Source organism: Pollicipes pollicipes, unplaced genomic scaffold (assembly GCF_011947565.3).
Source record: "Pollicipes pollicipes isolate AB1234 unplaced genomic scaffold, Ppol_2.1 Scaffold_5724;HRSCAF=6776_pilon_pilon_pilon, whole genome shotgun sequence".
Classification (NCBI taxonomy): domain Eukaryota; kingdom Metazoa; phylum Arthropoda; class Thecostraca; order Pollicipedomorpha; family Pollicipedidae; genus Pollicipes; species Pollicipes pollicipes.
The window spans coordinates 34,922,502-34,984,992 of NW_023596746.1; the positions used below are offsets into that span (position 1 = coordinate 34,922,502).

Sequence of the window (62,491 nt, forward strand, 5' to 3'; positions counted from 1 at the left end):
GTTAAGCATGGATGTCACATGAGATCTGACCCTGCCACAGGATGATAAAGTTCATTGTCACTGCAGAATTCTGAATGCACCCAATGGTCAGTATGGCCTGCCTCACCCTCTGACCCCATCAGACCATAGTTGTTCCCATCAGCCACAGACCACCCAAAGCAATGGCAAATAGAGAGTACCAAAGTGACTTGAACTTATCCACCCCTCTGACAGCAGGATGGGAGACAGGTGCTCTAACTGACTGAGCTGAAGGGGCAGATGAATGTCAGCATCTAAAGCTTAGCCTTAAGGATCCTAAGCTGTGAACAGGTTGGATGGTTGGATGGTTGGTTGGTGAACAGGTTGGATGAATGTGTTCCACATTTAACCTGATCATACACTGTGCTCTGTTGTAAGTACCCACTGGCATCTGTGGTGTGACCACCTCTGTGTTACAGACAGTGCTGCCACCATGAGCAGTTTCCCAGGCCTGATTGAGGGCTACCCTGAGGTGGCTGTGGACCTCTTCATGGGCAAGTGCTTGGAGGCAAGCTTCTTCTTCCTCAGCCACCTGCACACAGACCACATGAGGGGCCTGCGGTCGCGGGCGTTGCAGGAGGCGCTGAAGGCGCTGCCCGAGCCGCGGCTCTTCTGCTCGCGCCAGTCTGCGGCGCTGCTGGCCTCGTGGCGCGACTTCGGCCAGCTGCGGCCGTATCTCTGCCCGCTGGAGGTGGGTGAGCCGCGCCAGCTGACCGACCGGCTGCTGGTGACGCTACTGCCGGCCGGCCACTGTCCTGGCTCAGTCATGCTGCTGTTCGAGGCCGGCGGCGGCACGGTGCTCTACACGGGCGACTTTCGGATGGGCGCCGCCGAGCTGCGCGGCCTGGCGCCGCTGCACGACGCCGCCGGCCGGCCCAAGCAGCTCGACCTGCTGTACGTTGACACGACCTTCTGCACGCCGGGCCGCCGTGACCTGCCCGACCGTCAGCGCAGCGCCGACCGCGTGGTGCAACTGGTGTGCGAATGGCTGGCGCGCGACCCACGCCACCGTGCCAACCTCGTCTGCCACGCGCGCTACGGCTACGAGCACGTGTTCAGCCGCCTGCGCGAGGCCACCGGCCAGCCGGTGCACGTGAGCCCGGATAAGCTCGCACTGTACGAGCGCCTGCCGGAGATCGCGGCGTGCCTGACGCCGCGCCCACATGAGACACGCGTGCACTCGTGCCCGCCCTACTCCTCCTGCCTGCTCGAGGTCGGCGAGGGCTCGCTGCGTACCGTCAAGCTCTCCACCCTCTACTTCTTTATCGACCAGTCGGTAGACACCATGGTGCTGCAGGTGGGCGCCGCGCAGGACTACCGCGTGCTCTACTCGTTCCACGCGTCGCTGCGTCAGGTGGAGGAGATGGTGCGCTACCTGCGGCCGGCGCGCGTGGTGCCCTGCGTCGAGCCCGTCGGCGGCAGCATACGGCGCGTCGCCGCCCTGCTCAACGCCGCCGTCGACGACGACAGCGACGGCACGGCGCCGGCGCTGCGCCCCCGCGCCGTCCGGGGCGACCGCGTCGACGGCGGGAGGCCGGCCGCGAAGCGTCCGTTGCCGGGGCCGGAGCCGGAGCGCAGGGGGCGCCACCGGCCGGCTGCCGCGGCTGGCGACGGGCCGGGCGCGGGGCTCGAGCGGCCCCCCTGGAAGTGCCCGTTCGACAGCGACTGAGGCCCAGCGCCCGGTGAGGCCAGTCGGCTGTGCAGGTGGGTGGCGCTGCTGCCCTGGTGTGGTCAGCACCGCTGGGCGGCCAGTGTGACCCAGCTCGACCATCGGGGCGACGAGAGCAGGTCGGTGACCGGCTCGGACCAGGTCTTGGCTGATGATTGGCTGTCGGGCTCACGGAACGCACGCACCGGACCGGCCCATGTGTTGACCAGTGTGCCTTGCGCGGGTCAACCAGGAGCGTTGCGCAATACTAATATGTGAGGAACGGTGATTTGATGTTGGCTGCGTTGGTTCCGCCAGTAAGTCACAGCCTGATATCTGCGGCAAGCTACAACGGTGTTTTTTTTTTTTTGTTAGTGCCGTGATCATCTCAATACGGTGTGGTGTTTTCGAAGTTGTGATATTTCACGGTCTTTACGGGCATTTTATATTTACACATTGGTCATTTAAGGTTGATTTTGTTGCGGGGTTGTTGTTTGTGTGTTCAGCTACATATTCAGTCGCCCAATTATTCATCTTGTTCTCTGCAGGGCTTTGATGTGGGCCACCGGCAATGAGGCGTCTGGCTTTTTAAATCTACTTGGGCGCGTGCGAGGAACGCTATCCTTCATAAATCGCGACGGGCTTCCACCACAATGTGCCGAATGGGGGAGTACGACTCATGACCATCACTGTGCACCTCCTTCACCACAATGCGTGCCGTCATAGCACGCGACATAATATTGCAGTGAAAGTGTTCGTAAACATGCTCATTTTGTTAATGGTTTTGCGAAATATACGGCAAACGCGAAGCACATCTCAGCTGGTCGGTCTGCAGATCCAGCATACGGTGAGATCTTTCCTATGGCTTATTTTTCGCCGCCCGGTCAGCTCTACAGTGTGTGCCTACATAATGGGTACGAACACGGTGCTGTCACGGCCGCCTGCCGATAACGTGGGTGTCTTTCATGGGTGTCGAATTTCCCAAGATGATTGGTTTGGGCCAAAGTCTTGGAAGTCGCAATAAGAAGACAAGTACGAAAAACTGCGCTATCCTATATATATATATATATATATATATATATATATATATATATATATATTATATACGTATGTTATATATGGCAAGCGTAGTTTACACACACACATATATATATATATATATATATATATATATATATATGTGTGTGTGTGTGTGTAGACTACGCTTGCCATATATTTTTATTAGCGCATGTGCGCAGTCCAGCAATAACATGGAAGGCTGGCGCATCAGCTTCATATAAATGTAATTGTTTTGTGAACCTGGATGGGTGCAATTGCGCCTGTCTTGCGAACTGAAAAGTGAAATCTGTGCACAATTTATCATTCTGTGCTTCTGTAGTTGTTTGGTGTATAGATTTATGCACTCACAAGAATAGTGTCCACAATATGTCTGGAATTATGGTACAATATGTCTAGCATCCCATTTATATGAAGATTCTCGACATTCCAGAGATTTCATCGATAAACTATATGTATTTCAGTTAATGTTAAACGAAACATAAGCAGTCTTTCACGCATCATTCCAGAAAATGCTGGCCGACCTTTCCCCAAAACGCTGAAGTACATACCCTGCTCTTGATGTTATCTTTCCACGCCCACGTCATCAAACACGCATTGCGAGCCAGCTGTGATTCAGGGAGACACTGTTCTAAGGTATTATGCCACTCACGGAAAGCAACTCAAGCTCGCTTCTTCAGTTCGAATGTATGTCAACTGAAACGAGCATAATATCAACGTCACGCGCAACACGTTGATTGTAAAAAAAAACGTGGCTTCAGCTTGAGATTGAGCTGGCTCCTCAGCGACCATGCTCGTCTGGGAAAATTCAACTTTTGCTCAGAACCGATAAGTGTAAGAATTACGTAGCAAAGCTTTGACCGCGCGAGCTCCCAAGCCTTATAACCCCGATGCCCGACGTTGCAGTTTCCGTGGGCCGCGCGGCGCCGGTCCATTTGCCAGTATAGATGGCAGTCGCTAAGCGGACGAAAACGGCAGCGTTTCTGAAAGGAGCATCTTTGAACGCTGTAGGATGTCAATTCGTACGTGTAGAACATAGTATGGGGGCATGTTTCTCCTGCGCAATTTATATATATATATAAGGGACGGATTACCATGCAGTACACCGCGAACCGGTGCCGGAATTTGGTGTTGGAACTACACAAGTAAACATAGAATCTCTCTTTTCTTGGTGCTGGACATCTGCTCGAGGTCCCCCTTCCAACGGGGCTCTCAGCCCATTGGTGATTGACGCATGCAACTTGCCCAGGACAATCAAGGTGACGCGAGGATGTGTGATAAAGCAAGATAAAGGATAGGAGGAACGGATGATCAGCAGCTGTTTCGCTTTCAGTTTATTTGGTTTAAGGCGTTTTGGCCCGTTCAGACCATTACACGCTTTGAAGAAAAAAAGCTAATGAAAGGCGTTATTTTCGAGTATACATATCATCTGAAGTATGTTAATAGGTTTTAGAAAATGGAACAGAATATCAAGAAGAAGTGGATGATCATAACCTAACAGGGTTTTTAAAGATAATTCCAGGCTGTGTTGACGGAAATAGGCTTGCATAGTATTTTGTTGTCCGCATTCGCCACATTGAAGAGGAATGTGTTTCACCATAATAGGCCGATCGCTTGGATGGCAAAGGGGGCGTAGCTGCTGCAAATATAAATAACTGCGAGTGAGACGTTTGCGTCCAAGTCGAAGATGGGTCAAGACTTTTTCCTACAAACGGCTTGTGCGGTTTGCTGATGTCCAAGGTGTAATATCTGGTTTAATATCATGAAGATGGGCTCTATCGCCTTCTGTCCACTGACGTTGCCAGTCGTTTTGTCAATTGCCGAGTGGATGTCTTCATAGTGGCATGATCAACAGGGCTGGATGCAATATGAGGGTCCGTCAAGGCTTCCTTTGCTAATTGGTCGGCCGCTCATTCCCTGTGATACCATTGTGGCCTGGAATCTACACAGATTTAGTTACTTCGTCCCGTGTATGTAAATGATGGTGCTGGCTAATTATATTGACGAGGAGGTGGTGCGTTAGATCGGGTTTAATAAGTGACTGCAAAGCCGTCTTTGAATTGGGGCAGATTACTACTCCTGATACAGATACTGATGCTGATACTGACTGATACTGATACAGAGTCGTGGTTTCATGAGATTGTCGTTCTATGCGTTGCAAGGACAGAAATAGAACAAATAATTCCGCGAGGTAAATAGAAGTGTGGTTGGGTAATCTGCCTTATTGTGAAAAATGCGTGTGGCATAGTACGGCGCATCCAGTGAGGCATTCATTCATAGAACCATGGGTATAAATAAAGTGGCAATTTCGATATTATGTCACCATACGTTTGAATTTTTGTTGTACAATGAGCAGTTGTCGCAGAGCTTTTAGGGTCTGTAAACGGAAACAAAAATTTCCGTTGCGTGAACTGCCAGGGAGGCAATGATAAATCTGGTGGAACAGAGACCCATGGTAGAACGCAGTGGATCTGACAAAAGACGGTCACATGGGGCGCGATCGTGAGGCCCGAGCGACGCTCTGTCGGTCCCACGTATGCGTGATGATTTCGTGGCAATATGTGTATGGAAGCAAATGCTGGATGATCAGGATGTTGTCGAATCTTTTTGATGTACCTCAAGGTGCATTCTATGCGTTAGAGGGCGGAAGGCCTATCGCGTGTATATACCTCGAGTGCGGAAATTGGAGATGTCCGTAGTGCCCCTTGTGCGAGCCGCAAGAACATATTTTGAACGACAGCTAGGGATTTAGATTATTTTTGCTACCACCTGCATACCCTACGGAGCCATATTCAAATTATTGGAAAAAACAAAAATTTATATCACAACAATAGCGTATGCCGGTCAGCTCCGTATCTTGATCCTGAAATGCATGTGAACGAATTCAAGTGTTTCGTGCATTTGGTTCGGACATGTTCGACGTGTTTGCACATTGATGATCGTGGGTCAAGAAAGACGCCTAGAATTTTAAGTGATGAAATAAAAGGAATGTGGTGACCATCGAGATTAACAAAATATGCCGGTGTATCTCGTCTTTTGCTGAAAATCATAACGGCCGATTTTCTAGAGGAAAACTCGAAACCATGACGTCTTGACCATTGTTCTATTTTATCCAATGCATTTTGGAGGCGTGATAGCGAGTGATCGTATTCTGTGTCTGAACCCCAGATTGCACGGTCATCAGCAAAAAGTGAAGAGGAAATGTCAAGCGGGAGTTCTGAAAGAAATCATCATCGTTAGGATGAAAAACAGGGGAAATACGGCTGCCTCGCGAAAATCCGTTTTCTAGGAGGTGAACATCTGAAACAGCCGATGGACACCTTACATGAAACGGTCGTGTCCCCGAGAGAATTTTCACGAGATTTTGTGCTAAATTTCCCTTAAAACCTAATTTATAAAGCTTTAAAATAGGTGCCGGCTTATATACCACATCGTAGGCGCGAATAATATCTAGGAATACAGTTGTGCCTTGGTGTTTTTGACGAAATGCGCGACGAATGTCTGTTTCTAGGCGTATTATATGGTCGCAGGTGGCACGGTTCCTCTTAATCCTCATTGTCGATCCGATATCAGCTCATCATGATTTATTAACCAGGCAAGGCACTTTCAAACCATGCGTTCCATGATTTTTCCCAAGAACCTGGTCAGTGCGATAGGACGATAGTTGGCTGGGTCGTGAGTGTCGTTGCCTAGTTTTGGAAGGGGGATGATTATGGCGCCCTTCCATGCGTATGGAAACACATGGGAAGATCGCAGGTCGTTGAAAAGAGTCAAAATGAGCTAAAGCATGCTGTCAGGTAAAAGACGAAAAAAATAATAGGGTAGGTCATACTGACCGAGTGAAGTATTGCCGGTGGTTTAACTGCATTTCGAAGCTCTTGTGGTAAAATGGCACATTATAAGTCTCTGTATTATCAGAAAGGAAGCGGGTCGGAGGCAAATAAAAACTGAGCCGTGCCTGATCGATGAATCCTAGCTTGTACTCATCTGATGAGCTAGTGGGCCTTACTTTGGGCAAGGGTGTTCATGATCTGCGGTAGTGCGGTAATTAAAGCATTGTTGACTGAGAACTGGGAGTGAAAATGAAGGCCGTTTGCCAGATAGTGAATGAGCTAATCCCCAATTTTTACTCAACGGAGTAACTGCTGTAACTTGTCGTAGGAGGTTTAGCCAGCAACAACGTTTGGTGGCCCTTATGATTTTCCTGGTTCGAGCGCGCTCGGAATTGCGGGCGAGTAAATGTGGAATATCGTGATTGCGGCGATAACTGCGAAAAGCATGTTGACGTCTGGCAATGACTTTCTTAACGTCATCTGTCCACCACAGCATAGGCGTAGGAACGTTTCAAAAAGTGAGGGGGGGGGGCAAGCTCAGGGCGCACTTCACCAATTTTTTTCTAGAAAACAAGTGCGATGACCGGGGGGGGGGGGGAGGGGGAATGGTAGAGATGGCGGTTATGGCTATTTATTGAAATGTAATGACTGCTATTCTAGATATGCATCTAGAGCTATTTCTTACTGGTGCACACTCTTGCTTGTGCGAATCATCTATGTCATTCAGGAAATCTAGCTTTCCAAGATTATTGGTCCATTTCAACGTTGCATTTCCTGGGGAGCCGAAATCCCACGAGCGGGTAGGCATTTTGGGACATTGAGGAGACATCTGTCTCCACAGGGTAGATGCCAAAATATGGCCAGAGCACGGGCTGGTGAAAATTTTGAAAGTGAATCAATAGCTCACAGTACAACAAATTTTGATGCGCCTTCATTTCGCTGGCTGCTTTTCAAGAGATAAGACTTGTCGCGCTATTTTAGGCGGAAACAAATTCGGAACCTTGAAACTGCCAAAACCATGCGACAAGGGCGATAGAACTGAAGATTCTTCTTTGGAAACCAAGCCACAGAATGAAGGCCCTTCTGCCATATATTCCTTCTCTGAGCCCTGCCCCGTCCGCCGTCGGTGGCCACTGTTCTGGCCCGGCTGTCTCCGAATGACTGGCCGCGAACTGATGGTATGGCTGCTTTGTTGCACATTTCTGGGTCAGCATTGCTACTAATTAGGATGTAAAACATGTGTTGGACACCTGCAAAAGTACCTTTTTGCGAATTACCTTCCCTTACACCACACCACCCCAGAAAACTGCCGCCAGTAAGCTGTCTACTTGAGGCATCAATTGACCCAACGGACACTTACTTGCCCGCCATTCAACGAAGATGACTTAATCTGCTTTTGTGTATAGCCAGAGTCTTGCTAAGGGGAACAAAAGGTTGACGAAATGGTGATACCCTACACAAATTTAATTGTTCACAAGGGATGCGGTTTTCTTCGTTTCATTGTTATTTTTACGTTGTAACCAGAACAGAAACCAGAAGCTGCCATGAAATGAATTCTGTATACATTTTTTTATCACGCGCCCGGTTGGCCGGTTAGATACCCTTCGCTCGGGTGAGGGACCATTTTGAACCCCCTGAGATCTCGGGAACTAAAAGAGCTAGAGACGCCAAATCCACAGAGTGTATTGGCCTGTACGTGAACTCACTGAGATGAAAGTTTGAGGGTTCTAGATCATGACTTTCGGGTCAAATAAGGTCAAACAAGGTCAAATTCCAGGCTGGTCTATTAAGTACCCCAGAACCTAGAAAGCTGTTTCTTGGGGAAAGGTCACATGTTCAGTTAAGGTCGGTGACCTTTTTTGACCTTTTGAAGGTCATGGTGACCAAAATCATACAAGACTGCTCTGAGTTTTGCATTTGAATAAGCGATAAAAATTACGCTAGGCAGTATGCTTCTAAAAACAAAATGCTAACCTGGGTCATCTTAGGTTAATTAACTATTTTGACCTCTGAGAAGTCCGTGGACGATGTATGGTGCGGCTCCTGCTATCAACAGATTCCAAATGAGCACAAGAAACTATCCCATACAGCAAGCCCTAGAGTACGTATTATTTATATTAAGTATTATTGCCTTTGTTTAGCAGAACTGAATTGTGTGTATCAATAAAATATTCTACCAAGTGTCCTCGGCGGTCGACGGCCTGGGTGCCGTTACCCCACGTTGGACTGTGAGCGTTACGGAGGAAGCTTTTCTACTTTTTCACATGCTAGTCAGCGGTCGGGCCCACGCGCACAGTTGCATGGTATGACCATGTTTAAAGACGAGCAAAATTGTCACGTTTCGCGGGATGAAAATAAGAAGTTGGGCATGGTTGGCAGTTATTACGGTAAAGAGAACTGGGGGTCGAATAACTTATAACCGAGCATAGAAAACGAAAAAGTTTCTTAAACCTGTGGAAAATATGTAAAAACGCCACAACTAATCACCAAGAACACGAACACATAGCAAGACTTGGCCCAGCAAACACTTCCAGCACCATCACTGCCATTTTTCGGCGAATTAAAGTACTTTGTGTATGTGCGTAGCAATCTTGCACGGCTAGTCTGGCAGCACCTCAACGTCATACGAACGTTTTATGACGCAACAAAAATGACGTATGAGCGCATTTTGTAATGAATTGCGAAATTTTGTCATCTAGAACAGTCTTTTCCACTTAAAAAATGTACCAACACTATAAGCTACCTGATTTTATCACAGATGCTGTTTGCGGCCGATTCGCTGCTTTTAACAGCCGACCCTCAGTGTCCCAAACGAGACAGTATAAAGTACTGGATAATATGTAAATATTGGAATTCATCTGGCCGCAAGGACGTATTTCAATTGTCGCGATGCGACCGTCATGAGGTGGACGGTGGCTTTCAATGCAGTCCAACTTTGCAAGTGGCATTTGCACTGCAGTGTCATGAATATGGTATTCTTCAAGTACTTCACCTTTTTTTAGAAGAAGAAAAATCTCCACCGCGAGCGTTTTACGCGCAGTGCGGCACGGGCTCAACCAGCTCGCGTTAGCAGGATTGCCCGACTTTGAAATCATACAATCCAAACGACATCTTTAGCACCAAAAGTAATGAGCAGGCAATTAACATTATTCACTACGTCGTTTTGACCACTGCTACTCACAATGCTCGCATGATTGCCTATCATCTTCAATAAATAACCATCTGATAATAAAATAATTTCGGCCACAAACAGGTCATGATTTTTAACACGCGGACAGCGGACGATTTATAGCATGTACTAAAAGGGCAACATAAGCACCAAACTACGTGTATTCGATCAATCAAGAAAAGCATCCCAGTTCTTCACATTCGTGTCTCGAATTGATGTTTCCAAACAGACAGCACAGAGAAAAATCCCACGATGTCGGCGGAACTGAAGCATTTCCAGCAGTCTTAAAAAACGGACCAAGCCACGGGAACCAAACACCGAAGCCAAGCCAACGTTTTCGGTACGGTACATTGACGTCTATTAGCGCAGTGCATCTCATACACGAGTCCGGATAATGTGATTCACACTTATTAGGACCAAAAACATCGTGACGACACTGTCGCTTAAACTACAACACTTGGGTTCAATTAATATGACTAATCCGTTCCGGTGACATGCTGCAATCATGTGCAGAGGGACTGTCGTAGTACCCTCTTAAAGTAGTGCACCTCCTGTACAATTCCAACGAGCAAGGCTTGAAATCGCTCTGACATCCAGAGACATACCCTGCCGAGATAATATGCCAACAGCCACCCTGAGGAAACGGATCAAGCCTCGGGAAACGAAGACTGAAGCAAGGCCAGCGTTTTCGGTACGGTACATATACGTCTGTTAGCGTAGTGCACCTCACACACGAGTCCGGATAATGCAATTCACACCTTAAGAACTGAACACGTCGTGCTGACAATGTCGATGGAACTGCAAAATGCAGATTTTTACGTCGGCATATGAAAAATAAGTAAAAAAGAAGGCAGCCAATAATTCTAACTCCCTACCCTGATTCGCCAGTTTCTGTGACACGCGGAGTGGTGAAGGGGAGGGGAGGGGGATTCCCTGACATTTGCAAACTAAGAAAAGTAAAGCCCCGCAAAAAATTAAGCAAACAGTCAACTGTCCTTGGCGAGATCTTGTGATTGGTAAGGAGCTTGCTGTTGTTAACTGGCCGCACTGTACCAAGTCGAAGGTAAAGTTGTCCTCAAAACCAAACAGCAACCTCTCATGTCCATATATATATATATATAAATATGCCATGAAGTGACATGGAACATGAAGTCGCGTGGCCCTTGTTTAATTATGAGTACAATGACATGTAGTTGTATCTGTTTAGAGCCTATATTTATAATGTAGGGCTTTGTTCATGTAACAGTGCCGACCCTCCGCGCGGCCCGCAGAATCGTCGCTTGGTCCCCGCCGCACCCGCCGGCCTTGAATCGTCTTGCAATGTCGTAAAAAAGCATCGCTCTTTTGAAACCAGAATTGCTGGCGGCACTTTTTCTGTCAACTCTCATACAATGGAAGGCCCAGATGCTACCGAAGATTTGAGCGGGACTGCACGATATGCCGCGTTGGTATTCTCATAGAACCGTAGGGGGCGGGTGTTTCGCATCGCCCATCCTCCCGCTTCCTGTCAGGGCGAGTAACTTGTTCGGAAAGAGCTATCCGCCTGATGTGAAGTTATCGACAAATTTCGATACAGCTGTTGGGGCACGGCGAGAGGCGCCCACCAGTCAAAACATGTCGCAAACTTGGAGCACGCCTAAGGTGGCTGCTTTGATGACGGTTTAGGTGGGGCAACGAAGCACAAACATGATTTTCATAAGGGGGCATCGCCCCGTCGAGGCCACCATGTTTGACATCCTTCCCAGTGACGCTTGCTACTGGCTCGGAATCTGCCACGCATTCTGCTGCCCTGGCTATCAAGGTCCTTCGCTGTTATTTTGCAGTCGAGGAACGCAAATGCAACCGGTGGATCGAGTTTGAACGTCAAGCCCCGGCAAGTCCAGAGGGTGGAAGGAAACTCCTGTTGTGATCGGGCTATCTCTTTAGTCTAGGACAGTCTAGGACAGTCAGACAGCCTGGACAGTTTAGTCTGCTTTCCTAGCAACAGCATTTATTCTGACAGTTGTTCAAGGGCGTATGACTGAACGTTTCGGGTATGTGCATTATATTGAAAATTGCAGTGATGATAGAGACTTTCGATGATAGGCTGGTTACTCATGACACTACTGGGCATGGTTTTAGTAACCAGTTTGTCATCTGGTATCGCATGACGCTACTGGCGACAATTTTTCCTCCAAAAATTTGGTCCGCGACAAAAAGTACACTTTTATCACCCCTGGTCTGTGTGGGTCTTTGTGGCGAAGCAGGTCCCATATCAGGTCCCATATCACCAATGCAAATCACGGGTCCCAGCATTGCTGCAATGCTGGGACCCGCGATTTGCATTGGTGATATGGGACAGATGACGGTAATATTGGACAGATGACGTTAAGAAAGTCATTGCCAGACGTCAACATGCCTTTCGCAGTTATCGCCGCAATCACGATATTCCACATTTACTCGCCCGTAATTCCGAGCGCGCTCGAACCAGGAAAATCATAAGAGCCACCAAACGTTGTTGCTGGCTAAACCTCCTACGACAAGTTACAGCAGTTACTCCGTTGAGTAAAAATTGGGGATTAGCTCATTCACTATCTGGCAAACGGCCTTCATTTTCACTCCCAGTTCTCAGTCAACAATGCTTTAATTACCGCACTACCGCAGATCATGAACACCCTTGCCCAAAGTAAGGCCCACTAGCTCATCAGATGAGTACAAGCTAGGATTCATCGATCAGGCACGGCTCAGTTTTTATTTGCCTCCGACCCGCTTCCTTTCTGATAATACAGAGACTTATAATGTGCCATTTTACCACAAGAGCTTCGAAATGCAGTTAAACCACCGGCAATACTTCACTCGGTCAGTATGACCTACCCTATTATTTTTTTCGTCTTTTACCTGACAGCATGCTTTAGCTCATTTTGACTCTTTTCAACGACCTGCGATCTTCCCATGTGTTTCCATACGCATGGAAGGGCGCCGTAATCATCCCCCTTCCAAAACTAGGCAACGACACTCACGACCCAGCCAACTATCGTCCTATCGCACTGACCAGGTTCTTGGGAAAAATCATGGAACGCATGGTTTGAAAGTGCTTTGCCTGGTTAATAAATCATGAGCTGATATCGGATCGACAATGAGGATTAAGAGGAACCGTGCCACCTGCGACCATATAATACGCCTAGAAACAGACATTCGTCGCGCATTTCGTCAAAAACACCAAGGCACATCTGTATTCCTAGATATTATTCGCGCCTACGATGTGGTATATAAGCCGGCACCTATTTTAAAGCTTTATAAATTAGGGTTTAAGGGAAATTTAGCACATAATCTCGTGAAATTTCTCTCGGGGACACGACCGTTTCATGTAAGGTGTTCATCGACTCTTTCAGATGTTCACCTCCTAGAAAACGGATTTTCGCAAGGCAGCCGTATTTCCCCTGTTTTTCATCCTGACGATGATGATTTCTTTGAGAACTCCCGCCTGACATTTCCTCTTCACTTTTTGCTGATGACCGTGCAATCTGGGGTTCAGACACAGAATACGATCACTCGCTATCACGCCTCCACAATGCATTGGATAAAATAGAACAATGGTCAAGACGTCATGGTTTCGAGTTTTCCTCTAGAAAATCGGCCGTTATGATTTTCAGCAAAAGACGACGAGATTCACCGGCATATTTTGTTAATCTCGATGGTCACCACATTCCTTTTATTTCATCACTTAAATTTCTAGGCGTCTTTCTTGACCCACTTGATCCACGACCCACGATTGCGCCTCCGTAGTGTATGTAATTATGCCGATATCCAGAGTCCTTAAATGTGACGGAATACATATCAACAAATATGCTAGTAAGCATGAACCAACCATCAAATCATGCGGCATACTATGGTACAAAATATGATAAGTAAATGCTTTACAGTGAGCACATAGCATATCAGTTCATACTTGATGAACTTTGAACGCTCAATGCTATAAATCCCAAGAAAATGCCTTTTCATATTTACCTGACATGGTTCGATGGTCCGACTCGCTGCTGGGCTGCCACGTTTCGGACAGAGCCATTTTGAACGCCGGAGACCAGAAGGTACAGCAACTGCTGGTTCGTGCTCAGCTGCTGAATCAGGTCGACCGGCAGGTTTGGCACGCGCCCCGACCTAGGATTGAATGCCACAACGTCTCTTTCCCAAACCTCTCCGGCACAGGTCTTGCCGATGGGTCCAGAAAAATTATGATCCCGTGGCCGTGCCATCCAAGCTCGGCAGCAGGTGGTGGAAGCTCTGCTCGTTGCCGTGCAGCTGACAGGTGAACCAGTGTACGGATGACTCGGTGGTCAGCTCAGACAGCCGGGACACGTCGCCTATCGTTTCGGTGTTAACGGCTGTGCCATCGCAGCCGGGCACATTGATGTGACCGTCGCACTGCGGGCTCACGGAGTGTAGCTCGTTGAATAAGTGCAGGGCGCGGCCGAACTCGGACGTAAAATGAGTCACGTAGCAGCTGCCTGGCTCGGTGACACAACCACGTGATTTTCGACGGCATTCGTCTGTCTCCGTGTGGCTCATGCAGCTTCTGCCTTCGCGTCCGTCGGAGTAGAGGATGGTCAAACTTGACTCGTGGATGGCTTCAAAAATTGTAACGAGCCGTCTCCTTTCTCGTTCTGTCTCTTGCTCAACAAGTCTTCTTAGGATCTACGTTATTTGATTTCAAGTAGCCGGTCCGTCTCTGCTGTCTTGTTGCAAGGCGTTGATGATAGCAGCAGCGGCCCGGTTTGAGGCAACGCAGCTGCCAACCGTAGCTGCGGTGTACGTGACTCATTTTACGCTGCGCAATCAGATCGTTGACATAATAATGTACGGTGGCAGTGGTCTCAACCTGAACGAACACTCGGCGTCGTCGCCACCTTCTACTATGTACGGAACTGCGTCAGAATCCGTGCTCTCGGCTGACTCGCCAGCGCTGAGATTATTTGGTCCCGGAGCAGGCTCGAGGTCAGCACTATCAGCCAGCGCTGGCTCAGCAGACGGCGCGAACTCAGCAGTTGGCGGGGAAGGCGACCCAGGTTCAGCCGCAGACACCGCCTCACTGGCGGCCGAGCCACAACGCCCCTGGAGTTTCCTGGCCATCCTCCGCCATCCTGGCCATCGCGGGCCTCCCTAGCCACAATCGTTACCCGGTCATATGACGCTAGGGTAAGCTTCCGGTGCCTCTACTGGTCCTTCGTGGCAACCTCCTCCTGATACACTGTGCAGGCAGTTGGGCATGGAATGCTGCACTGAGGCTTGCACTTGCATTTCGCGACATCAAGAAGCTTTTTGAATTTCGCGGTGGCGGCGTCGCTGTGTCACTCTCTTTTTTGATCTCTTGCTCATAGCTCTGTTGGGATGATATCGATCCGTCTCGATCAATTTTGTCACGTATTTTAGATCATGGACAGGGATCGCGTCACCGGTCCACAGTACCCTGATTTCTACCGTCGCGGTCTTGATGGTATAAGTGAGATTCCTCTTCGATTCGCTCAGCCACCTGATGTAGCTCAGTGCTTTCCTGTAGTCGGCAGTTGGTGGTAGGACAGTGAAGCCGGGTGACCTATCACAAATTGCTTCGTGCGCGACAGTGTATCTTTCGGCATGCTCATGCAAGTAACTGCTCGAAAGAAATGTTTTAGCACCGGCAAAACTAAACTAATAAGCCCATATCTGCCACGCAAAAGCACATAAATTGCAAATTTACATCAGAAAGATGGGTTAGCATTAACGAACTTCGACCTGACCCGGTCTGCTGAAGCATTCCCATATCTGCACAGCTTTGGGTTTTACCCAAACGTAATGTGCTTTACTAAAAAGTCAGCTTAAAAGCCGTTTGGCAATGTTTTGCTGGTGCTCTTCATGATATCTATTTCATACTTAATCCACCAAGTACCAGTAGTGTGGAGAGTGGCAGCTTTAAGGGTTGTTGGAGGATGATCCCAGTGCGTAAAACAGGTGACGCTAGTATCGAATGCGGCTTTCTTGGCCTATCAAAGAAAAACTGCTCCCGCCTCACGAATATCAACATTGGTGCGGTGCGACAGACTTGGAAGTTTATCATCAATCCGTGTGCCAAGGAAACACTCTGTCTCAGCTGATTGGAAGAGATTCACCCCCTCGATGACACACCCTATCGACCACGCGTTTGATGTGCGTGAGACACTTCGATGGATGCCACTTCGACACAGCTGAGCTTCAGATCGTAACCCTGGCTCACAAAGTAATGCTCCACGGCGAGCCTGATATGCTGAGGGCCATATTTGTGTTCAACCGCGACATGCTTGCGCGACCCGCTCGGTGGGACAGACTCGTGCGCCTCCCTAGGCCGAGAGCTGAGGCCGGGAGGACACATTTTGGGTACCACGCGCCAGCATTGTATAATGCGCTATTAGCCCATATCACATAGCTGACACAGCAGTGCTTCGCACGCGCGGTGAGAGCACACCTGCTTGTGCGCGTTTACTATTCGTAGCCGGTGATTTGGTGTCTATGTGGCGTGTTTTGCTATTGCTTTTACCCGCATATTTTTGGCTCATGTACTTTTCGCACTACTTTTGGCACGGAGCTGTAGTAGCCGCGCTCCATTGCGAATGGCTCTATGAAAGTAATACAATACAATAAGAATACAATGCCACTACAACACAAATATTGAAGCTAAACATGCTAAACTTTGTCGTAGTTACGATGTTTATGCAGCCGCTGCAGCTATTTGTTTGTGCGGAGAAATCACCACTGCCACGTGAGGTCGGGCGCTATCGCAGGCCGCCTGGACTCCAAGAGGGTCACTGATCGGGAGGATCGAGATCGGATCGGAGGAGGGCTCGGTGGGATGGCCTTCATCAGGCGACCCACACCCCAGCACCTGATTCCACGGAGGCTGGAGACCGTGAACTGATGCTGGCTACATACAGACCACGGACCGGACGGTCTGCCGAACACGGGCCATGAGCCGGAGCACGGTGACATCCACCGGCTCTCTCAGCTGCCTGCCAGGATCCAGAGCCGAAGCCTGACTCACCGACAACCGGACAACCAGGCTGTTTCGGTCGGGTGAACCAAAACTACGCGATCTCTGACTTAATCGTCGCCCTGCTTCACCATTTACGCTGACTCTTAGGGCGGGGAGGAAGGGGCGATATGACCTCCTGCCGTTTGCAAGTAAAAAGATATAATGAGCTGAATACATCATTAGATTGGTCTAAGCTGTATGCCCCTGGGCCAGTAATTGACTCCACCTATACCGGGTCAAACGTAAAATTTTCTCGAAAATAGAACGTTTACGCTTCACATGTTCATATATACGAAACCATGCCTTGTAGCGCCCCAAATCCAAGTAGACATGTTCTTTGTTCAATTCTGAGTGTAATAGCATATGGTTGTATCGACCATATATGAATGATGCATGATCCATACAAATGTGGAACACCCCATTTAATGTGACGATGTCGGCTCGTGGCGACCGCTCTACGACAGTCGGTTGCCGCCTGCCGCCCTCGCAGGCCGTAGGTCGCCGCGCAGTGTTCCTCAAAAACCGCCGGTGGTCTGGAACGAGAATTTCCAGGGAACGTTTTAGGTGTCAAAACACGGGCAATGAATGAACCACAGGTTGCTGCACTTTTGGGGGCGACTGTACAGCATGTCGTTGTGATATCATAAGCAGAACTGTAGGGGGGAGGGGGTCACGTCGGCCCCGACTCTGTCCCATTAGGGCGTGGTTTAGCCGAGCAGGCAACAGGGGGTACTGGCACAGGAAAGACACTGGACCGTTCCCCGCCGCGATTCTGCAACGGGTCTTTCAGCCCGCGGCCAGCTACCCGCCCAAACCCTCCGCGGCCCAACAGCGCATGGAAGCATCCAAAGCCCGTGATCATATTGGTAATACGAAATTAATGTTCAGAACGCCATCATTCCGTGTTGTAAGGCCACACATTCTGCGTTTCAGAAACGGCTTTACCGTACACTGTGTGCTACACCCCCCCCCCCCGCATGGCAAGCTGCGGCTGGTGTGCCTCCGCGCGAGGGTGGTGGTGCCATGCCATGGACCGTAACATTACCTATTCTATTATTGATATATATATATATATATATATATATATAACCTATTCCTATACCACTAATCTCGTGGTTTACAAATTACAACACATATACCGCATGCGAAGTTTGTTTTGTATGAAAACCTCGCTCAGCTTCTTTGCACCGATCTGCCATTTAACCTCCAAAGCTCATGGCCTAAGAACGTGTTGAAAATAGATCTCCGCTGCAGGCAGGGGCACGGAAACTATGTTCGGTTTGGGGGGACAAACTTCAAAATACGTGAATGGCTTCCCTAAGGTTGGATAGCATGCCCCCTTTAAGCCGAAGTGGGCCCTGTACAATCCATAATTGGTCTTTTACGGGCCAGAATGGGCTCTCCGCAGTCAATAATGGGCCTTCTGCTCAGGGTGGGCCTTCTACAGGCCAGAATGTCCACCACTGCCGGTAATGATTCCTCTTTAGGCCAGAATGGGCGCTCTAGTCAACAATGGGCCCTCTGCAGGCCTGAACGGTTCCTTCTAGAATGAGCTAGATGGTGCTAGAATGGGGCCTCCACAGTCAACAATAAGCCCTCCACTGGTTAGACTATGCGCTCTACAGGCCAAAATGGGCCATCCACAGTCAATAAATGACTCTCTGCAAGCCAGACCGGGTCCTCTACAAGCTAGAATGATGGGAAGTACAGTCAGTAATGAGCCCTCTGCGAGCCAAAATGGGTCCTCTATAGGTGATAATGAGCCATGCACAGGCCAGAATAAGCCCGAGGGCACCTCGGTATTGACTGTGGAGAGGCCCTTCGACAGGCAGGAATGGACTATCTACGGCTCGCAAAGGGCCTTCCATAAGTCGTAATAAGCCCTCTGCAGATCAAAATGGGTCCTCTGAAAGGCCAGAATGAGCCCTCCAGTCAATGCTGGGCCGCATGCGGATCAGAATGGGTGTCTACATACCGGAATGGGCCCTCTACAGGCTCAGAAGTGTCATATTTTGATCAGAATAGATCATAGACAGGTTTGAATGAGCCCTTGACAGGTGATAATAGACTTTTAAAGGCTTACGTAACTCTTTTAAAGTTTAGACTCGGCCCGTAGCCTACCAGAATGGGTCACATGCAAGCCCTCCAAATTGGGGTGACGCCGCCCCAGCTTTCAAGTTGGGGGGGGGGGGGGGCGTGGCGAGCTGCCCTCATTGTCCCCCTTAGCTCCTGCGTCGTTGATTGCATGAGGCTGGTTAACCTGGGCAGGTTAAAGGTAAGCCCACCAATAAATCAGGTGTTTCGTCTTAAGCGCGTCGCCAGAAACAAACTTGAACGTACCTGTGCATTTCGGTAACCCTGGCAATACCCCAGTTAATTCGGTCAAAGGTTCTGGACTTCACTGTCACTGCAATCCCGTTAAAGTTTAACATATGCAGTGATCATGTATCATGCAACGATGTCACTACCCATTGGTCGCACTAGTCAGAATGCAGCCTCAAATGTCACGCGAAGACAGACAACCGTTAGTGGAGGCGTTGCTGCTTCCCGACGTAAATATTGCATGTCTGGGGAGACTGCACGATTACACCTCGGATGAGTCGACCGTAAAATCTGTGTAATTTTGGTTCCCGCGTCGCCAGGGACATTAGACATCGCCACAGGATGACCGACACACTGATCGAACTCAGCAGCCCTGGGCAAGGGAGTTGTTCTTGGAGCGTGGCCTACAAACCATGTACTAACTAATGCATGCCGACTGTGCTCCCGAGCTGTGGCGTCGACCTCCTCGCCAGACGACCCGACACATACTCAAGGCAACGCAATGCTAGGCCAGTATGCCGCGTGTACTACTACCACACAACGGCAACTCGAAAACGTCAAGAGCGACTTCAACGCGCGCGGACTGCGTTTGCTTGGCGCCCATTTTTGAGTCGCGCAACGCGAGCTTGGAACGGGCTGCCCACGGAAGAGGAATGCCCGGCGGGCCCAGTCGCTCTGAAAACGACTGGCTGACAATGAATGGTATCCATGTCACGCAGACAACGAGTTTTAGCTCTTTTTTGTAAGATATGATGCGTTAGCATGTCCGTCCATTTACGCAAACTGGCGAGGATTAGTAGTAAACCATGTTATGGATGTTTTCGAAATTTACAACTGATTGATTGATGATGGGCATCCTACGTAGCAAGCGGCTCCGAGATCTTAATCGGATGGTCAGCTGACTGCAGACCTGATAGTTCACAGGCCTTGGACCACACGGTCAAAAGACGACGGACCGAACTGACGGTTCACAGACCGCGCACCGGTCCACAGACCACGAACCGGAGGGTCCACAGCGCACGGACCGGACGGCCCACAGACCACGGGCCGGACGGTTCATGAATCACGAACCGGAGAGTCCACGGGCCACGGACCAGACCACTCACGAATCACGGACCAAACTGCTCGGAGACCACAAACTGGACGCTTAGACCACGGACCGGACGGTCCACGGACCGCGCACCGGAGGGTCCACGGACCACGCACCAGACATCACGCTCCCCACCGGTCCTGAGAGCACGTGCCTTACGCCATGTGACGTCACGCAAGACCAGGGACTCACGCGAGCGGCAGCGGTCACGAGTCACAGGCGCCGGGGACAGGCACGGTTCGCGCCGGCGGTCCCGCGCGGCCCGGCGCGCCGCTGGCTCAAGTCGCATTACGACGCCACGCGCCAGTGGTGCATCTCATGTCAGCCCGATTCCAGCGTCCGTGCTAGAATGGCGACCTGTCATTGGGCGCGGGGAGCCTAAATGCCTCATCGGGCATGTGTGAAATTTGCCAGCCATTGGCAAGTATGTCTCGCGAGTAGTTTGTTACGGATGAGCTTACAAAAGATGTTCCCTTTTGTGGAGAGCTTAAAATTATTACTCCAAACAAGACATTTTCGTCCCAACAAACCCAAAGCAGCAGGAGCAGTGCAACTTTTACTCTTATCACATGCTAACTACAGGCTAACAGGCTAACACACAGCAGGCTGTTGCAGGCTAACGCTATAGCTAGAGCGCTGAAACAGGCTAACGCTGTAGCTATAGCCTTGGCCTGTTTGACGGGCTGAATACAAATTGTTCCGTCTGAAATGGCTTGCCATGAATTGCCAAAGGAAAGCGTTGTCATGAACAATAGAAGGTCCTAGTATTGTGAGGGTGTTTGATGTCCCACAGGAGGCCCTCTAATAGCTGAGAAGAGACACCACTTTGTACTGTAGACTTCTTGGCTTATAAGACCGCTGGTTCGGTAGAGGCCCTCGTCGTGATGAATTGGATCATAATGCAGTAATACAGGAGGGCCTAGACAGACTAAATGGAGATCCTTTCATGGCGAGAAGCAAACCACTGTGATAACTGAGAGGAGGCCTTTTGGGATGAGCCTGGAATCCCTGTCGTGGAGAGGAGCTTGGGGAGGCCCAAGTTAGACAGGGGCGACTAATCCAAACATCTGTGATGGCCGAAGTGCGTGGTGTGACAGCAGTGGATTCCCGAGACATTGGGCACAGAGGGCATGTGCCACTCGATCACTCAGGCCGTCAATGACGTTCATGACATCATCATCATCATCATGACATCATGACATCAATCAATGACAAATGAAATTCCCCTTCACATTCCCAAGATGCCCCAACATAAACCGTCCGTCTGTACCATTATGCACTGCGAGGAACCCTTTAGCCCGTGTAACTCCCATCTGCGGTGGAAACCCATCAAAAGGTCGTCGCGCAGTCCAGACGCTGAATGATCAGAGGGTGGTGCACCGTCTCCCGACATTAAAGCGCAAATATGCTGCATCTAGCAAGAACCATTGCCGGCGGATATCCTTTGCATCGTCGTTTCTCTCAATAAAACATGCGTTTTGTGCAGCGGAGCAAGGTGTTATGGCAGCCACTAAAAGTGGGCTGGTTGAAAGTAAATCAGATAATTCCGTTTCTCCTCCACGCGGGCAGAACCGCGGGCGTTACATAAGTGCCTGTCAACCCGCTGCACTGGGCACAGACTACAGGCTCTCGAGAGCCGTAAATCGGCGTCGCGTAGCGGCGTTGATGCTGTTTGTGTCGCCACCACGTCATGGTTCGCGCACTCAAACGTCAGCCGTGCGAACGCTGGAGCGGACCCAGGAGATGAAGATGGAAGGCAGCAGAAGCGGGCCCAGGAGATGTGATGGTGGGCGGCGGAGGCGGACCCAGAAGTGATAAGCGGCAGAGGCAGACCCAGGAGATGTGCTGGTGAGCGGCAGAGGTGGACCCAGGAGAAATAGTGGTAGGCGGCAGAGGCAGACCTAGGAGGGATGGCGGGCGGCAGAGGCGGGCCAGGAAGAAGTAATGATGCGCGGCAGAGGCAGACCCAGATGAAGTGATGGTGGGCGGCAGAGGCGGACCAAGGAATGTCGGTGGGCGAAATCGGGACTGGCAAGAGGACTGATTGGATGGCATAGGGCACATACACCTCTTGCTCTCCCTCCTATATCTGCCGGTATGTGGAGGTGAAGCGCGCACGTAATGGATCTATTCTGTGCCCACTTGCGTGAATTGAAATCAAACTGAAACGAACTGCACAACACAAGCTGGAGGCCGAAAATCAAAACTACTGCCGGCATCATTTCAATGTTATGAGCGAAGGATGCTCCTGACGGTTCATAAACTATAGAAACTAGGCGATGGCGAGATTCATCTCCAGTGTTGCTACCCGCCTAGCATAGCAGGCTGGCCCATCATGCATGCGGGACTTCCGAGTGCAAGATTGCAATAGAATGAAGTGCAACGATACATATGCACAATATAAGATGTACGTCTTATCAAAACGACTCCCACTAGATGCCGCAATATGTAACAGCCACGATATATTTCAATCATAACCGCCGAAGCAACTCACTGCTTCTGAACTGCGCATATTTTACGAAATTGCGCATGCAGCGGTATTTTATAATTTGTTACGAACTTTAAGAAATAGTTTTCGGCAGTCAAGAAGAAATTCTTGGATTACATTGGTGGTTTCCATGGCATCCTACGATAGAATTTTTCACAGTACTTGACTTTCAGTTTTGCTTAACATAGTAAGGTACACTGTGTAATTCCTGTAAGAAATTCGATGAACGATGCTGCAGGATTTTGTGAGTGACTGTGTGGGATGTTTTGACATTCCTTGCAAACTAAGAATGGAGTAGGGGTTTGTTATGGATCTTGCAGGATCCCGTGAAGAAACCTGCAGGGTTTTGTGAGATATTCTGACTGACTGTCCGAGGGATCCTGAAAGATTTGTAAGGGATCATGCAGAGCTTTGTGAGAGGTCCGGTGGGTCTCTATGAGGAATCCTGCAGGTTGAGGGGGGGGGGGGAGGGGGAGGGATGCGCAAGATGTTATGCAGGATATTTTGAAAGCCGCGCATTTTTAACTATTAATTCTCAGAGATATCCTGTAGCATATCCTAAGAAATGTTGCTGGAATATCTTGTGAATTATAGGCTATATTCTGAAAACCCAAGCAGGATTTCTGAGGTGTTCTGGATAGTTTGTCTAGGAATACTGTAAGAATGTGTGTGGTATCCTACATAGCTTTAGCCAGGATACTGCAGGGGATCCTGAGATGTCCTGCATGTGAAAAACATCACACCAAAACCACAGAACATACCTACGTGCGTTTTATTTGACTAAGATTAGGTTTATTTCTTCGCTGAATGTGTAACAGGGTGACGGAGTGTAGCGGAGTAAGCTCATCCTGCCCAGGGGTCACACATGTTATCGTGTGTTACACCCTTTCCTCTACCCGTTCTCGCATGGAAGTCTGGCACGTCCGGACGCAGGAAGCCCCGCTGGCGCGGAGCCGGGGCGCCAGAGCGTGCAAGGTGGCGGGGGAGCTGGCACCCGCGAGCAGGCCGTGCGGAGAACATCATCCAGCTGCCCTCCGGGCCGAGAGAGAGGCGACGGGTGAGCCCGCCGTCGTCACGGTCCGATGAGCCAGATCATATCAGAGCGCTGCTCACGGTCTAAACTGCTGCCATATATCGTGACCAAAGCCCGGGAGACGCTTTCGTTGTGTGCACTTGATAGCCTCGACGGCGATATCATTCCTGCAGTGAAGGTGACGCCGAAAAACTCGTACTCTTGAGCTCGGGTTCTTTGGAATGCTTACAAAGCTCAACATCCAGAGCTGCAAAAGACTGTCAAATCTTGATCTGATAAGACTTAACAGCTCGAAAATCTTCTGCACATAACAATTCCTCAAAGTTGATATGCTGATGGGCTGCTAAAACACCTTCCAGTTGTTTAGCGTTTGTGGCCCAAATTCCCCGTAATCATCGCAATTTTGCAATTTTTTCATCGTCATCCGAGTGTAGGTATAACGTGCATCTCACCAGATACGTTTATACTTGTAAGTCCCTAATAAAGGAAAACATGGCGAAAGAAACAAGTCAGAACGTAGTCAAGATGATCAGTGATAAATAACGAGAAGCTCCCACGAACATTGCAAACTTTGGACATCCACGAACATTGCAAACTTAGACATCCCACGAACATAACCAACTTTAACATCCACGAACATTGCAGGCTTAGGCATCCCACGAACTTTACAAACTTGGGCATCCCACGAACGTCACAAACGGGCATCCCACGGGCATTGCAAAATTGGATATCACTCGAATATTACAAACTTGGACATCCCATGGCAAACTTGGAGATCCCTTAGGCATTGCAAACTCGGACATGCCACAAACATGAACATAGCATGCACGTTAGAGGACTACATGTCATCTGCTGTCATGCATGCATTGTTCAGATTTGATGGGATTAACCAGGCATATGCATATCCTTGCGGAGCGCTTTTTGATTGCCAGCAAAGGCGTATGATGAGATCGCTCTCAATTGTGTCTGCTTTTATTGCCCGCATCAGCAAACTCTGTGTGAAGAAGGAAGTCTAATTTTCCAGAAAACCAAACGCTCCGGCTTTTCGCGTTGAAGCATACTGCGCTTACAGTTACTGCATGACAGGCAGCAGGCAAACCCTCGTTTAACCGGCGATTCAGGAGCCCCGCGTCTGATGAATATCGTTGCGCGCGTGCATGCAAGACTGCCAGCGGCACGCCCTCGCGAGCCGCCCGCCACTTATCACGTTCGCTCTTTCTCGGCGCCGACCACCGCGTCGCTGACGGCGCGTCTATAAAGCGACGCCGTCGCCGTCTGCGGCCAACAGTGGCCGCTCCGCGCCGGTGAAACCATGAGGGCTCTGCTGCTGTGCGCCGTAAGTGGCCCACGGGCCCCGCTCTGTGGGCCCGCTCTGCGGCCCGTTCCGTGGCCCCCACTTTGTGGGCCCCGTTCGATGGGCCCGCTCTGTGGCCCGCTCCATGGGCTCCGCTCTGTGGGCCCCACTCTGTGGGCCCCGCTCGGTGGGCTCGCTCTGTGGCCCGCTCCATGGGCTCCGCTCTGTGGGCCCCGCTCTGTGGGCCCTGCTATGTGGGCCCCGCTCCGTGGGCTCCGCTCTGTGGGCTCCTCTCTGTGGGCCCCGCTCTGTGGGCCCTGCTCTGTGGGCCCCGCTCTGTGGGCCCCACTCTATTGGCCCCGGGGCGAGACATCTGGCCGTAGCCGACACTGCCAGCGAGTGCTGGAGTGCAATCCCAGGTGGAGTATCGCACACCGCTGATTTTTTAGCTAAAATGCCGTTTAATCGTACGTGGTGTAGCTGACCTGTCTGGTGCTCCCCGGTCCCCTCTCTGACCTGTCTGGCGTTCCCCGGTGCCCTCCGCGGCCGCATTTGGGCCGCCGGCCGCCAGCGGTTGGCTTTTGGTGTTACCTTGCCGTGCGCGACTGCAGTTGTTTCGGCGTGACCGCGTCGGCGTTGAAGTCGCTGGACGTGTGTCCGGCCCAGGCGGCTGTTTAACGGCTGATCTGACGCGGCCTCAGGTGATGGCCGCCAGCGTCGGCGGCAGCTTGGCCGCCAGAAGGGCTGCAGCCGTCCCCAGACGCATCCAACGAAGGGTGAGTCAGTCGCCCAACGTCTCACACCGAGCACCCGCTCAGATATGTGAGTGCACTCACAGAGAGCACTCACAGGGGCATTCACCAGGGGCCCTGTCTCGCCAGGGAGCACCTGCCCAGAAAGACGCCAGCTCCTCCTTCTTTTTGACAAATTTGAGGATCTGGCAGGATCTGCGCAGATTAAAAACATTTTCCGGATTCACCGGTCTTAGTTTTCAAAGATAATGTTCTGCTGAACCTTTCTGAACTCTGTCACTTCTGAGGTTGAGCACAGCTGGAAATACTGAGTACCTTAAATATCATTGTTAATTAGCATCATAAAGTCGCTAAGTGGTACCTCCTGGCTCCAGGTGTATTCATATATGGTCGTAAATGACCGTAACAACTTTCAACCCTTACCAACTATTTACACTTACACCGCACCAGCAGGCTCACCGGAGCAACATTTTGACCGACTTTTTGGGGATATAAACGATTCATTTCTTACGAAAACGACAGTGAGCTGAAATTATTATGTCAAGGTCTTGAATATTGAGCATTTCTCACGGACAATGTCCTTGCTAAAAAGTAGCAGTATAGGGTAACAATGCCAAATTGAAAGGAAACAAAACCACTACTTCCGAGTACTCAGCACTTTCCTTTACGAAAAAATCCATGAAGAGCACCGGTCTGAGATTGGAAAGCACGGTGCTGCCACTCATCTGTGACGTCAGTAATGATATAGTGTAGTTTTTAGTATAATTCTGTCACCTGCTAACACTATCCCGTTTAAAGCTTCCATGTTTGGCATCATACAGTGGAACGCCAACGTTTCTACATGTGCTCTACACAGCTTACGCTGCAAGCGCTAGCGAATACAGACGAATAGTAAGCTTTGTGTTCCGTCTGGCTGGGATGGACTGTTGCAGTATGGTCCGGTCTGTTGTAATTTTTTTCATTTTCTTAATTTCGTCACCAATTGGCTCGCAAAGTGTCCGTTTTTGTCACCGATCATATTCGATAAATCGGAAGTTTTTCACCCCGGTGATCGACCCGTTCCGACCTTTGACCCCAACGCATGAAATATTCCACTCGGTAACCAGCAAATCACGTGATCCCTCCACCAGGTCGACTCCCCATTCACTGGTGACCTGCACCAAAGCTTCGAGGAGTACCTGGAATCGAAGGGTGTCGGCTTCGACTCGCTGTTCGACGAGCCGTCGGCCGACCCGTCACCGTCCGCGCGTGGTGCGCCACTCCGGGAGGACCAGGAGCCCTCCGAGCGGAGCGCCCGGCCCCCGCAGGTGTACGAGGACCTGCCTGCGCTCCGGGCGTACCGGGAGCCCTCCGAGCGGAGCGCCCGGCCCCCGCTGGTGTACAAGAACCTGCCGGCACTCCGGGCGGACCGGGAGCCTCCTCAGCGAACCGCGCCGCCGCCAGAGCCGCCTCTGGCGTACGGGGACCTGCCGGCATTGCGAAGGACGGCTCACAGCGGTCCTGCCGCCAGGGAGCGGCCAACCCTGTACGATGACCTCCCAGCTCGGCGGGAGTACCCGCTGTACAGGGACTCACCAGCCCGCGAGCACCCATCAGTACACCCGCCAGCCCGGGAGCAGTCACCGCTGCAGCCACCAGTTCGGGAGCAGGCGTCGCTGTACCCATCAGCCCCCGATCAGCCGTCGGTCTACAGAGAGCTCCCGGCCCGCCGTCGGACGTCTCTGGAAGACCAGCAGCCTTTGTACGACTCGGTGGCCCCAGCCCAGCCGTCACTGTACGCTGAGGTCGGCCCTCGCGAGCAGGCGCTGTTCGACGCGCCCGCCGCCGGCGCCCGGCCCTCGGCCGGCTTGACTGCCGGTCGCAGCCGGCTCCCGTCAGCCTCGCTGGTGCAGCGGCGCCGGCGGCCCGTCATCGCGTTGCGTCCGGCGCCGCCAAGCGCCGACGCAGCGCTGTCGGCGGCAGCCCTGACGACCCCGGCGCGCCGGCAGGGCCTGCCCGACCCGCGTGACTACGTGGCGCCCTTCTCCGCGTCTGAGGCGTCCCCGCCCCGAGCTGCGTTCGCCGAGCGCCAGGTCGGTGCGGAGGAGGAATGTTCCTGACCTGACCTGGTGACCAGGTCAGGATGTGCATCTGGGCTTCTGAGCCCTGGCCGTCTGACCTCCCTGACCTCTAAGCTCTGGCCTATCTGACCCCTCTGACCTTTGAGCTCTGACCTGTCTGACCTCTCTGACCTTTGAGCCCTGGCCTGCTTGACCTCCCCGACCTCCAAGCTGATCTGTGCTGAAGCGAGGTGTCGGGTGATACGGTGCGGAGTTTGGGCAACGCGTGCACTTACTCATATTTTAGCCTAGAGTCGGGTAAGATACGCTATAAAAAGGGAGCCACGCGCGGTTTTGACCCTCTACTGCTGCGAAATATTGCTTGTTACTCAAATGTTCAGAAAACAGTTGACTACCTTACAGAGTAAGCTTGTTGAAGATGCAGGCTGGTGACCAGCACTAAGGAACCCAACATAATGGACCCCATGGAGTGGCATCTCAGCCCGTGAATGGCGTCTTGTAGTGACGCATCGAAGGGAAGGAGCGGCGGGACCACGGTAGGACCAGACCCTGTCCCTCTAAACATAACGGGTCTCTCCCACATACCAGCTGGCTGCAGTGACGACTGGCTGTGTGGATTTGGACCGCTGTGCCGGCGATTTGGACTACTGTAGGGTGCATGGTGCAGACGTAACTTGAAACGCACTAGGGGTCGAACCTTCACATTCGAGACAAACGCCAAAGTTCAGATATTCGGTTCTATCCAGCTCCATATTAGTTGCACCTTTGCACATAATTTCGAGCTGTGAGTCCCACGAGCAGCGGTGAACCGAGCGTGCGCGCCGAGAGGCCTTACATGTTTGATTCGAGGAGGCCAGCGCATATTTGAGTCTGGAGACCGTGCATGTTTGAGTCGGGGATACCGTGCATGTTTGAGTCGGGGAGACCGTGCATGTCTAAGTGAGCCTGGAGGACGTGCATGTTTGAGTGTTTGAGTCTGCAGACCGTGTATGTTAGAGTGTGTGAGTCTAGAGGCCGTGCATTGTTGAGCCGGGGAGACCGTGCATGTCTGAGTGAGTCTGAAGGCCGTGCATGTTTGAGTGTTTGAGTCTGCAGACCGTGCATGTCAAAGTGTTTGAGTCTGGAGGCCGTGCATGTTTGAGTCGGGACGGCCGTGCGAACGCGGTCAGTGCGTGACGTGCGCCTGGAGCCTACTCTGACCGCACGCTCCCTGACCGTGACCGACCATAGGCAGGGTGTGACCGACCGTGAGCGCGTGAGACATGACAATCGCTGACGGACAGCGCGCAGTCACAAGACGCCCTCGAGTGATTCCGCGCGACGGCGTGAGTCCGAAGCACCGTGAAACTCGGGCGAACAGCGGCCGACCAGGAATGAGGCCGCCGGAAATCGTCGGTGATTCGGCCGCAAGAGAGTCGTCTGAGCGCGTGACTCGCGTGTGACCGTGTGATGCGGTGCGTGGGTGGACCGTCCAGCGCCCGCTGACCTCGACGGCCGGCGGTGACCGCGCGCGGACCCGCCCGAGGCACGCTGACCAGCCGGTCTGTGCCGCAGGCGATCGCCAGTCCGCGTCAGGACGACTACGGCCTGACCATCCCGAAGAAGCAGGAGAAGCAGCGGCTCGAGTTTCAGGTGCACGGCCAGGAGGGGCCGCACAGCTACCGCTTCGGGTACGACACCGGCACCGGGTGAGTGACGGGGTGGACGGCGGTGCGGCCGCACCGGTGCCGGCTTCTGGTTTCGCTCCAATGTCGTGGCGTGGCGTCCGTTCTCACACTGCGATGTCACGACGTCACGACGTGGCCTCTGCCGTCACGGTGCCGGCACCTCCTGGCCCTGGCAGCTGACACCGCACTGACATCCCGTGCGGTGACCGGGCCGCTGTGGCTCCCATGGTAAGCCCCGAGTGATAACGCGTCAGCACGCGTCGGAGGCTTCCGCCGATGTGCCGCCACCGCTCCGGCGTCCGTGGACGCGGGATGGGTGCCCCGAACTCGGCCAGTAAATGACGCGTCACAGCACGCGGTTCGTGACATTTTGTCTGCCGACAGCTCTTCCCGGGCCTTTTTTAGCTAGCCTATCCGAGTCTTTTGAATGCATGAATTTCTGCGATCATAGCTCACTCTGAGCTGTGCTTGTTGTTTGAGTCCTGACGCTTACTATCTGATCGTGCAATTCCGAGTCAACGACAGAATTTTCTGACAAAAGTTGATCGTGCTGCAGTGCTCGGCACGGTCCGCCCTGCCCTCTGACGTCGCCTAACCTTCAGCTGGGGCCTAACCCATGCGCTAGATTGTGCCGTGATGCATTTCACTATTTATGAAGCTAGTTGATGCTGAAAACGTTCAATGATCTGATTATTACAATCCCTCAAAAGCGAAGCCAGCCCCGATTGCTGGCACTGAGGGGAGCAAGACCACCTTTCACCAGGACTATGGTAACACACACGGTCGCTGCGCTGTCGTGCGATTATCAAAGGTGTCGCACCTGTCCGGCTTTTGTCTTGGGTTCAGTGCAACTTTGTCGGGTCACCCTTACTACAACCTTAATCTGGCTAAGTAAGCAGAGCTGAATTAGCCAAGTGAAAGTAGAGAGAGAGAGAGAGAGCTATCAAGGAGCCATTTAAATCGTGGAGGCAGCGGTAAATGATGCTGGACATTGATCCTAATTGAGGAGCAATTCCCACCATCAAGGTAATACGACTTAAAGGCAGGTCTTCGGGGGAGTGCGGACCGCACACGATTCCAATGTAGCACACGTCATGAGAATGCTGCACTGTCCGGGGAAAGATTACTTTCCGCAACATTCTCTTCGAACCATGTATTCCATACACGATTGATGTCGCAAGTACATCACACCACGCTGACGGCGACGTTGTCACGATTAGCACCGGCTCGTGCCGTCAGCCGCCTTGCGCAGGTGCACGAGCTAGCCGTCACGGCTCGGCGGGCGGGCTGCCTGTCCCGTGTCCGACGCTCTCCTATTAGCCTGACCACAGCTGCCGCCCCAGCTGCTCTCAGCGAGCTCGCTGCCTGTCCCGTGTCCGACGCTCTCCTATTAGCCTGGCCACAGCTGCCGCCCTAGCTGCTCTCAGCGAGCTCGCTACCTGTCCCGTGTCCGACGCTCTCCTATTAGCCTGACCACAGCTGCCGCCCTAGCTGCTCTCAGCGAGCTGGCTGCCTGTCCCGTGTCCGACGCTCTCGTATTAGCCTGACCACAGCTGCCACCCTAGCTGCTCTCAGCGAGATGGCTGCCTGTCCCGTGTCCGACGCTCTCCCATTAGCCTGGCCACAGCTGCCGCCCCAGCTGCTGGAAAACGCTGCCCGCTGTCTGGGAGTCGGGCCGGCGGCTCCTATCGCGCAGGTTGAGCCGCAGCAGGAGCTCGCTACTTAACGCGTTGTGAAGAGGCTGGAAGTCACTTGAAGGTCTTGGCTACCGTTAAGGAAGCGAAGCATGGATCACCGCTATCTGTTATAGAGCGTTGACACATAACTAAACACGTCAACAAAGGTTTTGGGCGCGCAACGCGTGACCCAACTAAATGAGTTTTATTATGTTCAAGCACTTGGTAGCGACCATGACCGCATAAGTTTGGACATGTTGGCTATCTTTCGCCTGACATGAGACTGCCATCAAGCAAAGCACGATTGACAGATTTGAAAGCCACTCACGAGTTGAATACCCCAACTAATGGCAGCACACGCGGGACATGCTCTGATAATGATTGATTCTCTCACGTAACGTACTGCTATGTTTGTAGCATCGATTCAGCCCCAGATCCATGACATACATGGTGCGTAGTTTATTGTGAGCATGGCCGTAGTGCTGCCCTGCCACCCTGTCCACCACGGTGACGCCTCGCGTCTCTCGGAAGGGGGCCCGTCGTACTTCCCCCGCCCGCGTTCAACGCCCGTCAGAATGGCTCTATCTTTTCAAGCCGTGACACTGCATCCGCCGTTCCCAGCAATGGGAGCAGGCTCACACGTTGGCGCCTTAACAGCAAATCCTTCTCTACCGTCCATCTCGCGTGGGTAGTTTGTCTGCAAAGCTACCCAATTTTGCCCCAACTAAGCAGGTCGTAAATAAGTGCAATGGACTTTTCTGCACCGCTTGCCAGAAGCCAAGCCATCAAATTTTAAAGCTGTGCTCACAATCCAATATGAAAGGCTCCGCATCATGTTGAGGCATAAATGCCCCACTGGGGCTGGGAATCCGCAGACTAAGGGAAGTTCGTGCGTCCCAGCTTACGAGCGGAAAGACTACACCACCAAAGCATGCATTAATCCCACCGCCAAACTTAACAACGCCATGCAGTTCACATGAACCCTAGCTTAGCAGAAGCCATCAGTGCCTACGATTAACAGGCATGGCACCAGACCAGATGCGTTAAATGCGCATTTTTCCTTGCGGAGGTTTGTTATATTTGGCGATTTGTGTGGGCCTACCGCTAGCACTAATTCGCAAGAGATGCATCCCTAAAAAGTAATTTTTGCTCAACCTCCTAGGTCAAAAAATTGCTGGAGTCATGCTGGCTCAAACTTCCTTACGTAACTAAGGTAGGCGACAACAAGCTGTGGAACCGAGGGGTGTGTGAACGGATGTCACCTGCGGCAAAGTGTGTCTGCGTGACGTAGGTCCGGGCCGGTCAGGTCCGGAGCTGAGCACCGTCGCACCCGCTCGCCCTCTGCGCACCCGTTCGACCGCCGCCGCCGCCGCCGCCGGCGGCTCTGGCCCAGTTTAGCGGGCGCCGGTGCGTCTGATTGGCGGGCTCGTCTCGCGCCGCGTTTCTGCCCGCCATCGGCCCGTCGTGCCAGCCGCTCGGCCTGATGGACGGAAAATCACCCAGCGAACCCTCTCGGCGGCTAATCGAGTCACCGGTCTCAGTGAAGGATGTGACGATGCTTGGGAGAAGCGCACCCGAGCGCGACGCCGGCCAGTTCCGAGCCTCCGCGACGAGAGAAATCGCGGGATGAATCTTGACGGTCGCGCCTGTCTCGGTGACCACCCAGCTGTGATCGCCACGGGAACATGGCCGGCGGCGCGAGTCTCGCTCTCTGGACTGCGTCAGAAGATCCGAACGCGTCTGGTTCCGCCGTGGCCGCGGTTCGCGGCCATCTCGCCCTCGCTTTCCGTCCCGTACCACGTCCCTGCCGTGCACGAAACCGCCCCAGGGGTGAGGTAATACTGCCCCGCTCTGTCTCCTCAGTCTGTCTCCTCTCCCCTGCGCTCTGTCTTCCCTCCCCTGCGCTCTGCCTCCTCTCCCCTGTGCTCTGCCCTCCCTCCCTCCCTGCGCGCTGCCTCCACCCCCCTGCGCTCTACCGTCCCTGCGCTCTGCCTCCTCTCCTCTGTGCTCTGCCTTTTCTACCCTGCGCTCTGCCTTCTCTCCCATGCGCTCTGTCTTCTCTCCTCTGCTCGGCGCCGCTCAAGCCGGTCAGGCACACTTTCGCTGAAATCAGTGGTGCGAAACGGAGCTGTGGCGCGTCGGAGCCGGACCGTGACGAGAAACGAGCCGCACGGCGATGTCGGCGCAGCGCGCCGGGAACGTCACCACTTTCCCCGGAGCCGCGGCGGATATGATGTGGTCCCGCCATCCCTCCACGAGGGACGCCTGTGGCATGAACGTGTCCGGGGGTGGGGGAGGAGGCGGAGCCATCTGACAAATCCAGGGCTGATAGCTCCGGATGAGGTGTAAGGGGAGGGGGAGGCTAAGCCGACGGAGCCCGGCCGACGGAAACTTTTGGTAGCGTGATGGTCGATGCTACACATAACCAGAACAGGCCGATGGTTTACTGGGTCTTGTAGTAATCAGAGGAGCACAACATTTCTGTCATTCGGGCCGACGCGGAGTCCGATGGAGCGAGCGCACATGACAGATGCTCGACACACGTCACACGGACCCAGCCAACGGTCAGACCAAGGTCGTCCTTACGTGACCAGCGTCAGGCGCGGACCCGCCAGACGTGTGCGATGTCAGTCAGGCGGACCAGATGACGGCCAGACGAGTCTGCGCACGACAAGACAGCTCGCCGCCGAGTCAGACGGCTCGCTGTCGGGTCAGATGGCTAGTTGTCGGGTCAGATGGCTCGCTGTTGAGTCAAACGGCTCGCTGTCAAGTCAGACGGTTCGCTGTCGAGTCAGACGGCTCGCTGTCGAGTCAGACGGCTCCAGCGGGCGGTGCGGGAGCTGAGGATCCACCGGGCTGCCGGTCGGCCGGTGCCGCTGTCGGCCCAGTCGGTGACCTCCAACGGTATCGACCGTCGGAGCCGGCCGGCGCGGGGGCGAGTGCCGCCTGCGGCTGCAGTTTGGTCGATGCCGAGGTGCCGTGATTCCAGTCGACCGCAGCCGACAATGGGGCACTACGAGGCACAAGTCCGCCGGCTAGCGTGCTTGTGGGAATGTGGCGGAGCCGTGGCAGAGTGGGGAAGCCTCTGGCGCATCACGAAAAAAGTCATGAAATCTGACCTTCTCCGAAAGGTCTTCGGAGGGTTGGCTGGGATATTTATGGCACTGCTTCCAATGAAGCGACAACAGGCTTGTGCCACGATACCTGCTGACCATAGTGTGATACCGAATGTGCAAAAGGAAAGAGGTATATATTAAAGCTGACAAACATGCTGAGATCCGTGATGGTATTATAAGTGTGGTGCAGCATACATTTACGGAACTATGCAAATCTCAAACACTACTCGGGTGTAGCGTTGCCGTAATGTTTCTGCCGCTTTCTTCGCAGGTACAACCGCCAGTTCCGGTTTGAGGAGAGAGACGGGTACGGAAATCTGAAGGGGCGATACGGCTTCTACGATAAGTCTGGCAAGCTGCAAGTTGTGAACTATTCTGCCTCCCCGAAGGGAGGATTTCATGCGGAGGGCAATTTCGGAAAGTTTCCTGAAGCCGGTCATTAGATAAGCTCTCTACAGAAACACCCGCGAACACGAGGTATGTACCAGTCAGTCATGTACCAAGATGCAAGAAGTCAAAGTCGGATACCAGAGCATCCCTCGCCAAAAATTACAAAGGAATCTTAGGGATAGAAAGACGGTTAAAAATGAATTTAAATTCTGGACCAAAGGAGACCTCCTTGAGAACAATTGGAAAAATGCCGAATCCTACGGGAGCATTTGGCAAACTGTACGCAAAGATCTTAGATCTTGGGAGAGTTCTCAACAACTTCACAAAGTAACGTCCCGAGAAGAGGTGAGGTCCCGTAACTTCGTGGCCTATATTTCGAAATTGTAGCATCACTTTTCCATGCACTCCACGCAAGCAGAGCTAATTGCTTCGCTGACGCAGCACCCACGCCGTTATCCCGATGGCAAGTGTCATACCGTGAGTGAAATGCAGCAAAGTACGCCTGAGAGTATCAGCGACCCACACGATAGCCTTCCGGCTGTTTGTAACCAACGCCGCGTCCTCTGAACGCCTTGGCCGTCGACAGGCATCGTTTGGCCAAGGCGCTCAGTGCTGTGTGCCTGTGTGCCGCGCAGCCCCGGCTCGCCAGCGGCAGCCGTCAGTCGGCGGCGGCGCCGGAGCTCGGCCGTCACGCCCGCTCCGCTCGCCTGGACTAGACGGCCGCCCGGTCCACGAGCGCCAGCTGCGCACGTGACATACTTCGGACGGCGCCGTACCCGACACCACCTCAGGGCGGGATCGCCGCTGGCGCCGTCTAGTGGTGAGCTCTGGAGTCACAGAGTGCCCGGGTCGACGGCAGATGTCGCCCGTGATGGGCGTGGTGAATCGATAGTTTCGTGTTAAACCCAGGGGGTAATTAGTTATCTCACGTTGATATTGATTTTCGCGAGATAGGTCGCGCCCATTACAACCTGTTACCGGGAGTTTCGTTGTGTGTGAATGCGCTGTTGTCTGTTAATGAGTGCTGCCTGAAAACTTGTTAAAATACACCGATGCCAAATATCAACCAATGCGGTCGCGAAACTATGTGCTTTGCCTGAGCAGGTAAGTGGTTATTCAACACCAACATTAATCATTAAACGTGCATGGCAGAGACACTTCCGGACGTTGGTCACGTCTTTTCCACTTTCCGTCGTCATGGGCTAGGATGTTTTTTACCCGTTTCCATGCTGGGGTCCTAGTCCTTTGTTAGTCTTCGTTTGCCTTCGGGGCCTTCGTTGCTTTTTTCATTTCGTCGTCAAACAGTTTCAGCTTCAGTTTTGGCGAGGACATCACTTTCATTAGCGATAAATTTGCCCATAGTGGTACGCTGGCGAGCACGGCCGCAAGTCGAGCGAGTTTTAGTGTAAGCCAAACGATCGTTGGATGCCGTCAGCGGCCCAGCCCAGTCCATTAAGTCATACAATAAGTCCAACAATAAGCCACTTGTTGGAATGATTCGTGAATGCAATGAACTGAACTGAACTTAGCTCTGACACTCTTCTCACTGTCATGAAAATTTCAACAAGAAGCAGTTCAATTTTTTCACAGTGTAGTTTATATATGTATATACATACATACATATGTATATACATATATATATATATATATATATATATATATATATATGTATGTGTATACATATCTGATACCCTAATCCGTAGTTTTTATACGCATCTGCATCCGCACTGATCAAGCTGTATTTTTGGGAACATTACAGTTTTACTGCGTCACATCCCCACTCCCAGCACATCCCCAGCAGGGGAACCGTTGTTTTCCTTCAATTGTCAAAAATTCGAATGACACAGACCAAAGCCGGACTCAGATTTGACAGTACAGGACTGGAGCGACGCGAAATCGACATGTCCTGGCGGAGGAAAGAACGAACAATGATATCGACAAATTGTGAGCCGCTGCATGTAACAGTGTCGAGCGCTGCTCATCGATCCGCGGGTTCTAGGGTGGATGCGTGACTGCTGATCCACGGGTTTCGCCGATGTATGGTTATCGCTACCAGTGTCGGACCTCGGCAGCTAGAGCGCATAGCAGCATGAAGCCGACTGCGTCGTTGAGGCAATATGCCGTCTCACGTCGCTAAAAATCCCAAACTGTCGGACCGATCCGTGCGGGAGTTGACACATGCCAACTTTGCGAAATTGGCTTCGACTGCGACAGGTTGTAGTCTAAGCCGAGATAGAATGACTATGGAAACTGGGGGAGGGGGAAGGGGGGGGGGGACTGAACAGTGTTTCGCGACCGTAGTTTAGACACAGCAATTATTGTCGCGTGCTGGCCACAGGCACCAAAGCCCTATATTGTCCCAAGGTCATGGCTACCATCGAGTAAAAGTTTGGATCTTTCCAGGCCCAAGACCAGCGAAATTTCGAGAAGTCTTTAGCAAACATGAGAGTCAACTCCATCCTGGTCTGCGTGCCCCCGCCTGCCGAACTCAGGAGAATGGGTTACTCTGACGCATTGTGAGGCCCAGTCGTGTGGGTTTCTAAAGCTTCCAAGTGTCCATCCATACAACTGCATATTGACGTCGTATACACGATGCCAAAATTTACTTGCGCCATTCCCTCGCGTATCCCACACCGCAATAGGCGCCTTGTCACTGTATGACAGTTTACGTCAATAAGTGCCCGGGTTCCGGGAGCACCTGCGAAGCCCAGGTGGCGCCGGCTAAGCGAAATCCAGCACCGCCGCAGCATCAGCGAAATCCATCGCCGTCGCGGCACCAGCGCAATCCATCGCCGTCGCGGCACCAGCGCAATCCATCACCGTCGCGGCACCAGCGAAATCCATCGCCGTCGCGGCACCAGCGCAATCCATCGCCGTCGCGGCACCAGCGAAATCCATCGCCGTCGCGGCACCAGCGAAATCCATCACCGTCGCGGCACCAGCGAAGTCCATCGCCGTCGCGGCACCAGCGAAATCCAGCACCATCGCGGCACCAGCGAAATCCATCGCCAGTGAACAAAACTGCAAGCCCGGTTTATCGAGGCTGGCGGGGCCATATCTACACTGCATTTGCACGTTGCGGCTCGAGTCTCACGACCGACCAACATACTCGCGTACGTTGATTTCTTTTATTATTACAAAATTTGCGAACAAAGCACGATGCCCTGGGGGATCGCTAGAGGCCCGGGGCGGAACACAGGTCCACCGCGGCGCGTGTGAGAGCGTGTGTCCGTGTGAAGATGTAGGCTGGTGTCGGTGTACAGTCAGAGGACCGGACGGCCGGCGCGGGCGGGACGCTAACCCTCACACAGGGACAAACAAATCACCACTACATTACAAAGCTCAGAAAGTCAATAACCCGGTGACATCTGCACACAGAGGTCGCCACCGGCTAACAGAGCGCACGCGCTACCACGACCACAGTCACTGGCTCCGAACGCTAGGGGTCGGCCTGCGTGCACGCACTATTCAACGGCGGCCCAACCAAGGGACAATGTCATCAACTAAACACAACGCACGCACCTTGGCCTCCTGTCACAAGTGAGTCATAGATTTAAAATTTCCAATGTAGCGTTAAAGCTTCTGACCACTTTGTAAGGCCAACGACTTGTATAAACGGCTACCTTTATACACACGCTATATTAAAAATAGTAACAATTTTAGGTTCGTAACGCCGCACAGGCGACCTCAATGCCCGTTCCAGGAGGCAAGAATGAAACAGCGACTGGCGCTCGCCGCTGACCGCCATGAAACAACGCCGGGCACGCGCTGCGGACAGCCATGAAAGGCGGCTTGTCATAGGGCCCGGCCGGCCGCTGGTAACTGGTCTCCATTGCACTGGGGCCCGCTGGCGGCGCCTCGCCGGAGCGGCGGCGTGCGCCCCCGCGGCCGGGGCCGGCGCGACGGCCGCCCTCGCCCGCCTCCCGCCACTTGGTTTGTACTGGAGCGTCGCCGCACGGCGTCGGAGCGTTACGCTACGTTTTGATTACTCTTCTATGGCCGGGGTGAGGCGCGCTGGCACCGGCGCGAGCCGGCGAGCCCGGCCGCCAAGAGCACGGAACCAAACGAGACCGACCGGCACCGATTGTCAGCCAGCACTGTCGGGGTGGTCCAGCGAAAACGGAAACCATCGCCGCGCCGCCGCCCGCCGCACGATCAAACATATACATATATATCTATACAGAGGACACAAACAGTGGCGCACAAACAGGAACAAATAGGCTTCGTCTGTGAGTGCATATCCAACAATAAACACAATTTGTACAGTGGAGCAGAGAGCAAGCCGGGGAAGATTGAGCACATGGACACAACACATCGGGCCGCTGGTGGTGGGCCTGGACTGCGGCGCCGGCCCACTTTTGATTTCGCCGGTGCGTGGCGCGCCGGCGCCCAGTCGCACCAGTGCGAGAAGTCCTCACATTATGGAGCGCAGGCAAACAAGGCGAGACAGAGACGGGCGCGCGCGGCGCCGCCCGGGCCGGGCGCCGCCGCCGCCGCCACCGTTGAGATCGGCTCCGCACCGCGTGCGCGGCGGCGGCCGCTGCTATGTACACGCCCGCTCACGCGCCCGGGCCGGCGCACACCTCCTGAGAAAATAGACACTCTTCTGCGTCACATCGGTCCAGTCTTGCACCGCGTGGTGGCGAGCAAACCCGTATCAGTGGCACTCTTCGCTCCGCCCTGGCTCTGCGCCGCCGCCGGAGGCGCGCGCGCCGCGCGCGCGGGCGCAGACGCGGTCGCTAGGTCGCCCACGGGTCGGTCATGCGCGGTCGCTTGTGCATCGGGCCAGACTCGTAGTCGCTTAAGCTGGGCTCCGGCGAGCTGTGACTGTGGCTGGGGTTGTTGGGCGTCAGGTGGCCCGGATGTACCATGCCTGCAGCGCAGAGGACGACGTCAGTGAGGCGCCTCGACAAGCATGCGCTCTCTCACCGGCCCACCTGCCAGGCGCAGGGGAGAGCCGGGCGGTGCTGTTTATCTCGGACAGATTCGATGCGAAGCTTTTTACGCCCAAAACAAAATATGGGAAGTGGATGACGAAAGATTCAAGTGCAGATGCTACAGAAATAACCAACGACGCACTCTGCGACCCTCCCCTCCCGGCACGCTGACCGCACATGACGTCAAATGGGCTGCAACAGCGGGCACTCTCTCATGCACAACATGCACGCGGCGGACAGCGTCGCAACAGATGCTGGCAGCCCCCGACCACGACTCCATTCCGGGCATTGTTAGAATTCCCTGTCCCGAGCTCTAAGACAGGCAGCTGGAACACCAGCCTGTCATACGATACAATGCTCTTGATATGGTGACTGGAATGTCTGCACAGAGGTTTAAAAGTTCCACCACACAGTTAATGGCTTAATTCAGCTTTGGTTGTATAGCCACGCTGGTTGTGACGAGCACGCGAACCCGTAGCGCGTCCTTTGATCTGCACTGTTTTCCTGATTGTTTTAAACGATAGTCGCTGCATCAGGATAACCTGTCGACCGTTGATGGATGTAGAGAATTGCCAAATTACGGCAATGGAATACAATATTCCGGTGAGGATTCTCAAATCAGAATGTCTCCTGTTATAGAACGTAAATCCGTCTGGTGTAAACTGGCAATAGCTCCACCTTCATTGCAAAGCCTGGCGCCAACCACATTTGCTCGGCTCAAATCCGGTTTACGTTCCCCACTGGACCTTGAACACCCCAGTCCCCGGGGAGCCAGCGCAGAGGATGAAACTGGTGAGATCACACGTCCAACGTCTGAGAATCTACGTGATTCCCTGCCCCACTGCACGCAACGATACAGGATTTCAGGCCACAAGACCCGTCCCAGGGAAGAGAAGAGATGAATCCGGACAGACCTGTCATTTACTACCAGACACATGCCTAGCGTCTATGCAGCTGAGCAAAAGGTGTACAACCGCTGCCCAGCGTACGCAAAACAGAACAGGCCTACACCCGCAGAGACCGGGGCGATTGAGACACGCAGAGCTGACAGCAGGAAACCTCGTGAAATCAGTCGGTCCAAAGCAGCAGAAAGTGGCTGCCCTCTGGTCTTTGGGCCGAGATAAAGTTAAGATTTCCTTAATATGATATAGGACCAGAAGAAGCCCGTTTCGACGGCTCAAAAGCTTAAACATTGCACAGCTCCATTCTCTGGCTTGTTCCCAAGGACACAGGAGAGCAGCCCGGGACGGCGCCGAATAATAACCCTGATCGCTCCCGGTCAGAGCAGCTGAGCACTGACCCCCTCCTTAGGCCGCTCCACGCCCGCACCAAACAAACCCGACCATGACCGGTCAGATCAGCTCAACACTGACCTCTGCAGCCCACTCCACGCCGACACCAAACAACTCCGACCATCACCGGTCAGAGCAGGTGAGCACTGACCCCTCTCCGCAGCCCGTTGCATGCCGGCCGAGCAGGCGCGCCACTCACCTGGCGCCATATTGCCGGGCGACAGGTGGCCGGTGGAGCTGGGACGCATGTGCTGCATGCCGTTCGGGGTGTGGCCGTCGCGAGGCGGTGAGACGGGCTCGCTCTTAATCATGCGTAGCGGGGAGGGCGAGCCGCCGTGCGGAGGCGGCGAGCTGCTCGAGACGGAGACGTGCGGCACGCTGCAACAGAGGGGCGCCGTCAGGGACAGCTGCAACAGAGGGGAGCCGTGAGGGACAGCTGCAACAGAGGGGCGCCGTCAGAGACAGCTGCAGCTGAGGGGCGCCATTAGGGACAGCTGTAGCAGAGGGGCGCCGTCGGAGACAGTAGCAGCGGAGGGGCGTTGTCAGGGACAGCTGTAGCGCAGGGGCGCCGTTGGAGACAGCTGCAGCGGATTGGCGCCATCAGGGACAGCTGTAGCGGAGGGGCGCCATCAGTCAGTTGCAGCAGAGGGGCGCCACCAGAAACAGCTTTCCCCGAAACCAACCGTTCATCAGTCAGCGCGGCGACAGAGACAATCTGGGCACATAATCCACACAAATGCTTACTTTGACCCAAGGGGTGACAGGCGTGGTTGACATTCCACACACGCGGTTAAACGGCCATTGCATAACTGTAATCGTGACAATCCACCCGTCGCTGGCGTGGTTAGCCGCTCCGGAATTCAACGTTCAGGGCGACAAATGACGTCACATAAAGCACGGAAATGTTCGCTGGTATTTCATCTTTGATGTCCCACAACATGTGTGAACAGTTTACAAACTCCTACAAATGTCTGTCCTCGGTAGGTGCTAGCCTTATCCCAACCCATACACACACACGATCCGCTGTCATGAACACACATATGCCGGGCAGCGGTCGCGTGGAGAGATAAGACAGCGAAAGTAAGCATACCGTGTTTTCTAGCAACGCTTCTTCTAAGAACTGCATCAATAACAGGCTCGGTGGGGACAACTGGTGGCTGATATTAAAGAGGCAATGGCGATACAATACCCGGCATACCAAGACATTTGGGACACAAAGCCCATATCGTCTCTCATCATAGACGGACAACATGTCGCACAGAATATCGCTGAGTCTTCTTAATGAGATAATTCTCAGCAGTTTGGCCTAGCGCCGAGGGAGCGCCTTACTTGTGGTGCATGGAGGGATGGCCTCCTTGCGGGACGACTCCTATGCCCACGGATGTGTTCCACGGGTGAAGCGAGTTCAGATTTGACAGCTGGATGTCCTGGTTGACAAATTCCTGGCCGCCGAAGGAGGCTGGGTAGCTGAGACCAGGCGGGAGGCCGGAAGCCGAGGCCATGCTTGGCCCGCCGCCACCGCCACCTCGCGGCATCTACAGCAAACACCAAGCTGGGTCAGTGCGCGCCCCGGCCGAGAGGTGTCGGCACCGTCGGCTTCAGCCAGCGGCAGACCGGCGGCTACACAGCACCTCGACCCTGGACGGAGCTTTGTAGATCTTTTGGGCTGTTACCCCCCCCCCCCCCATACAACTGTTTGAGGCCGCACCATTCCTCGCCCAACTTTTTGTCTTGGGGGTCGTTACGCTACTTAGCCAACTGCTTGTCTTGTCCCATAAAGTTGCGTCGTAATCGTAAAAATGATGTTGCAATCCGCAAACGAATCCGAAGACTAGGCTAATTGAGTATGTCTCTTAGCACCCTCAAATTCAACTTGAAGAAATTCTGCTGTTCACAACCACGCAAATGGTGCGATGATTCCGAAGCCGCTGCCATGATTCGTGACATCTGCCATGGTGGCGTGATTTATGGCAGCTGCCTTGGTGCCGTGATTCGTGGCAGCTGCTCTGGTGCCGTGACTGCTGCCGTATTCCCGTCATCAGCGTCATAAAACAGCCACAGACATGCCGTTACTTAGGTGGCGACACGACAACGTCCTGAGATCAGCGCCGACGCCCAAGGCCGAGCGGAACACGACTGCGACTGCGCCAGCCTGCGCCAGGAGTTTACGTACGCCCCGTGGGAGATCCTCTACTGCGCCAACCTGCGACACGAGTTCGCGTGCTCTCTGTGGGAGACCCCCTACTGCGCCAGCCTGCGCCACGAGTTTGCGCACGCCCCGTGGGAGACCCTCTACTGCGCCAGCCTGCGCCACGAGTTTACGTACGCCCCGTGGGAGACCCTCTACTGCGCCAGCCTGCGCCAGGAGTTTACGTACGCCCCGTGGGAGACCCTCTACTGCGCCAGCCTGCGCCACGAGTTTACGTACGCCCCGTGGGAGACCCTCTACTGCGCCAGCCTGCGCCACGAGTTTACGTACGCCCCGTGGGAGATCCTCTACTGCGCCAGCCTGCGCCACGAGTTCGCGCGCTCCATGTGAAAGACGCTATGCTGCTCCAGCCTGCGCCGGGAGCTCCCGTGTTCCCTGTAGAGACCCCCGACTGCGCCAGCCTGCGCCGGGAGCTCCCGTGTTCCCAGTAGAGACCCCCTACTGCGCCAGCCTGCGCCGGGAGCTCCCGTGTTCCCAGTAGAGACCCCTACCGCGCCAGCCTGTGCCACAAATTCGTGTGCTCTCTGTAGGAGACCCTCTACTGCGCCAGGAGTTCGCGCACTCCCTATGAGAGACCCTCTACTGCGCCAGCACGCACTGGGTGTAGGAGTGCGGCTGGTCACGCGCCGTGAGGGCTTGACAACAGGTCCCTCGCAACGCGTCCTCCGCTCAAACATGGGCGCAAAGGGACTGAAAGTTGCTGAACACAACGCAGGCGTGCAACATCGACACCTTCAAGAGTCACGCACAACATGCCCAAGGCGGGGAGAGGTGACGTGACCAATGCACAGCAGCATATGACCGCCTATATGCCATTGTGCCTCAAAGTCTTAGTTCACATTGTAAATACACGCTTAAATGCACCCAAAAGCTTAGCGAGGCCTCGCCACAAAGGCGGCAGCGATATATGATGGCGGATATAAGCACAGAAATCACGGTTTTTCAGCATTTATGAAAGTTTTCATGCCGCCATTCGCCGGTTCCATACAACAACCTGCGTGCTCGAGAGCTGGGATGGTCGTCTCGTCCCCGTCCCCCATGAATCCAGGGCTGTGGATCCAGAGCCACGATGTGGATCCGTGGATCCACATCACGAGCCCGGTGCTGCCGTACCGTCGCCTGAGCCCCGTTCGGCGAGTGCTGCGGCTTCATGCTGTGGTTGACCTTGTGGAACATGCTCGGAGACGTTGATCCTGGCAGTGGAGAAGTCGAGTTCGGGTAGCCGTTGGACATGTCCAGCAAGCCTGCGGGCGAGGAGGGTGCCTTTGTTGGTTGTTGGCGCTTCAGGACACGCCGACCACAATGGCCATTTTGTGCCCAACGCGGAGGATGCTGCTGGCTGCCGCGGTCGCCCAAGCCGAAGGGTATCACATGCGGTTGGTACACGCACCTCGCCAATGCTGCTTGATTGTGGTGCTATTGATTCCAGATGTGGCGCATACTAAGATTCCAACACGGAACAACGTGTGTCGTGACAATTTGACAGTGAACACGAACATGACCTCGGTTGAGTATGATCAACGCGCGAGGACGATAACGCAGCGTTTTTTTGCTTTGTTTTTGTTCGTTTGTTTCTTTAAGATCGACCAGCTTTGTCGACGAGATCGACTGACGGCCGTGCAGCGTCCGCGGTCATGAGAGCCGCTCTTCAGATGGCGCCGCGGCGGACTGCCGCCCGCCCCCCCCCCCCCCGCCCCACTTCCACACCGCACAGCCGCGCCCACACGAGGGCGCCGACCGGCTCCCGCATGCCGGTCATGTGTACCAGCGACGTGCCCTCGCGACAGGCGCTGCCGGGGACTGGGAGCCAGGGTCGGTCCGGCCATTGGTCACCGCTGAGAAACAGACGTCTGATTTCCTATCCTCGTCGACAGAACTCTGGACGCCGGTCACGGGCAGCTGCCATCGCGCATCAACACTGCAGCCGTGCGACGTGGGGAGAAGAAGGGAGGGGGGGGGGGCGGACCTACCTTGAGACGAGCCGGGGCGCGGACTGAGCGAGTGCTGCATCTGCGGTGAAGGCTGCATCATGGCGCCGCCGCCGCCGCCGCCGGCCTCCGAGCCGGCGCCGTACGGGCTGTTGACGGCCACGCTGCCGCCGCCGGCGCCGCCACCGCCGCCGCCACCGCCGCCTGTCCCGCTGCTGCCGCCGCCTCCGCCGCCCAGCTGATACCCGCCCAGGGACAGGCCCACCTGCAAAGTGGACAGAGCGAAGTCAGCGTCGGCCTGCCGGGAGGAGCCGCCGCACGCCGCGGGCTGAGGTGGCGGGTCGAGGCCACCTGACGCGCTGACCAGCGCCGCAAGGCGCCCGGTGGCCTCCTGGCAGCCGTCCGCCGGCAGTGAGATGTCCCTCACTATACTCCAGAGACCGCCGCTGCATGCTGGTCGCTCAACAGGCAGCCACTGACGCACATCGTTTACATTGGGGCTAGAGATGATAAACACGCGGCCATGGAACGGGCGGCGAGCCCCAGTCTTGCACAGGCGACGAATTCCAACGAAGCCACGGGATAATTCCTTTCATTGTGGGTTTGTGGCAGACCTGCTCAGATACAAGTTCGCTCCTTAGGCCTGTGAGCTGGCCGGCGCAAAAAAATGTAATCCGACACTCACGCCGTCGCCAAACCAGGCCCAGTCCGCCTTGGTTTGCACTTGTGTGGTTGGCCTTGTAGAACATGCTTGGAGACGTTGATCCGGGCAGTTGTTCACGCGAAACCACCGGCCCATATGCATCCTAGGTGGCATGCGCATCCGCACCAGCTCACGCACCACGGCCCCAATGCGCGCGCCCGGTCAGGGGCCGACTATGCTCAATCTCGCCTCGCCCGGGGCGTTCTTAATGAGGTGCACCCAGCGCTTCGGCACGTCCACACTTCACACACCGATACCTGAGATCAGACCGGTGGCGTTTGCTGTCGCGCCGAGTCGACGTCGCGCATGTGGGCTCCGTGAGCGGTGGAGCCCAGCCCGGGGAGAAGGGGAGGGGCTGCCCGTACAAGGGCCGACGCGCGGCCAGGCCGCGCCGCGCCACCCACCGGCCAGACCGGCTCACCGGCCGGCGAGCCACGGCGAGCCGGCCAAGCAGGGCAGCGTGGAGCGGCCAGTGACGCCGGCGTCAGACGGCACGCCGCTGGCCGCGTCAGTAAAGACCAGCAGGCGTCAGACGGCGCGCCGCTGGCTGCGTCAGCAGCGACCAGCAGGCGTCAGACGACGCGCCGCTGGCCGCGTCAGCAGCGACCAGCAGGCGTCAGGCGGCGCGCCGCTGGCCGCGTCAGCAGCGACCAGCAGGCGTCAGACGGCGCGCCGCTGGCTGCGTCAGCAGCGACCAGCAGGCGTCAAACGGCCCGCCTCTGGCTGCGTCAGCAGCAGCGACCAGCAGGCGGCACGACCAGACCACGGGGGCCTGGCCTGGCCCTGCCGGTCGATGCCCTAGGCCAAGGACCTCGCCACCGGAGTTGTACCGCTTCTGGGGGGGGGGGGGGGGGGGGGGGGGGGCTAACTATTCCATCTTGATGTTCTGCCCTACATATCCTTCGCTGAACTGCTGGCTCAGTTTTGGTTCTGGTCTGCTTGGTCCACCCTGTTCTGCGTCGTCCTGTCTTATAATGTTATGTATTCTTCTGAACGGCCAGTCATATCTCCTTTGAGTGACTGTCCCTGGATAGCAGTCCTGTTCAGTCCTCCCTGCTACTACAGGTTCTGAAACTAATGTCTAGTGGTCATGTAAGTTTCCGGTGATGCTTGCCCTAAGCCGCTGTCTTGTCCCATCATCCATTATGAGCTCCATCCCGTCCTTCCCGTCCCTGCCAGTGTCCTGTCCGGCCAGTCGGCCCGGCCAGCCCCGTCCCTGTCAGTGCCCTGTCCGGCCGGTCGGCCCGGTCAGCCCCGTCCCTGTCAGTGCCCTGTCCGGCCGGTCGGCCCGGCCAGCCCCGTCCCTGTCAGTGCCCTGTCCGGCCGGTCGGCCCGGTCAGCCCCGTCCCTGTCAGTGCCCTGTCCGGCCGGTTGGCCCGGCCAGCCCCGTCCCTGTCAGTGCCCTGTCCGGCCGGTCGGCCCGGTCAGCCCCGTCCCTGTCAGTGCCCTGTCCGGCCGGTCGGCCCGGTCAGCTCCGTCCCTGTCAGTGCCCTGTCCGGCCGGTCGGCCCGGTCAGCCCCGTCCCTGTCAGTGCCCTGTCCGGCCGGTCGGCCCGGTCAGCCCCGTCCCTGTCAGTGCCCTGTCCGGCCGGTCGGCCCGGTCAGCCCCGTCCCTGACAGTGCCCTGTCCGGCCGGTCGGCCCGGTCAGTCCCGTCCCTGAGTGCCCTGTCCGGCCGGTCGGCGGCCACCATGACATCAGACCGCCGGCCGTCGCGACCTTGACCGCGTCTCTGTGTATTTGGGCAGACACCCGGCCGCAACTATGCGCCCGCCGCCTGCTCGACTCCTGCACGACTCAGCGGCACGAGCGCCCCCGCCCCGCCCCGCCCCGACCCTGCTACGGGAGGCAAGCGGGAGGCACTGGCGCAAGCATGACCAAGCGAACCCGGCCGCCCTCCGCGCTATGGCAAGGATGTGCTTCACGTGACCCGAGGGGCCAGGCCAAGTCCGGAAAGCAGTGAGCGGCCGCCGTCGCCGGGGTCGCGGCACGGCTCCTTTGTTCCGCCGCAGCTTGACCTAGGCCAGATTTCGCGTACCAGACAACACCACCTCCGGGCAGGCCGCGGCGAGCCCGGCGACAGACTGCACGGCATTCGCGTGCGGTGAAGCACTCAGCTCGCCTGCGCGGTTCGGCCAGCGGCGACGGAACTCAATGTATGATGAGAGCCTGCCGCATGGACGGAGACGATGCAATGAACGTTGAGCGTGGCATCCCATTACAGGCCGGATCCGGGGAGCGAGTGAGCTACATCGGCCAACGGCCGGCGAAAATGCACGACGTCTGTGCACGAACGGGTAAACATCGCCACCGCTGCAAGGGCAGAGAGTGCGCCGTGGGGCCGACGGCCCAGCCGGCTTCACGGTGGCACACACTCCTCAAAATTGGTCTCGTGGTCTTGCAGGCTAACGAATACGCCCAGTCACTCGGTTGTACTCGGAAGGCCATGCCGATTGCGGGGATGACACCATTCAGAAGAGGCGCGCCGGCCGGCGCCCCCAGAGGTGGTGAGAGGTGCCCCCGGCGGTACACGGCGGACGCCACGGCTCAAGCTGGAGGGGCACCAGACCAGTTCGGGTGCTGGCCGGCTGACCGGCGTATCGTGGCGGATCGACCGACCCTAACCCCGCCCAGGCCACGGGGCGCGGCCGGCTAACGATTTTACGGTCGTCCCGACACGCCGAGGCGGTCCCGGGTCCGCGCTGGGGACACCCCTGCCCGCCCACCGCGCGTGACAGCTCCGCGGTCCGCTGGGAAGGCCAGCCGGGGACCTCAGACCGCCCCGCGCTCGCCGCTCTCCTGGTTATCCGGCAATAAAAGCCGTCAGTCTCCCGAGGGACGTAAATACCAGGCTAATCCGCCTCTCTCTAGCTAGCCATGAAGCACTGTAACTGTGCACGAACCACGACTGCTTGATCATACCGATACAGGTGCTCATCTTTTCTTTGGAAATTATAGCTCGACAAAGGCGGCGAGCATACAGTAACTTAAAAAATCATAATAGGCCGTTCCCGACGTCGCCTGCAACGAAAAGCAAGGCCAGCTGCTAGAATTGCAGCCATGCGTGGGAGACGTCAAATGATGCAGCCTGCGCCCCTTAGCGACAGACTCTGCCCACAGCTCCTGTCCAGCTGCAGGTCAGGCAGCCTGCCGTCAGGAAGTCCCGTGACTATTGGACCCGCGCCGCGGCTCCCGCCCGATACCGACTCCGCTCCGGTCCTGATCCGGTCCCCAACTCTCCCGCTCCGGTCCTGATCCGGTCCCGACCGTTCCGGTCCCGATCCCCCGACTCTCCCGCTCCGGTCCCGATCCCCCGACTCTCCCGCTCCGGTCCCGATCCCCCGACTCTCCCGCTCCGGTCCCGATCCCCCAACTCTCCGCTCCGGTCCCGATCCCCCGACTTCCCGCTCCGGTCCCGATCCCCCGACTCTCCCGCTCCCGTCCCGATCCCCCGACTCCCGCTCCCGTCCCGATCCCCGACTCTCCCGCTCCGGTCCCGATCCCCTGACTCCCACGCTCCGGTCCCGATCCCCTGACTCTCACGCTCCGGTCCCGATCCCCCGACTCTCCCGCTCCGGTCCCGATCCCCTGATTCTCCCGCTCCGGTCCCGATCCCCTGACTCTCACGCCCGGTCCCGATCCCCCGACTCTCTCGCTCCCGTCCCGATCCCCCGACTCTCCCGCTCCGGTCCCGATCCCCTGATTCTCCCGCTCCGGTCCCGATCCCCTGACTCCCACGCTCCGGTCCCGATCCGGCGCCCGACTCACCCTGTTGCCGTTGAGCTGGTTGCTACGCTGCATCAGCACCTGGTACTCCTCCTCGATCTTGCTGTACTTGGGGTCGGCGCGCGGCGCCAGGAAGTCCTCCGGCTCGGGGCTCTCGGGACTAAGACCGCCGTTCTTGTGTTCCTTCTTGTTCAGCGCCTGAAACCGCCGGCAGTGGTAAGCCGGTGAAAGGAGGCTCGTGGACACAGGTGGGGGTGAGTGAGTGGGAGGGGGTGGGGGGCTTGGCACGCCGGCATACACACAGGAGGGTCACGAGGGGTGTAGTGGGCTTCCGCACAGGTGAAGACGCGAGCCTCCGCACGGTCATATACAACGGGACATGCACAACCACGAGTCACCAGCGACGGCACAGACATGAACGGTGGAAATCGCCACAGACGTAGACAAAAAACGTCAGGTCGGACACAGACAGCGAACTCCTGCGTAGACACGACAGACTTTTGGTCGCCTGCATGCACCAACGCCGGGATGTTTGCAGAGCGCGCGGCCGCTGGGTGGCGCCGCCCGCATAGTGGACGACGGTCGCGCTCGACTCGACCGTCGCCGTCAATTAACAACATTTGTCCTTTGCCATTAGCACAGTGGACGGACACTAGCGATGGTCCATGAGCGCTCGCAGTGGCCGACTCGCTCGCCATAGCAGCGCATCTAAAGCAAACAGAGTTCCGATGGGGCCGCGAGGCCGGTCCGTCCCCGCCGCCACCGGCTATCGCGGCCGCCTATAAACGCGCCACCGGCCGGCCGAAATAGTGGCCGATCGCAAACATCCGCCATGGTTTTGGCCACGACCGTGACACAGCTGCCGGTGGCGGCGGCAGGGGGGCCGCGGGTCGGTCGGCGGCCGGCATGGAGACCAGGGAGGCGGCGCGGCGGCCACAACGCCGCACCGCTGACCGCTCCCGCTCAGAGATGTCCTAGTCGGCCGGCGTCGATTTCGGCGCGATTGCGACCTGTTCCACCGATCGATCGGTGAGCTGTGCTCCGGCTTGAGCTAAGGCTGACTCAAAAGCAGGCTTGCATCCGGTCAAAAGATTTAAGCTGGCGGGCATGCGGCCATGAAAAATGGCAGCAGCAGCGACCGGGAGGGCTCACTGGATACAATACGGCGAAGCGGGGCTCCGGCGGGGCGGGCGCGGCGGGAGGTGCGGTGGGTCGCGGGCCGTGCCAAGCAGACGCCGCCGCGGCTGATTGCTATCTGCGACCAGGGACTGGGACAACAAATAGGCGATTTGAGGCTCCTGCGATAACAACCCTGGACTATGACGCCTTCTTCACGCAAGGAGTCCGCAGAAGGTAGCCCGATCTTCGCTGGGTTCGCTGGGTCGGGCCTTGGGGCCGTATATCGGAAAAAGATGTAAACACCTGGACTGTTGGCGACATTCCCTATTGCCCCACTAATCCAGTGACTAGGTTCGCCCCGATGTAACCGACGGCGCGAATGCACGCAATAATCAAAACGCCGCGCACACAGGACACCTCAGAGCACTTCGTACGTGTGGATACGCTTGGACGTGTCACCATTCTATTACCGCTCCCATCATACGGAACAGCTTCCCAACACAACCGAGGGACACAGGCACGGAGAGGGGGAGGAAATGTGCTATGCTTGCCGCACAGAGATTCCAGCTGAGCGGACATGCACGCGGTGAACGGGACGACCCGGAGAGGCCAACCGCACGCGGGAGAAAACGTCGCCACGTCATGGTGCAGTGGTGAGACGCTGCCACTGGACGCTTTGTCTGCAGCGTAGCCGCCGCGGTCTACTCTCCAGCGCGTCGCTTGCCGCCACACTCAGCTGAGTTCGACGCGGTGATAGGGGGAAATTAAGTGCAGAGCAAGTCGCGAAGACGAAGCGTCTTGGTCGGCCATGGCGCCACTGCAGGCCCGGGCGTGCGGCTGTGTTGAACGGGACCGTTCGGCACGTTTGGAAGTCGCAGCTGTACTTATCTTGATCTACGAGATCACCGGTACTTCAAAGACCTCCAAAAAGCTTAATCTCCTTTCAATAAACTCTGGTTTTCGCAGGCTTACAACAGAGTTCACGCAAACCACCACCCTACGTGCACGAAGCTTTGAGAGCCAAACCACTCGCGACAGAAGCTTTGATGGTCTCAGTGACCCCGGCCAAAGGAAGACCCTCTGCCGGCTTACGCTAAAACCAGATAACAGGGCAGCGCTGCGCGTGTCTCGCCTAACGAAGCCGGAAGGGCTGTTCGTGTCCTTGGCCGTGGCCGGTGGGCGTGCGGGGCTTCCGCCGGCGCGAGCGCAAGACATTCCGGTCCGGGCGCTCCGCGAAACAGGGGTCAGCCAGTTCCGAAGCCAGGAGTGTAAACAGCGATACCGCCGCTGACAAGGTCTGTTGTCGCACCAACTGACGCAATTCACAGCCGCACACAACACATACGAAAGTGGAAACACTGCACTAGAGTGGTATAGATATATATATATATATATATATATATATATATATATATACATGCATGAGTGCGTGCGTGCGTGCGTGCGTGCGTGCGTGCGTGCGTGCGTGTGTGTGTCCTGGCGGATGACACGGGATCAAGCCAGGCACCGGCAGCGGCGGCCAGGAGCTGAGGCTGACGACAGATCAGCAGCGCCGGGCCGGGTCTGGGCCTGGGAGCACAGGCGCAAGTGACGGGCTGGGGCGTCCCAGGCGAGGCCAGAGCAGAGAGCCCGCCTCTACAGCTGCCGGCAGCAGCCCGTGTGACGTGCGGAACAGGTCCCTCGCCGGCGTACATGGACTCCGCTCACTGGCGCGCCTTATCGTTATGAGAATTATTGGCCAAGACAACGTTTACGGCGAGGAGGAGACTAAGCCGGCGGTGCTTTGCAGATAGCAGCACGCATGCAATGCTGTGGACACGACTCACACAGGACATATCAAGTTGATCTGAGATCAGGGAAACAGCTGACGGCCCTGAACTGCAAGCCAGTCGGGCGCACCGGCATGTCACGGAGGCCCGGCCAGAGTCTGGCGCGGATGCCCAACTGGCTAAATGGACCGAATCTCACGCGCCAGGTGCGGCGGATCGCAGATCCAGCATCCAAACATCCAGATCCAATCCGAACGTGATCGTCCAGCACACCAAACAAGCCACCTTCGGCCGGGAATGAGGCGGTACAGTCGACTGACCACCCGACTTGATCCTCCCATCATGGCGCCGCGAGGTTAATGGGAAGCGTCTTTTTCTGACCGTTTAGCGCGCGCATCCACAGCATGGTCGCTGGAGCCGTGAGCAGCCGGCCGCTGGCACCGGCCGAACCCCCAGAAAAATGCCAGTGCACTTAGCCGCTCCGGAAACGACCAGCCTGGACAGGGAAGCCGGCAACACACGGTCGAGTCGGAGTCGTGTTCGGAGCGAAGTCTTAGGGCGGGAGGCGCCTGCTTTGCCCTCGACGGTGGGTGGCTCACCCCACCCCTCCCCACCAGCCCAGGGACAGCCGGGCGGCAGCCCCCGCCCCGGATCAGATGCGGACGCCCGGCGGCCGGTCGATACGACCTGTGGCCTCGGGGTCATCCCAGCCGCCGCGGGCGGCTGCCCCCTCCCTACCTCCGATTGTGACGTCACGCTGATCAATTGGAGCGGGCCTTGACTGGCGCGCCCCCTGCCGGCCGCTCTGCGGGGCAGCGCCAGGGTTCCCCGACAGATCCCGACACACAACGTGCATTTGAAACCGCGTTAATAAAGTTTCATTGACATCAACGCGGATTCTGGCTGCCTCCAAAGGGACTTTCTACTTGCTGACCCTGTAAAGAGCCAAGGTGAATACCACTGAAGCGGCGCAGGGACCTGACCTGAACGAGTCCTGGACGCCCTACAAAACATGTGACTGGCTTCCCCACGGGAGACTTCTCCAGCCGCCGCTGAATGGATCCAACCGTAATCAACCAATGAAACCCTTAGCCAACGCTACAGCGTCGCTCTGTCCGCCCGGGCAACGTCTGCCGTGTGTCGCTGTCGTGTCCGACGTCGGCTGGACCTCTACGCTGCGCAGTGGGCTGCCCTCAGCACGCGACACTAACAAGCGGGCCGGCCGGCCGCGTCGCTGCCCCCCAGACGTCGGCCGCAGCGGCGCTCGGAGCCGGCCGGCCATAACTCGGGTTCAGGGGCGCCCGGACGCGCCGCCACGATTGGATCGGCGCACGCCGCCGCGTGCAGCGCGGTCGCCAGCGCTGGAAAGCCCCCCACAGGCTAACAGCACGGCGACGGCTGGCTCGGATATCAACAACCGGCGCTGCTCATGCACCTGGAAATCCAGCGATTGACGGTTTTTTTTGGCCCTTACGTTCATTAATCATCGGTAGTTAGTCCTGGAATTGCCCGGAGTAAGTCTTGCACGACCAACCGATGAGATTGAAGAGCCCTGCACGTCGAAGGGCACCCGAAACCAGCGTTGGGGTGATGCGATCCTGACCTACTTCACGTTCACATCTCGAATAGCTCGCTGCAACATTCAGGGACGGAGCAAGACATTGGAGTCGCAGCCTCACCGCTATTTAGAAAACTGCATCCTGCATGGGAAATCAGATCAACGTCCTACACAGATGAACAGGTGATATCGCTCCCCGAAACAAGTCATGGACGCCGACATTACGAGTGGCGGAGCGGCGGAGTGCCCATACTAAGAGTGTCGGAGTGTCGCGTCGCAGTGGCAGAGTGGGCGGAGTGGCGGTCTCAACGCGTCTGTCCGCAGAGCGCCGGCCCCGTTCGGGCCCTCGACCGGGCCCGCCGCCGCTCCGCCGTCCGAGCGCCCCGCCTGGCTCGGCACATCTCGCGCGCCTCACCCCGCGTCAGGGGCCTGATGACTGCGTACTCCATACGCCGGCCACAGGCCCGCAGAGCGCCGTTCATCAGCGGACGGCGGCAGGATGCCTGCCGCGGAGTGCTAGCGCCGGCCTGCATATACACGGTCCAGTGCGGCAGCCCGCCGGAGAAGCCGGGCTTTACGGTCGCGAGTGGAGCTGAGATGAGTCACGAAAACATGACACCATGACATCAGGGGAGACAACAACAATCTGCGGCGTCAAGCTTGGGAAGGCGTCATGCGAGATAAGTTGGGTTTTTACTCGTGCCGCTTTGAGACTTCGACGAAATACATCGCTAAAATCGCATCGTACAGACAAAGGCAAACAAATAATCAAAACATGGCAGACAACAGACAGGCAGACAGACACGGTACGGGACAGGCGTACAAGCACCGTGACTGGGGATTATGATAGTAATCAACTGGGCGGGCGGGCTGCTGCAACTCAGACACAAATGCTCACAACAAACACACACAGCGACAACAGACAGGCAGACAGACGTGACTGATGCGCAGTGAATGACGCAACAGTTCACGTGTTATACATCGATCCTGGCTGTCCTACACCTCCGCAGCCCACAGCCCATCATTTCGTAACACAAAATACAGAATCCACGGACTTTAGATGGTGCTGTGTTCCTCCGTGCATGCACGTGTATAATCATATTCCATGGTTGCATTGTTGCATGGCAGAGTTCACCAAGTGCAAACACGCTGATTATTAGCGGATAGGGTACGCCTAAGGTGCAATCAGCCGCGTGAATTCGTAGTTTTGATTTACGAGAGGCCGGTTCCGGTTACTCAGGTCGCAGGCCGCCGGCCGCCTTCATCACGGCGGACCGGCGGCTGACCTCAGGTCATACGACAGCTATGAGCAGCTCTCACCCGCCACCAGCACACCCCGGTGACCGCCACCTCACGCCTCCCCGGCCTGCACCGGTCGACAGCGCATGCACGGTGACGTCACCTGTGGAGCCGAGAGACGCGTGCGCCCGGGCAGCCGCCGCACAACCCCACAGATCGAGCCGCAGCCGCGTAACCCCGACACAAGCAGCCCAGCAATGCGATCAGACGGCAGGACCTCCACCAGCCCCGCCACCAGCACCAGCGTCTGCAGCGCCACCTGAAGCATCGTCTCCCACAGCGGCTCCGTCACCTGCAGACAGCATGCTCTACCCCAAGCCGGAGGGCCACCGCCACCGCCGCCGCTGCTGGCGTCGCCACCGCCCGGCTGCGTGCCTGCCGAGCGCCTGGCCCATACCTCCTGGATGTCCCTGTTGGTGCGCGATTCGTGAGGTTCGTTGTACTCGGTGTATTTCAGGAGGACCTTGTCCATGTCGGTACTGGCGTATTGGAACAGCTTATTGGACGAGTTAAAGATGATGAGGGCAATCTCACAGTCGCACAGCACGCTAAGCTCGTACGCTTTCTTCATCAGGCCGAACTTGCGCTTAGTGAAGGTCACCTGCCAACGAGGTCGCAGCTGTCAAGGCGCGGACGCTCACCTCGATCACGTTTCGGTTGGTCAGCGATTCGTGCGGCTCGTTGTACTCTGTGTACTTGAGCAGAACCTTATCCATGTCGGTGCTGGCGTACTGATACAGCTTATTGGACGAGCTAAAGATGATGAGCGCGATCTCGCAGTCGCACAGCACGCTCAGCTCGTACGCCTTCTTCATCACGCCGAACTTGCGCTTGTTAAACGTTACCTGAAATCGCAGGCCGGGTTATACAGGGACGATCGCGGCCGAGGGCGCCCGGTAAAGTCGGCGGCGTCCAGCGCGGGGCGAGAGCCGGCTGCCGGCGGCGGCAGATGCGGCGCGGGTCCCGCAGCCCCGCCACTGACGCCGCCAGGCAGGTGCCAGCGCCGGACGAGGCGGGCCGTCGCCGGCCACATCGGCCCGCCGCGCCGCCAGGCAACCGCCGTCCGGGAGCGTACAGCGCCCGGGGCCGTTCGCATGGCCGGCTACCTGAACCAGGGTCGGGTGTCGCCCCCCCCCCCCCGTCTGAGCATGCTGGCGTGGGACGGCGCTGGGGCAGTGGCCGGTGGATGAGGAGTCACGATCCGGGCCGCGCGGACTGGCCGACCGCATCGCCACCTTCCGGGAGATGCTCTCACTCCAGACAACAGGTACTGAATCCGCTCACAGGATGCCACTCCGAGCGTGCCTTCCAGATTTTCCTTATCAAAAATAAGTCGACACGGTTATTTTCTTACGTCCGCAGACCAGCGAAAGCCGACTTCGTTAACTTGGCTTTCGTGTGAGCGCCGGCGCTTCATCAACCTGCCGCCCATGGCGTGCTCACAGTCGGCGGGGACGCCGAGCCGCCGGCCGACACCCTCATGTACCCCCTGCTGACAAAGCGTGACCTGCACCGGGGTCAGGGCGCGCGTGCTGCGGCGCTGGAGGACCCCCGCCAGTCGACAGCGGTGGCGACAGGTGATGGTGGCGTGGTTACGTGTGTGCCTGTGCTGCCTGCCGTTTTTTTTTGGAACACACTTGATAAAGAACGACGAAAGCTGTTTGAGCATGTGATCGCAGATACCGACTTGCTCTAAATCTGATGCCGTCGCACGCGACCAAGCTGACAGCAGACGACAGATGTCGACACGCTGAGCGCAGTATGCTCGCTCCTTTTTGTAATGCTGTGCAAGGGAAGAATGCACATTAGTGTATAATGAAGCAGCCTAATCAAAATTAATCCCATCAGGCCGGATCCAACGGTTTCGTCCCGCCATAGCCCGCACCGCAATGATAATGATCCTGTTCTGCAACAAACCGCACATGAGCTTGTTTCCTATCATGCATGCAGCTTGCTAGTAAATCACGGTGATACTAGATATAAGATGTTTGCCATGCAAAGGTCATCGCAAAACCACGTCAAGGAACAAACTCCGTACACATGAGCCTTCAATAATCTTGATACAAACCGTCTAAATAGTCGAGATTACTACTCCTGGCGTATACGGTCCCCGGGGGTTGCTCGCCGTTACACGGTTTAAACTAACGCACATAGCAGTTCAGCCCGTGCAATTTTCCTGGCGTGCCCTAGTCCCGGCGAGTCACTTTTTCGCGCGGAAAACCACGTCCATCTGATATATCATGGTGACCTTCAGCGCATGCCGTCGTTTCCGTTTGGACACTGCAGCCCGCTGAAGCGCACCAGCGGCAGGCCCACTGCCGCGGCCGTCTGCAGGGGAAGCCGCACAACACGGCCCCGTACACCAGCTGACGGGGACGCGACTTCTGCCCACTGCCACGGCCCGGTGCCGCGCTGAACCCTGCCGACTGGGCTCCCCTCACTGCGGCCCGCTACACACCCCCCCCCCCGCCCCTGTGTCCAAATACCTACCAGAACATTTTACACGTCGCCAGAATGCGGGGTAACATCAGCTCCGGCAACACTGCGGCACCTGCGTATCGGAAAATGTTTGGAGTGTCTTCGCGCAAGAATACAGAAGAGATACCCTCTTTGAGACATACCCTCCTGAAAACCTTGGAAATCTACATTATGTCTGAACAAACATTTCCAAAAGCGTGAGTACATGGGCGGGGTAGCCTTGCATTGGCGGCCGTATTTCATGGTCTGCAAATTCACACAAATTGTTTCTACCTTAGTGGCACTTGAGGGCCATTTTCCCAGCATTTCACACCTTACTGTTTGTACTTTCTGTCCACCCGAACGCGCAATGCATTAAGTATGTGCAGTAAGTACGTGCAATAGGTACGTACATCCAGTGCAATAGGTGTATTCACTTTATTTGTCTAACATAAAACAAATCATGCGCACGGTAAAACAGCCTTCGTGTGCGGCTTCACAACATGGCCCGGCAGCCGACCTGACCCAAACCGTCGGGGGGAGGGGGGAGGAGGGTGGGGGGGGGGGGGGGGACGGGAGGCGGCTTGGCAGCCGACCTCCCGACCCTAACGGTGGGGGGGGGGGGGCAGCCCGACAGCCGACCTCCCGACCCCCACCGTCAGGGGGGGGGGGGGCGCGGCGCGGCGCCCGACCGCAACTCCGTCGCAGTCACCCAGCCGGCCAGCACGTCTGTGCTGGGGTTAGTTAGCCCCATCCGACTAACGGGCACGATTCTAAGCGTCGGTGACCACCAACGGGCACCTCACGTGCAGCGGTGACCGCCGCCAGTCACGTCACGTGCGGCGGTGACCACCGGCGGCCACCGCAGTGTGGCGGTGACCGCCACGGGTCACCTTACGTTCAGCGGTGACCGCCACCGGTCACCTCACGTGCGGCCGTAACCACCACCGGTCACCTCACACACGCGGTGGTGACCACCGGAGATCACCTCATGTGCGGCGGTGGTCACCACCGGTCACCTCACGTGCGGCGGAGACCGCCACCGGTCACCTCCCGTGCGGCGGCGACCACCACCGGTCACCTCACGTGCGGCGGTGATCACCAGCGGTCACCTCAAGTGCGACGGTGACTGCCACCCGTCGCCTCACGTGCAGCGGTGGCCGCCAACCGTCGCCTCACGTGCGGTGGAAGACGTTGATGGTAACCTCACGTGCGGCGGTGACCACCTCCGGTCACCTCATGTGCAGCGGTAGCACCACCCATCGCCTCACGTGCGGCGGCGACCGCCGGCGGTCAACTCACGTGCGGCGGTGACCACCACCGGCCACCACACGTGCAGCGGGAGCCGCGGACGGCCAGCTCGCGACATGCTGCGTCGCCGTCTTCAGGTAACAGTATCTGGTTTCCACCGACTGGGGGTAATCCCTCCCCTCGGGACCAGTCCACTCCCAGCACCGCGTCTGGGAGAGGCGCCGGCCCGGAGCCCGGCGCCAGCCCCACCACAGGCCGGCCGTGACGTCATAGGTCACGCCTCCGACCCGGCGGCACCACTGCGCCGCATCTCGTCTGCCATAGGTCAGCCGGGCGTGACTCAGCCGGACGAGCCGACGACGTCACGTGCGGCGGCGGTTTAGGCGCCCGGAGTCATCGGCCAGCGGTTTGACACGATGAAATAACAACTATCGGTGACTGAATTATGGCCGTCTTCACTTGGCAATCTACTCGGGCTATGGAAAGGACGACGGCTGATACACTGACCTGTCTGTTGCGCTCGTCGGTGATACGAGATATTTGAATTTCTTGCGACCCATGATGAACTCCTCTGGAGTTGGCTGGCTTCGTAGAAGATCACCGGAAACAAATCTGAAACGTTCAGAGACATACGTCATTTTTGGAAGGAAGCTAAACGCTCTTTGCGAAGAATTGTTAGCATTTCACAAGCATCACGCCGCACTTTCGTTCAAATCCAGCGGTGCGAAGAGCTCCGTGGAGGTTGCTACATGCATCCAGAGACTGTGTTCGGGCGTTCTGGGGTGGGGGAGAAGCGCGCAGGTCTCGCCCTCGCCCTGGGTGGGGACGGGGAGGGCGCCTTTTCATCTCTGGGTACTCGCCAGTCACCAGTGACGATGGGTCTCGAGTTTGTTTTGATTTACGTCAGATTCCTGACTTCGATGCATTGCGTTTGGCCAGGCGACTTCGCCTGTTGCGGGGTCATCATCATTCATATATCGCTCTGCCGGTGATCGCTGAATAAATAAGTCGACAATAGGCCATGCGCAGCTGGAGTTCGGCATCAGCTTCTGGGTACAGACAATATCACCGGACAGCCATAAGACAGCCAATATATCAGCGCGTATGGTCACCGGACAGGTGCTGGGCTTAATCATTCTGAACAGGTGCCAGGCTTAATATTTTGCACGTATCTAGTCCAATTGTCCGGCCAGGTGTCATCTCCAACAGCTGCCGGCCCGACAGTCGGCACAGGTGCCGGACCGACAATCTGAACACGTGCAAAAAAGGTGCCAACCGACATTCTGAACAGATGCCCACCTGACAGTCTGAACAGGCGCCCACCCGACAGTCTGAACAGATGCCAGACCGACAGACAGGTGCCGGCCTGAGAGTCTAAGCAGGTGCCAAACTAACATTCTGAACAGGTGCCGACCAGGCAGTCTGGACAGGTGCCAGACCGACAGCCTAAACAGGTGTCAAATCAGCAATCTGGACATCTACCAGCTCAGACAATCTGGACATTGACCAGACCGACAGTCTGGACGGACGCCAGCCCGCCAGGCCATCAGCCAGACTGGACGGACGTCAGCTCTCCACCCAGCCAGGACAGCCACCAACCAGCCAGCCAGTCTGGACAGACGCCAGCTCGCCAGCCCGCCAGCCAATCTGGACAGGCGCACCTCCCGAGAAGACGAGTGCACTTCCCACAACCACCATTACCAGCACCAGCACCAGCACCGGTGCGCTGGCCCGCATCACCCGCAGCCGCCCAGCTTTACCGCACCCTGCGGTCGCGCCGGATCCGGTGGCGTGCGGCGTCGGCACCAGAGCGCCGCACGCACGGCTGCCCCCCACCAGCGGCGCGTCTCTTGGAACCCGGCTGGAACCAAGCAGGTCGCTCGCTGAACTGAACACGTCCTGACCGCGCACTTCCCGACAGCCGCAGAGGCTCGCACTCAGTTAGGTCATCACGTAGGCCTAGATCATGGGCGATATCAAAGTATGATAGGTGTGCTTCAAACGATTCCTTTCAAATAACACTGAAGAAGCATCTCGACGTTAAAAAGCTTTGTCGAGCCAAGGGCGCACTCACCGGTATCGGCGGTCCCCACCGGGACCAAGTAGCCTCCACAGCCACCAACTCCCTCAAACTCGGAGTCGGCAGCGAGCGACGAACGGCTAAGCCGGTGCGAGCACCCCCGCGGAGCCCGGGGGAGGGAGGAGCCGGAAGCTCCGACACCCGGCCCGCCTCGCCTGCCGACCACTGACCCGGCGGCGACCCCGCTCCCAGCCCGACAGCCTCACCACCACGGAGCACTGCAGGCGCCGCTGCGGTGGTCACGGTCGCCCTGCTGACGGCGGCGCGGCGGGCGGCACACTGCCGCCGCTCAGCCGGCCGGCCCGGACGCCGCGCGGCGTCACGCCGTACGGATAACAGCAGTACGCCGACGGGATCGGCCGCGTCACCCGCACCGGGATACAGACCCTGACGTCCGCGCTGGCCATCCCCGGCCATCGGGGCATCCCCAGGCCGTCCCAACCCCTTTCCTCGTTTGCTTTTTGGATCAGAGCCCTTTCAACCAGAAATGATCATTTTAGGGCTGTGGGATGAAGGAAATGGTTAACGGTCAGGCAGAGTTGCATGCACCTGGGTGCAACCACCGAGCTTTAACCCGCGCAATATTAACCCGGGTGCCCGGTCGGGTCCTCCTTCCCACGGGGCTCTCGACCCAATCGTGGCTGACGCATGCAGCCTGTCTCTAACCAACGGGGAGTCACAAGGATGCAGGATGAAACAGGATAGAGGACAAGAGGATCGAATTGCACCTGACCTGCCTGTCCCCGGTCCTCCAAGCCCGCCTCGAGGGCGCAGGATCGACGCCAGAGGGCTGATCTAGCCTGAGCCGGTGTCGTTCGGAACCGGGACCCGGACGAGCCGCACCGGGCCCCGCGCCGTTCGGTCGGCCCCGGCTTGCCCCAGTCGGCCCCAGTCGCAGAGGTCCCGACAGCGGCGGTCGACCATGCCAATGATCGCCATCCATTGTGTGTTTCTCCTATAACAACAGGGTTTGTCTGCCGGTCATTCGCTACCGGCGCCGGCGGCCGCGCCACTGTGCGCCTCACAGCACTGTCAACAACGCCGCCGTGTCAACGCCGATTGATGGCCGTAGCGCTAACGCGCCCCGCCACACCGCTAAGTGCCGGCGGGCGGCCCACTGGTCAGCCAGCCGGCGCCTCAGCGCCCTGTTATCGCCGTCAATTCGCCGTCAATAGCGTCAGGCCGCGAGTCATTTGCGGACGGCGCCGCGGCCGGGTCCCCGTCGGTCCTGGAGCTCGTTAGCCGGCGGCATTGTCCTCCGGACGCCGTTACGGCCGCACGGCCGGCGCCACAGCCCAAAGCCAACAGTGCAAATGTCCACCGGCGGGCGGAATGGGTGCGCACTGTTGTGTGCATGATACGATCGGCAGGGGAGAGTGATGGTGTGTGGCGCTCGGTGTAGGGCCGGCTGTGCGACCCGGACTGAACGGGCTCCGCATGAGACGCACACGCCACGTCGACTGAGAGCTGTTCGTGGTCCCAGTCGGCCTGTCCGGGCCATGGCAGTGTCGCACTGCTGCCAACCGCACCGAGCA

At 56.0% G+C, this 62,491-nt stretch overlaps 3 protein-coding genes and 1 long non-coding RNA gene across 5 annotated transcripts in view; 2 read left to right on the forward strand and 2 right to left on the reverse strand.

The window, feature by feature from the left end:
• Positions 1 to 3,683, forward strand: part of LOC119102983 (protein artemis) — a 5,050-nt gene extending 1,367 nt beyond the window's left edge. The window contains exons 2-3 of the mRNA XM_037226434.1: positions 438 to 1,446; positions 3,629 to 3,683. Of these exons, the coding sequence (XP_037082329.1) occupies positions 452 to 1,446; positions 3,629 to 3,683 (1,050 nt within the window). The 5' untranslated portion in view covers positions 438 to 451. The remainder of the gene's footprint in view (positions 1 to 437; positions 1,447 to 3,628) is intronic.
• Positions 3,684 to 27,649: 23,966 nt separating this feature from the next.
• Positions 27,650 to 35,700, forward strand: LOC119103574 (uncharacterized). Of its 2 annotated transcripts, none has more exons than XR_005094781.1 (4): positions 27,650 to 27,793; positions 29,336 to 29,469; positions 34,512 to 34,717; positions 35,217 to 35,700. It is a non-coding gene; the product is annotated as an uncharacterized LOC119103574 (long non-coding RNA). The 2 variants fall into 2 exon arrangements; XR_005094780.1 differs by having other exon boundaries at positions 35,266 to 35,700.
• Positions 35,701 to 38,521: 2,821 nt separating this feature from the next.
• On the reverse strand, positions 38,522 to 45,174 carry LOC119102388 (myocyte-specific enhancer factor 2). The gene is made up of 5 exons (XM_037225756.1): positions 45,039 to 45,174; positions 44,182 to 44,312; positions 42,189 to 42,394; positions 41,059 to 41,237; positions 38,522 to 39,503 (listed from the first exon to the last, which is right to left on the reverse strand). Exons 1-5 carry the CDS (start codon positions 45,097 to 45,099, stop codon positions 39,370 to 39,372), a joined length of 711 nt encoding a protein of 236 aa, XP_037081651.1. The 5' UTR covers positions 45,100 to 45,174; the 3' UTR covers positions 38,522 to 39,369.
• Positions 45,175 to 45,189: 15 nt separating this feature from the next.
• LOC119102985 (myocyte-specific enhancer factor 2) lies at positions 45,190 to 60,613 on the reverse strand (the record flags this gene model as incomplete). Its single annotated transcript, XM_037226435.1, has 5 exons — positions 60,538 to 60,613; positions 59,384 to 59,445; positions 55,810 to 56,013; positions 49,466 to 49,621; positions 45,190 to 45,261 (listed from the first exon to the last, which is right to left on the reverse strand). Coding segments are annotated over exons 1-5 (570 nt in total), but the record flags the coding sequence as incomplete, so codon positions are not given.
• Positions 60,614 to 62,491: the final 1,878 nt, after the last annotated feature.

Excerpts from the sequence above, each read along its gene's own strand:
- LOC119102388 (XM_037225756.1), bottom strand. The coding sequence starts at position 45,099 with ATGATGCAGCCTTCACCGCAGATGCAGCACTCGCTCAGTCCGCGCCCC. Across the intron at positions 44,313-45,038 it reads GCGCCCCGGCTCGTCTCAAG|GCTTGCTGGACATGTCCAAC; the intron begins GTAGGTCCGCCC and ends CCTCGCCCGCAG. Across the intron at positions 41,238-42,188 it reads CATCCCTCCATGCACCACAA|CGTGCCGCACGTCTCCGTCT; the intron begins GTAAGGCGCTCC and ends CCTCTGTTGCAG.